This window comes from Podarcis liolepis, assembly GCF_965112155.1.
Source record: "Podarcis liolepis genome assembly, chromosome: 2".
Classification (NCBI taxonomy): domain Eukaryota; kingdom Metazoa; phylum Chordata; class Lepidosauria; order Squamata; family Lacertidae; genus Podarcis; species Podarcis liolepis.
In genome coordinates this window covers 13,260,809-13,321,756 of record NC_139555.1, presented here as the reverse complement: position 1 = coordinate 13,321,756, position 60,948 = coordinate 13,260,809, and the positions used below count along the sequence as shown (strand labels likewise).

Here is a 60,948-nt window from a genome sequence, read left to right as displayed (position 1 = left end):
CTTGCAAGGAAAGTACAAAGTGTAAGGTCAGTTGCCTTCTAAGGAAAAGTACCCAGGAGGACATCTAAGGTGCCATTTGGAATTTATTTGCAAAGATACAGGTTTCCACTGTTGCTAAATGTTTAGGAATGACTCCTGCAGACAATATAAAATCCTTTGGCAGAGGGAACAGAGCCGATTCCTCTGTTGATTGCAGCGCATGTTGAACACAACTGCCAACCTGATTTTGGCTCTGCTTTGACTCCACTGAGTCAACCAGCTGAAGGAGCGACTTTGGGCAGAGTTCACTCTGATTTTTTTGTGGATTTAAAAATAAATAAAAATGTAAGGCCAAATACCAGTAGCTATGACTCATATTCAAAGGTATTTTCCAGATAATCAGTAGCTCAACATGTATTTCAGTAAATCTACTGAGATTTTATAATAATAATAATATAAGTTTTTATTTATACCTTGCCCTTCCCGGTTTAAAAACTGGGCTCAGGACAGCTAACAGCAAATTTAAAACATTGATTAAAATGCGACTTGAAAACAGCATAAAACAGCATAGAATACAACATAAAATGCAGCATCAATGTCAATAAAATTCAAAAACTCAGGGGTCATTTGGGGGGGGGGAACCCCCAGTCAGTAGACATCGAAAAATCACCAGGCTAACTTGCCAAGCTGGTCCTACTAGGGCCAGCAAGGAGGTGTGTGAATAAGAATTTAAATGTGGGGCCCCAGAAAGGGTTTCTTCATAGAAGAGGAAAGGGAAGAGGAAAGGGAAAAGGGAATAGAGGATCAGGCTAATTCAAATTGAATGCCAGGTGGAATTGCTCTGTTTTACATGCCCTGCAGAAGGAGTTCAAGTCCTGCAGGACCCTAGTCTCGTGGGACAGAGCATTCCACCAGGTCAGAGCCATCACTGAAAAAGCCCTGGCCCTGGCTTCCTAAGGGCCCAGGACCTTTAAGCTATTATTATTCATGGATCTTAGGGTCCTCTGCGGGACATATCAGGAAAGGCGGTCCCGTAAGTACGAGGGTCCTAGGCTGCATAGATGTGGCAATATTGGAATGGGTTCAGGGCACAAACTTATATCTCACTGACCTTCAGTTTATTGGGATGCCTTGTGTTTAACATTGTCTCTTGGGCCCAGTGGCGTAGCGTGAGTTGCCAGTGCCCGGGGCCATGCGGACAAGGGGGTTGGGAGGAAAACAGATGGAGTCCGCATGTGCATTCAACTGCCTAACGGTGTCTGCGTCACCCAGGAGATTGCAGCTGCAGAGATAAGAAGAGTCGTTCTGTTGTCTGGAGAGGTCACTTCCTGGTTCTCATGGCGAATCCATTTTCAATGGAGCCCAGTGATGTGTGCAGCTGTATAGAGGTAGCACCAGGTGTTGAAATTTTGCGTCCCTAAAAGCTTTGCGCCTGGGGCAATCACCCATGTGGCCCCCCACGCTATGCCACTAGTTGGGCCTACATAGTAAGTACCGTATTTTTCGCTCTATAAGACACACCGAGTTTTTAGAGGAGGAAAACAAGAAAGCAACGCAAAGCCTCTTGAGGGAAGAGGCAGGAGCGCTCCCGCTATGCTCAAGAGGCTTTGTGTGGCTATCCCTGAAGCCAGAAGAGCAAGAAGGATCGCTGCGCACCGATCCCTCTTGCTCTTCTGGCTTCTGGGATAGCTGCGCAGCCTGCACTCGCTCCATAAGACGAACACACATTTCCCCTTACTTTTTAGGAGGGTGGAAGTGCGTCTTATAGAGCAAAAAATACGGTAGCTTTCAGTCTGGGAGCCTCTCCGAGCTTGTGATGCTGATGCAACAAACTGAGAGAAGAAGGGTTGGAGAAGGAGGGTCGAGGAACCCACCGGTCCTCAAGAAAGAGTTGGAGCCTAGGAAGCCACAGAAAGACTTGATTCCTGCCCTGCGCTATTTTTCCTGAACTAACAGTGAAGCATCTCTTATAAGAAAAAAATGCTCCTTTCCCTTCATGGGGTATCTAAGAGTCCTTAAGTGGGTTCCCTATCGGTCAGAGAAAATAACAAGAGGCAAACCAGAGTATATTGAGAAGCAAAGCGGCTAGTAAGCCTGATCTTTATTAACTGTTGCAACAGGGTCCCCACTCACCACAAGCAGGAGGGAGGAGAGAACCCAGACCAATGGTGTGCAAGTCCTTATATAGACTTCTGAAACTGCCCACCCTGTAGCAGCCCAAGACCAGCCTGCTAAACATCATACATACATCACAGAAGGAGGTGGTCTACAGCAGAAATACATCACAGGAGGCGGTCTACAGCAGAAATTCTGTCTGCCAGGATACCTCACAATGGTCACTGATTGCTTGGGCAACTTGGCCTTTCTTTTGTGATGGTAAATACTTTAATTCCTGACTCCAGGTCACAGGCTCACCCTATTCATACACAAATACGCTCTTAAGACAGGTAAGCAAAAGACAGTGAAGAGGCTTTCCCATTGTCTTCCTCCTTGCAGAGAAATATTTGAGGTCAATTTGGGAGAGTCAAAATGGCTTCAGGATTGCTCTCCTGTACTATTTAAGACATGTGGTTTATATACTTACGTATGTGTTTGCCTTGTACATTTATGAACGTTTATTTTATATTTGGGACCTTAGAATTCTTATAACACATCACTGTAAGAATTTAGCAGAACCAGGGCTAAGTTCTGCAGAAATGCGGAGACGCTCAAGGGCAGAGAATAACTGTAGATGCTGGAGATGGTTTTTGAGGTTCATTTTCTGGCTAGAATAAGCACAAGCCGTGGTCTGTGTCTGACACTGTACAGGGATGTTTTTAGTCAGGAACAGGGGAGGGGAGTGGTTATATTGCATTCATTGTTTTTTACCCACACTTTTTACCTCATGGTCCACAAACACTCAAAAAATAATAGCAAATGGTGTCAGGAGTCGTCCCATCTGCTCTGTGAGCTAAGAGTGGTCGGTACAGAAAGTCTGCCTGCTGGCCCTTTTGGGCTGGATTCAGATAAATATTTGCCTGGGGGAGCCAGTGCGAGCCCTACTAACGCACGTTTCCGAGCACAATTCAAAGTGTTGGTGCTGACCTTTAAAGCCCTAAAGGGCCTCAGTCCAGTATATCTGAAGGAGCGTCCCCACCCCCATCGTTCTGCCCGGACACTGAGGTCCAGCTCCGAGGGCCTTCTGGTGGTTCCCTCACTGTGAGAAGCCAAGTTACAGGGAACCAGGCAGAGGGCCTTCTCGGTGGTGGCACCCGCCCCGTGGAACGCCCTTCCACCAGATGTCAAAGAGAACAACAACTACCAGACTTTTAGAAGACATCTGAAGGCAGCCCTGCTTAGGGAATCTTTTAATGTTTGATGCATTATTGTATTTTAATATTTTGTTTGAAGCCACCCAGATGGGCGGGGAATAAATAATAAATTCCTACTACTACTACTACTACTACTACTACTACTACTACTACTAATGCTTTCCCCTTCTTGCCCTCTACATCCACTGCACACTCCCCACAACAATTGGCTATGAGGGGTTAGAGAACCCCCCAGAATAGCACATGGAGGGAGGAGAGGGGAGATCATTCTACCAGGCAAGCAGAAATACTTGTTCCGACAGAGCAATCTCTCTTGTGCTACTTTGAATTCCACCCATTGACTGCTATGTAAAACAGGCCAGTTTAAGCCAACAGCTTAACAGGTAATTTTGGTGAAAACCAGACCAGAGATTCCAGTATAGGTAGCAGAAGTTTGATGAGGCAGCAGGAATAGACAGACAACTTTCAGAACAAGATATCTTTCAGGCCATTGGATTGTGCTGTTCGATACTATATGATAGATAAGAGCTATTGACTTCTATGGTGAGTATGGCCACGGAAATGGAATGTAAGCATGGAGCAAAGCATGCTTTGTGCTATTTGGAATTTCTTCTTTAAGTGTGGGATGTCTGATGGAGATTTTATACAGCTGGAAAATCTGCCTTTAAACCCCCCCCCCCCCGCATCCATTTTTAAAAAATATAAAAAACAAGAGTTAGTTCCATCTCCAGCCTTAATTTAGAACACGCAGGTCCCTTAGGAGGCAGAGAGCAGAATTAAAGATAAGCACAGCAGCCTTTATATTGGCATAGCTGGATATTAACTTTTAAGTGGTACATGAGGGAGAGGACAGGCTTTCTCCAAAGAAATTGCAGCCCATATTATTATCATCCCCATTTTACAGACATTGGGTTATAGGGGTGGATTTTTGCTTAGAGAAAGCAGCCTGCTGAAGACCATTCAGGGAATGCGTGCTTGATCTGAGGTTTGAATCAGGCACCTCCCCAGAGTCTTAGCTCACCCTTAATGCATCAGATCAAATGTAACCAGCCATTAATGTCCTCCTGCAGCTATTAACCCAATCTGCAATCCAGCGAACAGTTTTGTGTAGGAGGTACATTGTCCTGAAATCAATGGAGCTTATCGGTTTTACTCAAGTATAAAGCAGCACATGAGTGGCTGCCTGTGGTCTGTTATTGCCAAAAGGTAGCAGGGGAAACCGAGTCAATTGTATACATGTGTGCGTGTGTGCATATGTAAAGGTAAAGGTACCCCTGCCCGTATGGGCCAGCCGTGACCGACTCTAGGGTTGTGCGCCCATCTCACTCAAGAGGCAGGGAGCCGTCCGAAGACACTTCCGGGTCACGTGGCCAGCGTGACGAAGCTGCTCTGGCGAGCCAGCACCAGCGCAGCGCACGGAAATGCCGTTTACCTTCCCGCTATAAAGCGGTACCTAATTATCTACTTGCACTTAGGGGTGCTTTCGAACTGCTAGGTGGGCAGGAGCTGGGACCGAACGACGAGAGCTCACCCCGCCACGGGGATTCGAACCACCAACCTTACGATCAGCAAGTCCTAGGCACTGAGGTTTTACCCACAGCGCCACCCGTGTCCCGTGTGCATATGTAAGCCAGGTTAAAGGAGGCCAGCTCCTTTGTTCAGTCTTCTGGTCTTTTTCCTTCCCCTCCCTCCGACCTGGATTTGCCAGGCTGCGCAGCGCAAGCTGTATAGAAGGATCCTCTAGTACTTTTACAACCTCGGTCATAAAAAAGGCCATCAACTCAAACTAAGTAAATATACATATACTGTACATATGCATTAAAAAAGTGGATAGGAATTATACAGCTGCCACGGGTTTATGCTTTGAGGGGAGTGAACCTCTCTGGGTAGGTAATTGGTTGGAGCAGAAGTAATGGCGGAGAATTCATCTCCATAAACTTTCCCCAGCTAATTTATCGGGAGAGGCCAAGCACATTTCTCGAACTACAGTGCATCAAGCTTGTCAGGCACCCAAACCAAAGGGTGGCCATTCTATTTATTTATTTAGGAAACACTATAAACCACTTGATCCAAAAGGGAGCTGGAAAGCAGGCAGAAATGTCAGCCTGTGCATCAGTCCATCTGGAGGGTTGGCTTGGGGAGTGTCCCTTAGCAACATTGCCCAGAAGTATTCTGGCGTATGGTTTCGGCTTCTTGTTTTTAGGGTTGCAGGCAGGGAACTAGGAGTGCAGAGTTCAGTTCTTTGCTCTGTGCCCATCTGCCCTGGGCAGTCTGGAGCTGGTGAAAATGGGGTTGGTAGGCACAAGAATGTCAAGAGTAAAGGATGTCTCTTCTTGAAAGTTCCCTCTTTGGTTCTCTTTAGCATAGGGCGGAAGCACGAGGTCATATTTTAAAGTGAAGCCTGTTAAGTATAATTGTTTAATTTGCATTGCAGTGGGAAATCTATAATGTGTCTGTACTGTAATGCTATGAAGCATGGTTGGTAATTTCCACGAAGTTAGAGAAGAGCCTACCTGGTTCATCATTAATGGGGCTGTCTCATGGGACTGTATTTGTGTGGATCAGTCACAAGGTGATTAGCTCACAGTCACATGAAACAGATAGTATTTCAGGTCTGTGTATGGTAAGCTGGTAGTCATCCATGTTGGGTGCGGTGCCTCTTTGTTCTAAGCCAGGCACCCCCAACCTTTGGCCCTCCAGATGTTTTGGACTACAATTTCCACCATCCCTGACCACTGGTCCTGTTAGCTAGGGATCATGGGAGTTGTAGGCCAAAACATCTGGAGGGCCGCAGGTTGGGGGTGCCTGGCTTAGAACAAAGAGAAACTCAGACCCAGGTGGCAAATGGGGTTCACCAGGCTTCTCAATCTGGCCATCATCATGACTCTCCCTAGGAAACACCCCCCCCTCCTCACAAGTCCTGCACCTCACTTTCCTTCGTAGTGTTTTTACCTGCCTAGAATGTGCCTTTGAACTCTGACCATGCCTTTTGCTGCCCTGGGTGTAGAACAGACACAGGTGTGGAAGTATGGATGCAAACTAGGCTACTGTAGAAAGGCATCAGCCACCTTTGTTTAGGGGTGCCTGTCCTGTACAATATAGGTTTATCCTGTATTTCAATGAAAAATGCCACTTCCTGTATTGATACAGTTTTGTCCTGTATTTCAGGTTTCTCTCTCTCTCTCTCTCTCTCTCTCTCTCTCTCTCTCTCTCTCTCTCTTTCTCTCTCTCTCTCTCTCTCTCTCTCTGTGTGTGTGTGTGTGTGTGTGTGTGTGTGTGCCCTCTTCAAATGCATGTTTGAAAGGGTATGTGAATGGTTCTGTATTTAAGCTCTGGGTAGCCAAGCACAGAGGGACGTGGGTGGAGCTGTGGGTTAAACCAAAGAGCCAAGGACTTGCCAATCAATATGTTGGTGGTTCGAATCCCCGCGACGGGGTGAGCTCCCGTTGCTCGGTCCCAGCTCCTGCCAACCTAGCAGTTTGAAAGCACATCAAAGTGCAAGTAGATAAATAGGTACCGCTTCAGCAGGAAGGTAAACGGCGTTTCCCTGCACTGCTCTGGTTCTCCAGAAGCAGCTTAGTCATGCTGGCCACATGACCCGGAAGCTGTACACCGGCTCCCTCGGCCAATAAAGCGAGATGAGCGCCGCAACCCCAGAGTCGGCCACGACTGGACCTAATGGTCAGGGTTCCCTTTACCTTTTTAGCCAAGCACAGACAGATTTACAAATCCGCATGTTTGTTTGTGTGTGTGCACATGTGTGGGTGACAAATTCCAAAGGGGCCATCCTGCTAGGCTGGAGTAGATTGCCTTGAAGTCCCTGAAATTGAATTGAATTTGTTAAATTGTATGAAAACCAACAAAAAAATATGGGGGGGGGCGAAGAAGTCACTTCAGCACCAAATGAAAATAAATTGTCCCCAAACCACCCCACCCCACCCTGTATTTTGCCAGAACAAAGGTGGTAACCCTACCCTGTTTTTCCATCCACTTTTGCCTCTGATCGCAGCCACCCCTGGCAAATGGCCTCCCTGAGGTCAGCCCAGAAAGGAATGCAGCCTTGCATCCTCTTGTTGGCATTAACACTCTCTGCACACTCATCCTTGAGTTGGCTTCTTGGAGGTCATGATGAGCCTGCCAGTTTGGGGCTGCGCTCTCTCATACCCATAAATCAGTCTTGCTTTTTTTTTGTACTCTCATTTCACTGCCATCTCAAGCCACTGCTCCTTCATCACCGACTCTGGGAACTAAACTCTGCAGATGTGGATTAAGCTGCTTCTCTGCAGGTGAGGTCCCCTTGGAGCTCTGATCCAGAGAGGCCCACTGTGGGAGTTCGCAGCCTCAAGAAACGTGAGGCTCAAAACACCAGCTGGAGGCAGCTCAGATGCCCCATAGCTGGGCAGAGCCCGGCAGTGAGAAGCCTTAAAGGACAGAAGGTGAAAAGTAACCAGAGAAATGAAGCACAACAGATGGGCCAGGCCCCTACTGGGCAGAAACCAGCTGGGAAGATTTCTGTGGCTCAGGAATATTAGTTCTAACATCTGCAGCCCATATTCTTGGAATGGAGACCTGGGCTAGAGGAATAAGTCCTAAGTGGGTTAAGACTTCCCTGCTGGGGCTGTTAAATTTAGTCACAGTGATTTACTTAGTTACCCACAGAGGAATTATTTCACTGGGTTTGGGGGATCACTTCTTGAACTTGTGTAATTCTACAGTTGCTGCCCTTTCTTTCTTAAAGTGAATTGCCCATGCCAGGGTGACGGAGCCCTTTAATCCACTTTAACTGTCCAAAGCTAAGGTTACAGTATGCGCTTTAATCCCATCTGCAAAACCTTGGCAGTCTGGATGCACCTTTAAAATATTCCCATGTCCAGAAGCACTGGTGGGCATATAAGTGAACTTTCAAAGGGAAAGAAAAATAAATCGGCAGGCTGGTGACACTGACAGGGCTTCTCCACTTTCCAAGCTGTTTCTTGCTCTCTTCTTTACCACCACCCTGAGATGAGAGCTGGGTTGCAGTGCAGCCCAATGGCAAATGTCCTGGCAACAGCAGCGGCATTAAAATGGTGAGAGAGGGGTTCGACTATACTCTCCTGTTTCACACACCAAAAGGAGTGGGTCCTTTTGCTCTTCGACTCAGCATCCTCCTCCTCCTCCTCCCTTCTGCACCCTGTAGTCATGCCACTATACTAGTTAGTCTCTCTGTTTCATTAACTCCCCGCATTAAGAATTGCCTTTATCCTGGTGGTTTACTGCTCCTTTACGATGCTTTACAAGATGTTCTATTGAAGCTGCCCTCAACGTGTTTGCTGAAACATGCGAGCCTGTGTGTGGATATTGATATATGAGCATTCATGCAAGTATGCCATAATTGCTGTGCTTTTGTTTGCCGGCAGTGGAAGGCGTCAGAGGGGGGTGACAATAGAAGCCAAGATGGGAAGACGAGGACTCCAGTATCTCCTGCAGCTTTGTCCAATTGCTTCTGTCGTCGGTCCCTGTTGGAGCACCAAGGAGTTCTCTGTGGCTGTCTTGCAGCTTAGGGAAATCATATAATGCTAACCCTCAAAAGATGCTGTAAGCATCTCTTTTCTTTTAATGTACAAGGCATGGCTGTTCCAAAACATAGGCTAGTTTTGCGCATTAGTCCTGCTTCAGGGGGTAGAATGATGATGCTCCAAGGCTGCTTTCAGACAGGTGGCTCCTAGCACTATCCAATCATTGGTCTTCCATTGTAGGCAGAATTGCGATTGACTTGCAACACCATCGGGAGTATTGTGACTTTCCTGTGTGTATATCCTGCTATGTTCTGTCCAAAATGGTAGGCATGGCATAGCTGCTGTGGGTAGAGAATTTGAAACTCAGCACACATTCAGTAACCTTCGTGGTTTTATATTCCCGGTTTATTTTTTTAAAAATTATCTTTTAATTATCACCACGACATATTCAACGAAGGAGCGGTATAGTGCTGTAACACTATTCTGATGTAATGCAGATTTTAATTACGGTGCTATAATGCTTTAACACCATACTACAATAATGCTATAACGCTATACCAGCTTATCATAAAAACCAAAATCAGAACCCAGAACTATTTGACAATGAATAAATGAACTATCAAATACAAAAACAGGACTGCACAATATTGCCCAGCACATACAAATGTTGTAACACATAAGCGTTGCATTGCAATCGGATTACTTTCGTGATATGGCATTGCTCACATCAAAATCCTGCCATTTTGACTGGTCCTTTCTTATATGTGCAATTTTTCTCTTCTATTACAGTCTTTCTTCATGTGTCACTTTCCTGCAAACCTACGTTGTCATGAGTTCTGCAGCCCGAAGAATGCATACAGCCCTTCTTTCCATGGAAGAACGAGAGGGAGAAAGAATGCCCATAGAAATCCTGCAAACAGGGAAGCAGTCACTGATGACGAATGGGATCTACTCACACAATTCTGCAGCTTGCAGTAAGAACAAAAGAAGAGCCTTGCTGGATCCCAGCAAGGGGTGATCTACTCCAGCACCCTCTTCTCACCGTTGGCCAAACAGATGACAGTGGGAAACCTCTAAGCATGCAAAACACAACCACAACAGGACAATTTACAGTCTATATTTGGTAGAACAGTTTACCTTCTACATTTGGACCAGGCAGAGGGGACCAGGCAATACAGAGAGGAAAAGAAAGGGGAATACGAGCAACTGTTCTGTGTGCTTTGGGTTTCTTTCAACTGAGGATTAGCACTGAAAGGCTAAGGCAAAAGTTTCACAGAACAGGTGACGGTTGGAATCTGCTGGGGAAATGAAGATGTAAGTCTGGCTTTGGCATTTGGGCAAACCCGGCTAAAGACAAAAATGAAAAGGACACTCCCAGGAATATGTTAAATAAAGAGATAGCCTTTAAGCATGCACGGAGTGTCTCTGCCTCACAACTGGATAAATACAGCCAGCTCCCATGGTTTCAAGGAAGAGTTCAAAGGTTAAAAGAAGATACAAATTGTTATGCATCAGGCTTGACCCCCCCAGCACCTCTCTGCCTGGAAACTGACCACTAACAGCAATTCTCTGGGTGCCGACTCAGAAGTAAGTCCCACTGAAAGCAAAAGGGCTTATTCTCAAGTATGAAAGCTAACAGCATGAAGTCACACTGTGCTTGCCTACTCTTAGATAGGGGATGGGGGAGGAAATCGATTTCTTAATTGAGAAAGTGCCTATGTACATTTCTTGGACCAATACGTGAACCAAAATTCAATTAGCCTTAGAAATGTACACTTTTCTGAATTTTGCGATGCAGTTCTCCAACTAAACATCTGAGAATGGGGAGGGAAGCGTGTAGCATCTTCCCCATCTTTCACCAGAGCCAGGTGCTGTGAGAGACCCCAGCAGTGGCCACCTAGTGAGGAAGTCCTGGCTTGTGTGGGAGTAGCATCTAGCTGCTTCAGCAGACACTTCTAGGCTAGGAGACTCCGCTGCAGAAAGGCGTTTGTTAGAACACCAGAGAACAAGGTGGAGAAACATATATACGCTTTTGCCTCACTTTGATGACTATTGACTCATTGTCTGTTCTATTGTGTTTTAAATATACTGCAAGCCACCTCGAGAACTTCCCTTAGTGATCAGGGCATGCTCCTAAACAAACCATGTATACAAAAATGCACAGTTTATGTGAAACTGTTTATAAAATGCACACATTCGGGCAAATAAGATGCAGAAATGCATTCTCTCAGGGGAAATCTCTTTGTTTGCAAAAATGTGTCTATTAGCCACAACGGCGTACAAAATGCCTGTGTCAGGAGGAAGAATTCACATTGAAGTGCTGACCAATTTTCACGAGGATTTAAAACAAAGAAACAAATCGCGAATTGCTGTGAAAATGGGGAAACCGGAATGGGAGCAACGAGAACCCGAGAGAAGCAGAAATTGGCAGATTCTTCCATCCTTACTCCTAGGTAAGTGACTGCAGGAATGCAGCCTATGGGTTAGTTATGTCCATTAATTTCAGTGGCTCTACTCTGAGTATAACTAACGTCACACCCAACCCCTAGTTGCCAAGCTCCTCCTGTATGTCATTCAAGCAAATAATTTGTGGACTTGTGTAGCCTGTTGGCTGGTTGTCAGCCAGCACCTCATGGCTGAATTTACCAGCTGGTCTTGCTTTGGTTTATCACCCACATGGTAGCAGAGCCACAAACTGAACTAGATCGCCCTTTCCGTTTTGATCCTGTCATTGGAAAATGGGAGTGTGACTAACGAACCCCACCAGCAGCAGGAAGTCTCTCTCCTCCACCCCACGCAGGACAATCTCAGGACATATCCATGGAAAATGGTGGATTCTGTGGCAGTGAAAAGAACAGGCTTATTTTTCAGCTGCTCCTGAATGCATTGTCTATGCTCCATTTAACTGACAGCAGCTCTCTTTTTGTTGGGCAACATAAATAAGGAGCTGCTGTACCACTGCTTGCCATGAACTCTCCACACAAAACCCTCCAGTGCCTCCAGATTCCTCTCAGAGAGAAGGAGGATTTTGTTTGTCATTTATAGGGAATGCGAACCGGGGAGCCGGGTGGGGTGGGGAGTTTTTGCTCCTCGTGGCCAGCAGGGGTCTCTAGCACATCAAGAATTGTGGCAAAAAACAGCCGAGGGAGACAAGGTTGGAAAAATCCACTTATTTTTCTCTGCTTCTGCCACATACAACGGTCGGCAGCAAATTGGAGGTGGAAGCTTCAAATCTCCTCCCTTCATGTGTGAAGGAGAGGGGAGCCTTGAGGTTTTACACGACTTGTTCACAATCTATGGGCGGCTAAAAAGATCCCCACAACCACCCCCAAAAACCTGCTGGTGTCTGAGCAATCTGACCTTGACTGAGGGTGCTTCCCAACAGGGGTTTATTGTGGGATCCTGGCTTCTCATGCAGGCAAGTTCCCTCCGCCCCCAGTATCCACATGAAGCCCTTGCCAATTTACTGTATTTTTTGCTCTATAAGACGCACCAGACCACAAGACGCACCTAGTTTTTGGAGGAGAAAAACAAGAGAAAAAATATTCTGAATCTCAGAAGCCAGAACAGCAAGAGGGATCGCTGCGCAGTGAAAGCAGCAATCCCTCTTGCTGTTCTGGCTTCTGTGATAGCTGTGCAGCCTGCATTCGCTCCATAAGACGCACACATATTTCCCCTTACTTTTTAGGAAGGAAAAAGTCTTATAGAGCAAAAAATATGGTAATCTGGATTTTCCCTCTCCTTCCAGGGAAAATCTGATTAGTTAATGAAACAAACATCCAAACCTGTTGCCAATGGTCCATTTGCAACACCTTAACAACCTGTGTTCAACTATTAACCCCCTGGTCTGGAAGCTGCCTAAATTAGCTGACGATTGTGCTGCACAGACCCACAATCCTAAACCACCATCCCACGCTGTGGTCTAAACCACTGAACCTCTTGGGCTTGCCGATCAGAAGGTTGGCGGTTCGAATCCCCACGACAGGGTGAGCTCCCGTTGCTCGGTCCCTGCTCCTGCCAACTTAGCAGTTCGGAAGCACATCAAAGTGCAAGTAGATAAATAGGTACCGCTCCGGCGGGAAGGTAAATGGCGCTTCCATGTACTGCTCTAGTTTCGCCAGAAGTGGCTTAGTCATGCTGGCCACATGACCCAGAAAAACTGTCTGTGGACAAACGCTGGCACCCTTGGCCTGTAAAGCGAGATGAGCGCTGCAACCACAGAGTCGTCTGCGACTAGATTTAACTGTCAGGGGTCCTTTACCTTTACCTTTTTAGCAAGGTACCTAGCTGACACGAGGCATTCTGCAAAAACAAACAAACATGATGATGATTTTTAGAGCCAAAAGAGTTGTCAACAGACCTACAAACATAAAAAGGCAAATTTGAAAAGCAAAGAGAATGCAGAGAGAAAAGATGGACAATGGAAGATGAGCAAGGGTGGAAATTGATGTTGCAGAAGCCACAGAGAGCTCCTTTAGCTGGTCTGTGCCCCTTCCACACTGCTTCCTTATAGTGGCTCAGTCCAGACAATCCTGTAAATGATTGTTTGGAGCCATGGCAGGCCACACGTTTGCACGTCCTTTCCTTCACAATCGAGTCAGAAGCTCCCACTTCAAATCTGTGGCAAACCGTTGCCTGCTGCTTCATCCAAATGCTGTGGTTTGTGCAGGATCGTGGTTTGCAATTTGTTGCTTTCACAGTGCAATGTTTGCTGCCTTCGGTCAAGTTGGCCAAATGGAAATGTGAAGTGGAAGCTTCTAATCTCTTCCCCGCACAAGCATGGGGTGGGAGTGGAGAGGAGGCGTCCTGTGAGGTCCGTGATTTCTGTGGCCCATTCTCATGCCTAACACCAGCATACAGCATCCTTGGGCAGCTGATGAGGCTGTTACCTATACCTGCTTTGGCCTTCCTTTAAAAAACAAGTGAACAGCTGATTCTGGGAAGTTGGGGAGGTTGTAGCTCAGGGGTAACACACATGTTTTTCAGTCAGAATGCCCAGGTTTCAATCCCTGGTATCTCCAGGTCAGGCTGGGAGAGAACTTGATCTGCAATTCTGGAGAACAGTCTGTGTTGACAATACTGTCAAGAGCTTGTCCTACACCCGAGTAGGACCCTGGCAGAGACACATGCCTGACTGGCATGTTCTCTTCCTCCTGGTCAATCGTTCTGGAGCTTCAAAAGCTTTCTTCTGCCCGAACATCACAGCGACGGATGACAACAAACATTGGCACACTTAGGGATCTGCAGAGTCTTTGCAGCTTGCGTAACAGACCTCATCAACTCAGCATTTTGGCTAATCTACTTTATTTACATATAAACACACATGCAGCACTGCAATATGGCCCCCTCTCTCTCTAGCATCAGACAGCAAAGAGAAAAAGAACAAAGGACAATGACCGCTCCCTGCTTAAAACAGGGGGCACCCTTTGCGTGGACGCACGCAGCCCCTAGGTCTGGAGCGGCTCCATCAGCATAGGCTAGGTGTGCTGGTCCCGGGGGGGAGGTTACTAGCCTGGAGATAGTCCACAAAGTGCGAGGTGAGGTCCGAAACAGGGAGCCGGGTGGGGACAGGAACACTCGAAGATCAGAAGCAGGAAGCCGGGCGGGGAACAGGAACACTGGAGGAACAGGACTGGATGCTGGCCGAAACAGCTCTTCAATGACGACGTTGCTCCCGCAACCTGGGACCGGGCTGACTGCCCTTTATCTTCTCTAAGGCCAGGGGCGGTCCCGGCCCCCAGGAGCCCCGCCTCTCCTGGCCTTAAGGCGAGCACTCCTCCTGGGAGAAACCAGTTCCCTTCTCCTCTCTGCCCTAAGCCTCTGCAGTTCAGTAGAGGCCGAAGGGTTACTGGGCCCCGGGGAAGGCTCACCTGTAGACACTGAGTCCTCAAGCACCTCTGGGGCCAGAATGGTTTCACCTGGTGCCTGCTCCTGAGGATCTGGCACAGGTGCAGGCTCCTCAGAATCTAGGCCTTGCCCCAGTTCAGCCAGCCCTGGAGGCGGGGACTCCTGTGCCGGCTGGGATTCCTCCGGTTCACTCTCAGAATCGGAATCCCAGGCCATCACACTAGGCTTTGCCTTCCCTCAGGTGGGATACCTGGAGGTCTCCGCCTACCTCAGTCAATCATCCAATCCCACCTGGGGGAAGCGTTGCCAAGGAGACCAGGCCAGGTAGGGGAGGGGTTACCTGCCCACACAATAGAGGGAGAATCTTACCTGGGAATCCTCACTTGGCTCCAGAGCTTCTCCCACGCTACCTACCCTCAGTTAATGTCTTCTTTTGCAGGTTAACTTTTCTTCACAGGTTTTGCAGGTTAACTTTTCTTCACAGGTATGCGGGCACTGCTACGTTAAGGTCACTGTTAAAGGGCCGGAAAGGAATTCCCCTGCATTGGCAGGTTTCGCCTTTCCCGTAGCAAAATGTCACAACTTTGGCGGTATCAGGCCTTGGGCGGAATCCTTTAGTCCATCTTCCTCTTTGCGGCGGCGATACCAGGGTTCCCCGTTAAAGGGGTTTCTGAAGGGAGGCTTTGACCGTACACCGAAAGGTCGTCATTGCTCTCCTCTGCAGCGGCGTAACGGGGGCGGCTATCTGCTTGAACATATGTTCTCCAGAGCCGGCCATCCCCCCCCCCCCACTGGATAACCCTGATACTCCCTAGGTCCCCGGCTGGGGACTGGGGAGGGAGAACGCCCAATGCCTGAGCCAAGGTCTACCCACATTTGAAATTTAATAAAGTTGCGGCCAATTTAATCCCATAGCACGTTGTCTTGAGTCGTTATTCCACATGACGGGGGGGACGGGACCGCTCGGGATCTGGGGACTCCGCCTGTCCACGCAATAGTCCCACTTCACGGAACACATCCTGTCTCCGTCACTTCCCACTTTGTGGAGTCAAAACATATACCTTCATGTGATAGACAACAATCCCATGACTGCAATCACGGAGGAGGAATTCTAACAAATACTGACTACTGATATAATTTGTTATAAAGCAGTTTCCTATGCTCCTAAATGTTTGGCAATGCTCCAGAATTATGAGATATCATGGGAAATTAACATGGTGGTTCTCCTCTGCCCGGTCCTGATTCAGAGCACTCCTACTCTGCTCAGGCCACACAAATGTAGGAGACGATCCACTAGTGGTCCCTTTGCTGGGGCCACCTCAAAACCAAAGCTGGCCCTCCGCATTTCACATAACAGTAAACCATGGTTGGTCACAGTTAGGGATGGGAGGATCAATCAATTTTGGTTTTCTCAGTTTTGTCATTTTTTCTGACTCTTGAATTCAGTTCTCCATATTTCTGCAGCAATTTGGGATTTTCATTTTTAAAAGAACACCCTCATGGAAATCCTTCTGCATTTAAGTGCAGATTTCTCCTGAACAACACATTTTTGTATGCAGTTTCATCTAACGTACACATTTTTGTAAGCAATGTATCCTGCTATTAATGTCCCCCCGCCATGTCCTTTTCACTATGTTCATTTTAATTACCTCTAAATATATGCATTTTTGCAAGCATAGGTCAGTTAGAGAAGTACATCACAAATTTCAGATACGTGTGAATTTTTAAAGATGGTTGAGTTTCGGTTTTCACATTGCTTCAGAAGGTGCAAATTTGATAAATTTGGCTTTAAATGCAAACCGAATGGAACCTCTCCCCTACCTGTAGTCACGGGGGGGGGGCTGATCCATTAGGTCAAAATGGGGCATTGCCCCAGCAACCTCTGTCTACCCTCAACCAGCCGCTACCAACCTGCCTTCTTAAACCAAATCAGAGGGGTGGCTCTGGCTGTCACCTTCCTCCTCCTCCTTAGTCTCAGTGTTGCCTTTGTACAACTCAGGAAGGAGGAAGCTGGGAACACAACTAGAATTAATTAGTCCACCTGTCGCTGGCTCTGGCTCCACCTACTGGTGGCCTCCTACCTTCCGCCCTGCCAGTTTCAACAGGCACCAGCCAACACTGTTTGTCATTATGTCCAAATGCAGCCAACACCTAGTGTATAACAGTGTGTGATGTCGTTTGTCACTGCACTGTGCATTTTTGAAACGGTGTCTTGCTGTTGATGTTAACTGCTGCTGCAGGGTCCTTGATGGACAGGAAGTTGTGCCGCAGATATTTTAAACACCGTATTTTTCGCTCCATAAGACGCACCAGACCACAAGACGCACCTAGTTTTTGGAGGAGGAAAACAAGAAAAAAATATTCTGAATCTCAGAAGCCAGAACAGGAAGAGGGATCGCTGCGCAGTGGAAGCAGCAATCCCTCTTGCTGTTCTGGCTTCTGGGATAGCTGCGCAGCCTGCATTCGCTCCATAAGACGCACACACATTTCCCCTTACCATTTAGGAGGGGAAAAGTGAGTCTTATAGAGCAAAAAATATGGTAAGTACACCCCATGCTAGATGTATGATAAAGAGACAAAGAACAGGATCATGCCACATTGACTGCCCCTGGTCTATAGAGCTATGGAAACAAGCTCAGATCTGTAACTGTGATGCAGTACATATTACAGGAAAAAACCATGAATCTTTGTACTTACATAACAGATACAGTACAGCCACAGTGCTCTGGAAGAGGACTAGGAGGATCTGTCTTCTCTACGATATGTGAAATGGCCCTCTGGGGTAAATTGGATATGACAGCAGCCGACCCTGCTCCTGTGTGTGTGTGTGTGTGTGTGTGTGTGTGTGTGGTGTGTGTGAAGTTCACTGCCAATTAATCCCAGCAAAGTGGAAGACGGGGATGGAGTGAGATTGGAAATTTCAAGCACAACATGAAACATAGAAAACTGCCTTGTACGGAGCCAGCTCATTGTTCTGTCTACCTCAGCATTGTCTACACTGACTGGAAGTGGCTCTCCAGGATTCCATTTTTTTTTAAAAAAAGAATAATTTTTATTGAAATTTACAATTTTATATTCCACACAATCACCGTTATCACAAAAAACATGGATAAGTCCCAGTCCCCTGACTGACTTCCTTCAACTTCCCCTTCTGGTTCGTTAAATATTTACTTCTCCTGCCTGCTTTATTCTACTTTGATTTTATAATCTTTTACCTGAATATTACTACAGTCTTATCATTTTTGTACCATACTTCCAAAATCACATCTTACATTTTATTGTTTCCCCAAATGTTGCATCTTGGCTTTTGTCTTGTTTTCTTGATTGTGTTTACTCAAATCCTGCTAGTGAGTCCACTTCTTTACAATATTTCTGTAAATACAACATGTACAATTCCCAGTACAGTGGTACCTCGGGTTACATACATTTCAGGTTACAGACTCCGCTAATCCAGAAATAGTGCTTCAGGTTAAGAACTTTGCTTCAGGATGAGAACAGAAATCGTGCTCCAGCGGCGCAGCAGCAGCAGCGGGAGGCCCCATTAGCTAAAGTGGTGCTTCAGGTTAAGAACAGTTTCAGGTTAAGAACGGACCTCCGGAACGAATTAAGTTCTTAACCCGAGGTACCACTGTACTTTTAAAAGTCTCTGTTGTCCTAATCGCCATTTCGGCATATTCCGTCAGCTCTTCTTGCCATTCTTCTTTTGTTGGTGTCTTGCTGTCTTTCCATCTTTGGGCCAGGGCTCTTCAGGATTTCAGAGTGAGTTTTCTCCCAGCCCGGCCTGGAGTTGCCAGGGATTGAACCTGAGATTGAACCTGCATGCAAACCAATGAACTACAGCCCTTCTCGGATGGACTGGCTTTTTTTGGTTTTTGGTTTCTCCCCTAGTAGGGTTCATAGAATTGTAGAGTTGGAAGGGACCCTGAGGATCATCTAGTCCAGGGGTCAGCAACGTTTTTCAGGTGTGGGCTGGTCCACCGTCCCTCAGACCATGTGGTGGGCTGGAAGCTTAACATGAGTCAATGGTTCCAGTTACAGATAGGTAGCCGTGTTGGTCTGCCATAGTCAAAATAAAAAAATTCCTTCCAGTAGCACCTTAAAGACCAACTAAGTTAGTTCTTGGTATGAGCTTTCGTGTGCATGCACACTTCTTCAGATATCTGAAGAAGTATCTGAAGAAGTGTGCATGCACACGAAAGCTCATACCAAGAACTAACTTAGTTGGTCTTTAAGGTGCTACTGGAAGGAATTTTTTTATTATGAGTCAATGGTGTGATGCACCAGCAAAATTCTAGGCTATTCTAGGCTGCATCAGTAGTGTCCAGATCAAGGGAAGTAATAGTGCCACTCTATTCTGCCTTGGTCAGGCCTTACCTGGAGTACTGTGTCCAGTTCTTGGAAGGATATTAACAAGCTGGAACATGTTTCAGAGGAGAGCGACCAAGATGATCAGGGTCTGGAAACCAAGCCTTATGAGGAACAGTTGAAGGAATTTTTTCAGCAGGGGGCCGGTCCACTGTCCCTCAGACCTTGTGGGGGATTGCACTATATATTTTTTTGGGTGGGGAATGAATGAATTCCTATGCTCCACAAATAACCCAGAGGTGCATTTTAAACAAAAGCACAAATTCTACTCATGTAAAAACACACTGATTTCCTGGACCGTCTGTGGGCCAGATTGAGAAGGCAATTGGGCCACATCCGGCCCCCGGGCCTTAGGTTGCCTACCCCTGATCTAGTCCACCCCTGCAATGCAGGAATATGCAGCTGTCCTATACAGGGATCGAACCTGCCAACTTGGTGTTATCGGCACCATGCTCTAACCAACTGAGCTATCCAGGCTCCTTCTACCTTTCTGTGATCAATCAATCAATGGCTTTAAAATGGTTCTAGGGGAGGGCAGAAAGCATGGGCATGAGGAAGGGTCCAGCTGCCCCCTCCTACCCACTCATACTGTGCATTGAATCTCCCCTTCAGCTCCCAGCTTTGTAGAGATTTGTTATGGCCCAGGTTGGATCAGGCTGTGTGGTGCCTAGTCGCTGCCTTGCAGTGAAGTCATATGCCTGTTTATTCAGATGTTACTCCCACTGTCTTCATTATTGCTTTATCCTTAACTGAGTGTTTTCTGAGTGGCTGTAGCTCTCTGCCCATTAACTTCAACATACGTCAGTAGATTCACTTCTCTGAGTAGGCATGCATCTTTATACTAGGCATTTAAAAACTAGGACAATTTAAATGGTGATAGGTGTGAAAATTATTAGGTTCCCCACTTTGACTTCGAACAGTTACCTGCTTCCCAGCTCACCTTATTTCCTGTATCTGCTTTTCTGAGTGGTCTGGGAGGAGACTTAGAAGACTGTAGGGTGCTAGCCAGCTGCTAAATATACGTACTCACTTTTGTATATTTAATTTATATTTATTTATATATTGCCTTTTCTCCATGAAGGTGGAAATTCAACAATTGCATAGGAAGATCTATAAGGGCAGGGAAATTTGTTATTACTGAACTACTTATTGTGGAATGCCTGATAAGTTTCTGAGAAGTCTCAAGGTTCATAAGAGCACAGTTTCTGAAACCGCCACCCTGAGAGCTATCCAGATGAAGGCATTTTCCAGGAAGCAGATTGTGATTCAATATGCCTGTTTTCCCTTCCTCAGAACTACCACACAGGCATCTTCATTAGCTCACCCTGTTCTTGTTGAGAATCTTATCCAAATTCTCGAGTTACAGCAGGCGCAGTCTTCCTGCCTTCTCCAGCATGGGTCTTCCTTCCCATGTAAATAAAAAAGTAACCTGAGAAGGAGCTTGTAGATAGAGGCTGCCTCTCTATGATAAACAAGCATGACCTCATGCTCTTACCGGTAAGTCAGTGCCAGGCTATTAGTTTGCCCTGAACTCACCTCTAGGTTGTGAAAGGCCACTGGGTAAGATCTAGTCTTTCCTACCTTTACCTGCTAAAATCAGGGTTAAATTATATATGACATTAAATGTATTATTTACATTTCATATAGCTTTTAAAAAACCAACCAAAAAAACACCCCCAAACACTGACATCTGCTGGGGCAGGGGACAATAAGGACTACAGGGAGGGTCAGCCCTTTCTAGCTATGCCACAGACCTGACGAAAGTCGCATACAGTGGTACCTCGGGTTACAGACGCTTCAGGTTACAGACGCTCCAGGTTACAGACTCCTGGAGGCTAACCCAGAAATAGTACCTCAGGTTAAGAACTTTGCTTCAGGATGAGAACAGAAATCGCGCAGTGGCAGCGGGAGGCCCCATTAGCTAAAGTGGTGCTTCAGGTTAAGAACAGTTTCAGGTTAAGAACGGACCTCCGGAACGAATTAAGTACTTAACCCGAGGTACTTTGCTCTGCCCCGAGAGGGAAGCTCCAATGGCCATGAATGGAATCTTCCCACACCCAATAGTACTGTTATGAGTTTGGGGTGTTAACCTGGGTAGCAGACACCTCTAATCCCTGGATCCATTGAGTGTTAGAATTTAATCAGGGCATCTAATTCTTGCAATAGCCAGGCTAGCCTCCTGGTGATGTGATAGCCTGGGTGATGAGCCATTGAAGGGCATTAAGGGGCTTGGTACAAGACAACAAATAGGTGGGGTCCCCCTCCCTAAACAGATAAAGCCAGAGCTTAGAGTTGTGAGTTTGCAGTGATGTGACCTAGGAAGGAAAGCAGCAAGCTGGAAAAAGAGGGGGAGAGCAACATTTGAGAGCAAAGTCTGATTTCTGTTGGAGGCTGCAGCTATGGGAGAAACCCCTTTGGGGGTTGATGGGAATCTCACCACTGTGGGCTCAGGTTGTATATAGAAACCATGCATCATAAAGACACCACAGTCTCTGCTGTGCCTCATTCCCGAAAGGAAACATCAACCCTGTGTATGTGCCTGGAACCCCAGGAAACTTGAACCACCTGCAGATTGGGGTGGCACGCTACAGGATGACTGGACCAAGGTTGCTGGAAAACTCAGCTCGTAATGGACCTGGAAGTAGAAATTGCTGCAGTGTGCATTCTTATTAGAAATGAAAATCACAAGGTTGTGCTTTTAAAAAAATGAACTCTCACAAACTATGTATATAATAACATTGTTTTTAGAATAGTTTTGACGTTTACATTGCATTCACTGCTTTCTGTGTTGTCGAGCAGAGGAACTCACACATGCAACCCACTATGTGGAATCAGCTGATGGGTGGGGAGTCTAGTGCTGATTTCTGCATCGTTGAGTTGCATCAGTGCCAAGAAACACAACAGAAATATGGCAGAAATGACAAAAAAATGCTGCTACAGTAGACAGCGAGACATAAAAGGTGGTATTTGGTGGAAACGGAACTGCATCAGAATGGAAACAGCGCTGATTACACGAGTTGGAGTGGAAATTGCTGTCTACTTGCATCCCTAGATAAGAGCGAGGGTTCATTTTTCGTGGACTCTTCAGTGCCAGAGGAAAGAGTTAACTCTACCATATTGTACACTGTGCTCCCAGTCCTACTTGGAGGTCCTGGCTGCATGTGATATCAGATTGTGTCACACATAATCTGGGCCTTCATCCTGGAGGCAAATGCTGGCTCTTGTAATCATGTTATGCTGGGTCTACTGTGGGCTGAGTTCATGGCACATGGTGTTGCTGTTCCCCAGCAGGAACCCACTTGCTGAGAAGGAATCTACCCTGGAGGGGAGGCCTACCCAGTGGCAGCATGGGAAAATTAATTAGTGCAAAGCAAGATGGCAGGAAACGAGAAGGACCCGGAGCCGCAACCTCTGGGCTCAGGGAGGAACTGAAGTGGAGGTTTCAGAAGGAACCCCAGATTCAAGGCAAACTCTGGAAGAAGACGGAGTAGCAGTTAGTGGCTGGCTTGACAGGGTATGTTTCCTGACCCAGCAGAAGCTGGCTGTTTGGAAGAGATATCCTTCTAGCGGCAGCACTGTATCAGGATCATATTATAATGCATGTGGGGAAATCACTTTGCAAAAATGTTTATATTAGGCAAAACTGCATACAAAAATGTGCGTATCAGCAGAAATTCACACTGTGTGCTGATGAATTTTCATGAGGACTCTCAAAACAAAATCCACAAATTGATATGGAGAACTGAATTTAGGACAAAAAAAAAATAAGACACTGAAGTCAACATGTTTGCGTATCCCTGGTGAGTGCTGAAGCACATCATTAGTAGCATATATATCTTTGGAACCTGTTAATTTATTTTAGAAATACTTTATTGATTTTATTTTAGGCATTTAACTATTGCCCTCCAAAATATCCCAAGGGCAGTTTACACTGTCAAAGGAATGAGCTAATCAAACAATGAAAAATACAAAACAGATAAACAGCATACAGAGAAAAACACTCTGTGCTGTAGATGGCCTCTAACACGCCAGAGTGAGTCCATGCTTTCTCTCTCTCTCTGTATATATATAATTGATTGAAAAAAACTATGTTGACTAGAATGTGCTTTTCGATTTAAAAATGACTCTCTTCCACTTTTCTATATTGCGACAACAACATTCACAAGTGACACACGGAAGAATAAAAGGCGCTCTCAGACAAGCAAACGAGGCTAATCGAGATACTTCATCATCTTCAAGGGTGCCAGCAGCTTCCATCCCATTTTCGATCCCAGAAGCGGGGGCTCGCCAAGTTCACAAGCTATACCAAGTTGCAACAGCCGCACTCCCAGCAGATCCAACCTCATCTTTCAAAGGGCACATGATTTGCAGCTTTAAACTCGCAGGATGTGGATAGCTACAGGCTCAATCCCTGCTCACCACTTCCATTTGGACAGCGAGAGTGGAGTTCCCCAATGGGCACAGCACTTCTTTGTTTCCTCCTGTTTTTAAAAAGCCCTTCTATGGGCAGCCGAGGTAGAGAAGGTGGAATGGCGCTGGCACTTCCCACCCCACCAATATCCTCCAAAAACCAAAATGTGGGGCAACTATCCTACCACTCCTCTCCTCTCCATCTTTGTCCCACACCAGCCACCCAGGCAAATCCTTCCCTCCAAAAAGGAGCAGAGGAATTAACATCATAGCTAAATGGAGTTGCAAGTGGGTGAGCCCTTCCACCTCCAACAATGGCTATGTGCTGCAGCACCAAAAAAACCACAGTACAGTGGTGCCCCGCAAGACGAATGCCTCGCAAGACGGAAAACTCGCTAGACGAAAGAGTTTTCCGTTTTGGAGGTGCTTCGCAAAACAAATTTCCTATGGGCTTGCTTCGCAAGACGACAATGTCTTGCGAGTTCCTGCTGGTTTTTTCCCCTCCCCCCCTTTTTCTAAGCCGCTAAGCCGCTTATCAGCTGATCCGATAAGCCGATAAGCCGCTAAAAGCTGCTAAAAGCCGCTAATAGCGCTAATCCGCTAATCCTTCAATGGGCTTGCTTCGCAAGACAAAAAACCGCTAGACGAAGAGAATCACAGAACGGATTCTTTTCGTCTTGTGAGGCACCACTGTATACCCATCCCTCTGCCATAGCTGTCAACCTTCCCTTTTGGGGGGGATATTCCCTTATTCCAGCACCGTTTCCCGCTGCTATCAGAGATTGTTAGATATCCCGTAGACTGTCCCCGGGACAGGTGAGGCGGCTGATCCCTTATTTTCGAGGCTGCTTATCCCTTATTTTCAAATCTGAAAGTTGACAGATATGCCTTCTGCTTGCTTCGGGTTGGCAACCCCTGGCTTAGAAGATTGCCTGCATATTATGCAATCTTTCTAGAAGATGTAGAGCAGTGTTTCCCAAAATGGGTGATACTGCATGCTGTGTGTGTGTGTGTGGGGGGGGGCTGACTGGAATAATCCAGGGTGGTGGCACTAGCTTTGAGTACAATTGGGGGGCACTGAATAAAAATAAGGGGGTGGTGGAAGCATAAAGAAAGAGAAGAAAAGAAGAATTTTTTTTTGAAAAACCGTCCGTACATGTTTCATCTGTTGTGTAATGACCCTTACTGCCAGGTCGGAAGCAGTTGCAGGATGGCGACAACACCTTCCAGGGATCCAGTGGTCATGCTAGAGGTGAGGAGTTTCCCCAGGCTTGGTGCGAACCCTTTTCAGCTTCAACCAGGCCTGGGAAGTGGATTGCAACTAGCCTCCCTATTTGGCCAGTGGCATGCAGGCTGCAGCACTGGCACTACCCGTGGGGTGGATCGGACTGAGCCGGCCAGCTTAAAGAAGATAGATTTCCAGGGGAGCACTGAATAATTTTTCCCTGAAAAGGAGGCAGTAGGCCAAATAAGTTTGGGAACCTTTTGGAACCTAGAGATGTCCTTTTTGGAAATGAAAGTTCAGAGTTTGGGGTCCCTGCTGGAGTGGGTCCTGGTGTAATCACTACATCATGAATCTGGCCCTGCTAGGACCGCAGGGATTCCTATTGCCTAGTGTCCAAACACCCCCCTTTCAATCAAAGTTCTGACTTCACTCATTGGCTAAAACCACAGACAGGCGGGAGCAGCCAGGCAGAAATTATGTGACAGAAATTATTTAGAAGGGTATCTTCACACTGTGCTTCATAACTTGCTTTCTAGAAGGGCTAGAGACTAACTCTTTATTTAAAAACATGAAATCCGGTGCCTCTGTTCAGGGGCATCAATGAAGGCTTTCACAGGCGCTGGATTGACAGTACCTCCACTGACTTTAACTGGGGAATAGGAGAAATGAAGGGTGGAAACAGTGCAACAAACTAAAATACTAGAATTCAACTGTGGCAATTCATTGTTTGTAGCCATGTTTCAAAAGTATCTTCTGTGCTAACAATGTATATTAAAACCTCGGCTTCAGGGGCCCCTAATTCTGGGCATACTGTGGGTGGTTTTGCCACCAGGACCATTGCAGGCATGGGAGACCTCAGGTGCCAGGGCAGTGGCGTAGCATGGGCGGGATCACAGGGGCGGTTGTCCCAGGCGCGAAATTCTTAGGGGTGCAAAAATTCAAAAGAAAAGAAGAAGAAAGCATTAATAATAAATTTAAAAAATAGTGTGCCTTCCCCACCACATAGAACATCTTCTGATGTTCACATGGGCAGACTAAGGAGCTGATTTGGGCACTAGTTGGTTGCGAGGGCACCCTCTACATGGGCTTTAGAAAGATACCCACTCCTGATCAATCCACCATCCCGCTCTCTGCCATGCACAATGCTCATGGGGCTCCACTGCTGCCACTTGGGTAGGTCACTGAGCTATTGCTGCTTCGTTCCAGCCTATTGGCGGACAGTGCTGAGGATACTAGCTTTGCCCTGGGTGCGGAAACCCTCGCTACACCACTGCACCAGAGACTGGATATGTCCTGCCAAGCCTCTGGATCTTGCCCTTGGGACTGTCCCCAGGCCACACCCCAGCCCAGCCCAACTTCATACCCACCTTGAGTGCTTCTGCTATGCCAGGATGTATCCTTGAACTCTGAGAATGCCTCTTGGTGGGCAGCCAGTGGTGTGTGCGTCCCTGTCATTGTGAGTTCATTTGCAGCCTGGATGGCATGTGGGTGTCATCTCTGGCATGGTCTCTGATTGGTGGGTCCTGAAAGAGTTTTCATTGTGACACTGAGAAGGTGTCTGTCATTTTCATCCTGTTCCCACCCCCTGTTTGTATGGTCTACTCCTCCAGCATGAGCAAGCACTGGATCCACCACCACATCCTGATGCAATGTGGGTTTTTAACATGATTGTTTTGTCTTATATTATGACACTTTTCTCCTTCTGTTTTTGGATGCTACTCTGCAGAAGAGCAAGCTTCTCCCCCTCTTCATCATCACTTCCTTTGGTAGTAGCTTGCTGGTGGAGAACAGCTTAAATCCCCTGTGAAATCTAGAGGCTCAGGACCACTTGCGGGTTTAATTCATGATGACAGACAGAGTAAAATTCTATGCACATTTCTTCAGAAGTAAGTCCCAGTAAGTTCAATGGAGAGTACTCCCCGGAAAGGGTGTAGTATAAGAGATGTCATGAGCAAATCAATGAGACAGAGTGCAAATCCACTGCGGTCTCTCTATGTGACCATGGCAAAGACAGTGGCATCTTCAAGCCAGTTATTTACAACACTCATTTCTAAGGTGCTTAGCAATTATATATTATAAAAGAGTGGTTTGTAGAAGCGTTAACACACACACTTCAAATAGAAAACCAGGTTTTGATGGGAACTACCCAGAGGAGGTCTTAGCAAATGACAGATCCTTTTTGTGTTAACAGAGCAACCTTTTAATTCATGTCTATGATCTTTTCAATCAGGTGAGATTTCTTACACACACACACACACACACACACACACACACACACACACACACACACACACAAACTCTGGCCTCCCTGCCTGGCTATCCCAGATGCCATTAGACATAACTCAACAGACGATTTCATAAACCTACTTAAGAATGTAAAAGTTTGATAATAATTCCCGTATTATTAACCCTCCCACCCTTGTAAATTTTATGGGCTGGGAGCTACAGGGGGGGATGGAGGCACGGCCATCGGACGGGGCTCCGCGGCTGTGATTCATTCTGCTGTCAGTCTGGGTCATATTTATTAATAGTCCTAATGCGGGAAGCAATAAAGGAAGAGAGAAATTCTATTAATTAAATCATTGTTATAATTAACTTTCATTAAAGGAAAATCAATAAAGAGGAGCCGCGATTGAAATAGTGCCCATCCATTATGGCCGATTTTACTGGAATGCATTCAGGGCCTGCTATATATTATAGCTCTGGCGGGGGCGGGGTGGTGGCGGGGAGAGGTAGCAGGCCTGCAAAGGGAGGGCTGTGTCACAGCCGACTGATTTAAAGAGCCCTGCTCCATTTCTCCCTCTCTCTCCCCGCCCCCCCTCTGTGCGTGTTCATGTATAGATTCGAGGCAGGTATACGGAAGATCTATGTCCTTCTGTAATAGAGACTAGTGTGTAAATATAAGTGTGGGTATTTTGGGGAGGGATGGGTATGCCAGTGTGCACTGAAGCAGATTACTGGAGTGGACGTGTTTATTGGAGCTGGTTATGTGAAGAAGAAGGAGGAGGAGGAGGAGGAGGAGGAGGAGGAGGAGGAGGAGGAGGAGAAGATGCCTACCTGCACCACTGATATCAGGAGGGGATTAGGAAGCACATGTTTTATGTGCATTGCCTGAGAGAGTACACATTTGTGGAGTCCTGTCCCAGAGATGTCAACCTGTGACGTATAAATGCATGCTGCCCTGTTTTAGCCAAGCCCACAAGGTGCTGATCTAGAGATGAGGAACATGTGGCCCTTCAGATGCTACTGGACTACAATTCCCATCCTACCTGGTCTTACAGCTGTGCTGGCTGGGACTGATGAGAGTTGGAGTCCAACAACATCTGGAGGGCCACAGGTTCTCCACAGAGATGGAAAGCCTAGAAGGGATGCAGAGTCCGTGGGAATCATTTAACAATGAAAGGTAGCAGGTTCTAGATAGCAAGGCTCAGATCAGAGTTTCAGGACCTGGGAGAGCTCCTAGGGAAGGCAGGTGTTGACCTGAAAAAAAAGTCCAAAGTACAGCAGGAGTCTTACATTATCATGGAACTAGTAGAATCATACTCCTCAGGCAAGTTGCTGGGAATGTAAAAGGGCAGCACTTTGGCCTGCAGCCACCCCCTGTGATGACGCTAGATGGCCAATGAGCCCCACAGGGGGAGCAAAAGTCTTGGGGTACTGCAGCAATTCCATTATTTGACCCTGTTCACCAGAAGCTCTTTGGGGATCTCATCCCCATGCTGCCCTTCAGATGTTCTGTTGGACTCCCACTTCCATCAGCCCTAGCCAGCATGGGCACTGGCCAATGATGGACACTGTAGTCCAACAATATCTAGAGGATACAAAGTTGCCTACTTTTGCTCCAAACACAGAAGCTTCTGGGGCTTTGAAGCTTCCTGGGCAGGAAATCCTGGGTTATCACATATGAAGCCACTGTCAAAAAGGTCTAGGGGCTGGGACAGGTATTCAAAGTGTTGCAGCCACCACCATATTGGACCGAGGCTCAAATTAGTTAACCAGGGCAGGTTTAGGTTAGATTTTGATTAAAGGTAAAGGACCCCTGACAGTTAAGTCCAGTTGCAGACGACTCTGGGGTTGCAGCGCTCATCTCGCTTTACTGGCCGAGGGAGCCAGCGTTTATCCGCAGACAGTTTTTCTGGGTCATGTGGCCAGCATGACTAAGCCACTTCTGGCACAATGGAACACTTAAACCAGAGCAGCGCACGGAAATGCCATTTACCTTCCTGTCAGAGTGGTACCTATTTATCTACTTGAACTTTTTTGGGCATGCTTTCAAACTGCTAGGTTGGCAGGAGCTGGGACCGAGCAATGGGAGCTCACCCCGTCGTGGGGATTTGAACTGCCGATCTTCTGATCGGCAAGCCCTAGGCTCAGTGGTTTAGACCACAGCGCCACCCGCGTCCTTTAGATTTTGATAAATGCATACTATTGCATGTCCAGAATATGTTAAACTATACCCCAGCAGTATAAGCCAGTAATGGACCAAGTTCCCAACATTGATATTTCATTGCTGTTTTCCCTCTGTGTGTGTTTTAATGTTGTTTATTGCAAAGAGAAGAGAAGACTGAGGTGGGACATGAATGGTAACACCTTTCAAATACCTGGAAGGCTGCCACAGAAAATAGGGCAAAGACTTGTTCTCTCCTGCCCCAAATATAATGGGCTTCAGTCAGCAGATTTTGGTTGAAGCATAAATGCTTTGATTGTTGGACAATTGAACCCATTGCTTAGGGCAGGGGTGGTTAACTTAGTGCCTTCTATGTATTGTTTGACTTCGACTCCAATCAGTCCCAGCCAGCAAGGCCAGTCAACAGGGATGATGGGAGTTGTAGTCCAGCAAACATCTGGAGCGTACCCCCTTGGCTACCCTTGACCTGGGAGGTGATGAGTTCTTCACTGGATGTCTTCCAGCAGAGGGTGGACACCTGAGCCTCTGTTGCCAATGCTCTGGATTCCCTACACCCCACCAAGCTCTGTGATTCCACATACATTGTAAGGCGAGATTATGACAACAATTTTTGGAGTACTTGTATTGCTTGGATGTTGTGCATAGGCCTGGTCCCCACCACTGGGCTGACAATCTAAGACACTAGACAGGCAAGGGAAAATTAATGGAGAGAAAAGGCCGAGAAGGGAGAAGATCTGTTCAAGAGTGACAGAATGAAATGTCAAAATAAAAAAAATCCTTCCAGTAGCACCTTGAAGACCAATTAAGTTAGTTCTTGGTATGAGCTTTCGTGTGCATGCACACTTCTTCAGATACACTGAAACAGAAGTTGCCAGATCCTTCTATATAGTGAGAAGGTGGGGAGGGGTATTACTCAGAAGGGTGGTGGGAATGGGAGATTGGCAGATAGCTGAGATGAGCCTGTTGACGACTCTTAACGACTGCAATAGGTCTTACAGGAAAAGGCAAGGGGTGAGAAGGTGAAAAATGGCTTAGTCATGTATAATGAGATAAGAATCCAATGTCTTTGTTCAGACCAGGTCTCTCCATGGTTTTAAGTTTGGTAATGAGTTGCAATTCAGCAGCTTCTCTTTCCAGTCTATTTCTGAAATTCCTTTGTAGCTCATCCCAAGGTGCTACTGGAAGGAATTTTTTTATTTTGACTATGGCAGACCAACACGGCTACCTATCTGTAGAATGAAATGTGTTTGTAACCGGTGTTAAAAGCCATGATAGGCCACCCTTGCCAGGCAAGAAGGGTGCAACCTCTCAGCCCCTTGACCAGTGATATGGGCCAGATTCTATATATAAAGCCCCTGTGTGTACTCCTGATTGTTCTGCAAGGTGCTGTACTGCAAAGGGTTGTTAGGACAGAAATGGGGAATCTGTGTCCCTCCAGATGTTGTGGATTACAGCTCCCATCACCCCTGACCACTGGCCATGCTGGTCGGGGCTGAAAGGAACTGGAATTTTGTTTTGGTTTTTTTAAAATGTAGGGGCACAGGCTCCTACAGAAGTCGGGTGGTCTAACAAGAGATTAAGGTCCTGATGTCATGAGCAACAGGGGAAGCAGTGCAGTCCAACTAATTCTGGAGGGACACAGGTTTCCCTACCCCTGTCTTTTTTTTAAAAAAAGGGAGGTGGCAGTGAACACACACACAATCACACATGTGTGTGGATTTGAGAAGTCTTTGTCCTGAAGAGAAGATTGTTCAATGTCCTAAAATCATAGCCTGGTCTTGGCTGTGTGGAGTCACCCCAGTTGCAGTTCAGCCCCGGACAGGGCAATGCCTTCTTTGCAAAATGCGCTGCGCTGCTTCTGGATGCAATTTTTCGTTTCTTTTTTTCCTTGTTGCTACAATGATCCATTATTAATGTTGCTTGGTGGTTTCTCCCCATACCCAGCATGCTCAGAAACCTTGGCACGTGGCTGAGATTGAATAGGCCCGGCGGGGCAGTTGGGAAGGGATTGGCACAGCCGTTAGAAATGGTCTCAGGTGCCAAATGTGTCTTGTACCCCTTGGCAAAATGGTGGCCGGGGGAATTGCTCGTGGTACCAGGACTGGAGGAAGGTGATTGTAAAGCTGCTGTAATTCATCCCAATGGCCCCCTGCTGCATGCAGATAAATTTGGAGGAATACAGTAGATCACCTGAGCCCTGTCAAACTCTGACAGGCTCCTTCTTCTCTCTCTCTCTCTCCCCCCCCCCCATTTCTTCCTTTCAATGCTGACTTCCAAGGTACTCTGCCCTGGTCAAAGTATTCAGCTAGCCCATTTGCTATTGTGCCTCTCTATTGATCCAGAAAGTCCTTCACCTGCATAAGCCATGCTTGTCATTACTGGGGCTGGGACCATTATTTAGCCTCCATTTTGCCTCCAGCAATGTCTCATATGGAAAATGGCAGGCGTCTGAGCTGAAATCTGCCGGTAAGACTGAAGATGGACCACCACATGGAAAACTGAAAGTGGCATGTGTGAGGCATCATTGCTTATGGTATTTACATTTGTCCCACCCCCTTGCTCCAATCCCACCACTGTTCTTGGTCAAACAGGTTGGGGAGGTTTTTGTAGAGCCTCGTAAACCTGCAAAACCTGTTTGACTAGAGATGATAGGATAAAAGAAAGAAATTATGAGCAGTGATGGCACTATCATACCGTTAATACTCTTAAAAATAGTTGTCTTTTACTTCCTTACAGGCAGTATTCAGCAGAGCCAAATGGATGTTCAGGAATAGAAGTGGCGACCCCAGCAGAGGTCTCAGCTGTCTGGAGGCTGGTTCTGATCACTTAGCAAATGAAGAAGAAGAAGAAGAAGAAGAGTTTGGATTTGATATCCCTCCTTTCACTCCCTTTAAGGAGTCTCAAAGCGGCTAACATTCTCCTTTCCCTTCCTCCCCCACAACAAACACTCTGTGAGGTGAGTGGGGCTGAGAGACTTCAGAGAAGTGTGACTGGCCCAAGGTCACCCAGCAGCTGCATGTGGAGGAGCGGAGAAGCGAACCCGGTTCCCCAGATTACGAGACTACCGCTCTTAACCACTACACCACACTGGCTCTCAATGAAGGGCATTTCAAACATGCTCAACTTTTTTTTTATTGTTTACACCTGGGTATCCCAAACCAGCTGTTGTTAGACTACAATTCCCATCACCCCTTGTTAGCAGGGCCAGTGGTCAGGGATGATGGGAATTGTAGTCCAAAACAGAGACCCAAGTTTGGGAAAGCCTGGTTTGCACAATACATCCCAGGGTTGGATTCTGGCTTGAAAAGAGGTCTGCTCTGTTGTACTCCTGCTGCCTTACTGGTCCAGTGACAGCCAGGGTGATATAGCAGTTAGGGTGTCAGACTAGGATCTGGGAGATGAGGGTTCAAATCCCCACTCAGTCATGAAGCTCACTGGGTCACTTCAGACCAGTAGCTTCCTCTCAGTCTGACCTACCTCACGGGGTTGTGGTGGGGATTAAATGAGGAGGGGGGTAGAACAATGTATGCCACCTTGCGCAGAAAAAAGCTGGGACACAAATGCGATAAAGGAATAAATTAGGCTGGTCCATTAGGGGCAAATAGGGCACTGCCCCACCAAGCTTAGTTTGCCTTCAGCCAGCCAGCCAGTCTCCACCTGCCTGTCTTCTTCCTCATGTCCAGTCCAGGGCAGGGCCCCTCTGCTTATCAGCTTGCTTCTCCTTACTTCACTGTAGACCTCAGAAGGGAAGAGCATGACAACAACACTAGAATACAGTGGTACCTCGGGTTAAGTACTTAATTTGTTCCGGAGGTCCGTTTTTAACCTGAAACTGTTCTTAACCTGAAGCACCACTTTAGCTAATGGGGCCTCCCGCTGCTGCCGTTGCACCGCCGCGGCCGCACGATTTCTGTTCTCATCCTGAAGCAAAGTTCTTAACCCGAGGTACTATTTCTGGGTTAGCGGACTCTGTAACCTGAAGCGTATGTAAGCCAAGGTACCACTGTAAATTGGCTGCCCCTGTCACTACCTGTTCTTCCTCCTTCTTCAACTCTGGCTCTGCCCACTTCTCTTCCTCTTTTGCCCAACGACTTCACTAACCACCATTGGAAGAGAGAAGGGGTATCAGAAAGAGAAAGAGAGAAAGAGAGAGAGAGAGAGAGAGAGAGAGAGAGAGGTGCCTCCACAGGCTTCAATTCTTCCCTTCTTCAGCATGCAGTCCCAGATTGATGACTCCTAAGGGAAGGCAGCCCTTGACAGAGAAAAGATTCCCCACCCCTGATTTAAACCCCGCAGAAATCTCTTTACATTCCATGTGTGGCTTGCCAGCGTGAGGCTTGGAGGTGTCCTTGACTCTATGAAATGGCCACTTCATTAACTTGAATTGTGCCTATAAATCACAGAGTCCCACCCTGAAGAGCAGAATCCCAGCAAGCAGACTGTGGCCCTGTGGAAAACGGCCCTGGCCACAATCGTATTTTATGCAACAAGAAAACCCTGGACGTTTGTCAATCATCATTAAACCTAGGTTATACCTTGCCAAGGCATTGTAAGAGAAAGCCAGTCCATTAAAACCAGGTGGAATTAAGCAGAAATCACCAGAGGTCCAAAAGAAAGGTGATTGTGGTGAGAGAATAATATCAAAGCCATGCGCAGAGCAGGAGCAAACAAGGGCTGTCTTAGAACAGGACTCTGTGCATTTCACCGCTGTATATAAGAGACAGCAGGGGATTTGGTAAGGAGTATGGAACTCAGCAAGTTGAGTACCTACTTCAGCTTAGCAGGTGTCTAGTCCTTATGACTGCAAAGTAGATTTGAAGGTGCCAGAGCATCCTTTGTTGTTGTTTGGTCATTTAGTTGTGTCCGACTCTTCGTGTCCCCCTGGACCAGAGCACGCCAGGCACTCCTGTCTTCCACTGCCTCCGGCAGTTTGGTCAAACTCATGCTGGTAGCTTTGAGAACACTGTCCAACCATCTCGTCCTCTGTCGTCCCCTTCTCCTTGTGCCCTCCATCTTTCCCAACATCAGGGTCTTTTCCAGGGAGTCTTCTCTTCTCATGAGGTGGCCAAAGTATTGGAGCCTCAGCTTCAGGATCTGTCCTTCCAGTGAGCACTCAGGGCTGATTTCCTTAAGAATGGAGAGGTTTGATCTTCTTGCAGTCCATGGGACTCTCAAGAGTCTCCTCCAGCACCATCATTCAAAAGCATCAATTCTTCAGCAACCAGCCTTCTTTATGGTCCAGCTCTCACTTCCATACATCACTACTGGGAAAAACATAGCTTTAACTATACAGGCCTTTGTGTAACCTTCCAACAGTTTGACTTCACCCCCAAAGGAGCACTGCTCCATTGTCTTCTGATACAAACTGATGGCAACAACAGGTTGTTGACTGAGCTTTTATACAGTATAGCCCTTTAGCCTTAGGCACCACCCCCTTCCTGGAGAATGGAGATTCTTAAAGGAGCTGGCCTGAAGCCTCCATCGCCTCTCTGCTAACGAACATCAGGCAGGTTGCTTGCGGTCGTGTATTGACTCTGTAGTAGACAAGGTGCTTGGTGGCAAGGGCGCTGGTCTTTTGGTGTCTGGCTCAGGGACTGTTGTCATTGGGCAGAGTCCCTGATTTGGGGGTCTTGGGTTTGGAAGGTCCCTGGCTACAGGATTCAGCCTCAGTGGCATCAGTGCCTCTGTGGGTCATGCGTCTGGCCCCTCTGATGCTACTGCTCCCTCTCCCTCCCACTGAGCATTCAGGTCACTGCTGGACTGGTGACAGTTCCATACATGAGAGATGTATGCAGTGACGACTGTACCATAGACTGTACCACAGTCTACACGCGTGGTTCAGATATATTCAAGGTTAACAGGAAGTCTGGTTAGAAGTAGGATTTGCTGTTAAACTGCAGTTTCCCCAGAAAGAGGACATCTTCTGGGGTGAAGCCTGGGCAGCTTTAGTTACAAACCGTCCCCACAAACAAGAACATTTGGAATGCCTTTTCACTGTTGCTGCACCTCTTCCAAAGTAGTAATGGAAATATACATGCCATAGTGAACCCCAGGTGTGTGATACAACCCCCCACACCAGTTTTCGTATGGTTTGCCCTAGTAAACAGCAGCAGCTGCTTCTGCATCTCACACCTAATATATCTTTACTTAATTTGTGCTCCACTTCTGGTTTCTTTAAAGCATAAAATTAAAAAGGTAAAGGTACCCCTGATAGGTAAGTCCAGTCGCGAACGACTTAGGGGTAGCACGCTGATCTCGCTCTATAGGCCGAGGGAGCCGGCGTTTGTCCACAGACAGCTTCTGGGTCATGTGGCCAGCAGGACTAAGCCGCTTCTGGCGAACCAGATTAGCGCACGGAAATGCTGTTTACCTTCCCGCCAGAGTGGTACCTATTTATCTACTTGCACTTTGACATGCTTTCGAACTGCTAGGTGGGCAGGAGCAGGGACCAAACAATGGAAGCTCACCCCGCTGCAGGGATTTGAACCGCCGACCTTCTGATCGGCAAGTCCTAGGCTCTGTGGTTTAGACCACAGCACCACCTGAAACAGCTATTAACCTTACCACGATGCCTTAGCAACTGATCTCTGGATAAAAGTCTTGCAATATCTTTAATCTAGCATGCACTCTTATTTAATACTGTGTTGTTGTTGTTGTTGTTGTTGTTGTTGTTGTTGTTGTTGTTCCTAATCCAGTTTATTTTCCCAGCACTGTTTTTTCCTTAAAGCTCCCAGTAGCCCCACATCCAAGGACAGATCTAGTTTTAGCAGTGGTACCGTATTAAGTGCTCCCAGAGCATTCATTGGGAGGTGAACAAGACTGCGCAAATCTGACAATTTTGCCGGCTCTTAGTTTCTCATTTTTCCAATCTTAAATTCAGTTCTCCGCATTTTCACATCAGTTTGCATTTTTTAAAAAAATGTCCTCATGGAAATTCACCAGCATTTTAGCATATAAATGTCTCACAATATAATATTTTTGCAAAGCAATTTACCAAAGCTAGTCCCCATCTGTATTATCGTACCACTTTAAACAGTCACCGCATTCCTCAAAGAATCAGGGAATATGTCGTTTGTTACGGGTGCTGATACAAACGACAGTTCTCAGATTCTTTGGGGAATGCGGTGACTGTTTAAAGTGGCCTGATCCTGCTTTAAAGGGGGATGCAGATGGAGCCCCTAGAGTGAGTCTACCCAATAGACATCCTCACAACCATGTAACTCAGCCTTCACTTCATGGGGAAAGTGAATTGCCCAAGAGTTAAACTCTCACAAACTTTATGACGTTTGAAATTCACGTCAATCCTTCTCTTGTAATGACTGTGTTGTTCTGTGCCTTTGGCCACCACAGGGTCAATTTTTTAGGCGCTGGTGGTCACTGCTGTGGCAGCGAACTGCCCTAGATTTGTACCAGATGTGCAGCCCCTACAGTGCCAGCTGAGGTTTATACAATCCAAAGGGAAGGGGGATGTCTAACAGGCTCATTGCAATGCAAAAGAGGCGGCCTGCTGCTTATTGATTATGTTATTAGGTTTTTATGGGGACTACAGTATTTTGTTTTAAAATGGATTTGGATTGTGCTTGTAATGCTATACATCACCCCGGGTGCCTCCAGGCAGAGGGACAAACCCTAAATGCAATCAAGGAAGGAAGGCAGGGAAAGAGAACTGGAAGGAGCTCTCCAGACTGGAACATTAATGGGGGCGTTAACTGCTAGGGCTGGGGAAGAAATTTGATCCAGTTTGCATTTAAAGGCGAACCTACCTATGCTACACCTCCTGAAACAATATGTGAACTGAAGCACAGCCATCTTCTGCAGTGCAGTTTTCCAGCCAGGTCATGTGTACAGAAAATGCACTTACAGGGGTAAAGTCTACATAGAAAATGCATATATTTGTGAAAAGAGCATACAAAAATGCATTGCCTTCTGGGAACTGGTGCTGGAGAGGCCACATGAGTAATTAAGCCTCTCCAACAGCTTTCCTCATGACCTGCTCCTGGCGATCGCCTCAAGGTGGGTGCAGTGTTTGCTCACCATCCCAGAAATAATCCAGTCTGAGTTTTGCTTCCTGGTTTTCTAACGCAAAAGGGGTTGTTATAAGAATTTTAAGGTCATATATATATAAATTAAATGTTCATAACTGTATATATAAGCCACATGTCTGAAACCCCACAGATTAGGTCCTGAACAAATTGACCTCAAATATTTCTCTGCAAGGTCAAAAGTGGGAAACCTCCCCATTGTCTCTTTCCTCACAAATCCTGTCTTAAGGGCACATTCAAGATATGAACAGGGTGTGAGCCTGTGACCTGTGACCTAGATTCAGGAATTAAGTAGTTATAATAACAAAAGGGACGCGGGTGGCGCTGTGGGTAAAACCTCAGCGCCTAGGACTTGCCGATCGTCAGGTCGGCGGTTCGCATCCCCGTGGCGGGGTGCGCTCCCGTTGCTCGGTCCCAGCACCTGCCAACCTAGCAGTTCGAAAGCAGCCCCGGGTGCAAGTAGATAAATAGGGACCGCTTACTAGCGGGAAGGTAAACGGTGTTTCCGTGTGCTGCGCTGGCTCGCCAGATGCAGCTTGTCACGCTGGCCACGTGACCCGGAAGTGTCTGCGGACAGCACTGGCTCCCGGCCTGTAGAGTGAGATAAGCGCACAACCCTAGAGTCTGTCAAGACTGGCCCGTACGGTCAGGGGTACCTTTACCTTTAATAACAAAAGAGTGGCCAAAACCCAGATAATGCAATCAGGTAACTTGCCAGACAGGAGATGAACAACGCACTCAGTTTTCTGTTGTAGACCGCCTTTTCTGTGATGTAGGTATGATGTATCTGGGGGGTGTCTTGGGCTACACCCCTTCTGTGATGTATGTATGATGTGTCTGGGGGGTAGTCTTGAGCTACACCCCTTCTGTGATGTATGTATGATGTTTCTGGGGCTGGTCTTGGACTCCAGAGCGGGCAATTTAAAATGTCTATATAAGGGCAGGCACACCTTTGTTCTGGCTCCTCCTCCTCTCACCTGCACATGGGGGAGCACCCTGTTGCGACAGTTAATAAAGATCAAGCTTACGAGCTGCTTTGCTTCTCAATATTCTCTGGTTGGTCTCTGTTATTTCCTCCTACTGATACAGAACCTACAAAAGGACTCTATATGGGCTCTTGGGTACCCCACAAGGGAAAAGGAGCAGTTTTTTTCTTATACTGTATCAGGGTCATTCCTGTTTTGTGTGCTTGGTGCATTCAGTTAAACTTCCATCAGGACCCTTCCTTGTCACTGCAGCACACCTACCAGTTTACACTCCCATTATAATGAATACTAGGGGGGAAATGCTTCAGAAACTATTGTGGATGGGCCTGGAAAGGAACAAGGAAGATGAGGGGGTGAGAAAGTGAAATTAGGAGGTAATGACAGTACTGACAATATGCACATCTTTAAGTGTTTTGTCATTTGAGGCAAAGCATCAACATTCTCTCCATCACCTCTTGTTGGCATCTGTCTGTCTCAAGACAGAATGGAGGAGTGTGCCTTTGGGGTCTATTGGGTAGACTCACTCTAGGGCCCCATCTGCATCCCCACTTAAAGCAGGATCGTGCCACTTTAAACAGCCACCGCATTCCCCAAAGAATCTGAGAATTATCATTTGTATCAGCACTTGTAACAAACTACAGATCCCCATATTCTTTGAGGAATGCTGTGGCTGTTTAAAGTGCTATGATCGTGCAGATGGCAAAAGGAGAAGGGGACGACAGAGGATGAGATGGCTGGACAGTGTTCTCGAAGCTACCAGCATGAGTTTGACCAAACTGCGGGAGGCAGTGTAAGACAGGAGTGCCTGGCGTGCTCTGGTCCATGGGGTCATGAAGAGTTGGACATGACTAAACGACTAAACAACAACAAACTAATACAGGAGAGATATCAGACCCTCCAAGTGTCCCTATTTTCCAGGGATAGTCCCAGATTTACAGAAGCCATCCAAGTTTCTGATTTGATTCCGGAATGTCCTGCTTTTCCTTTGTTGTTGTTGTTTAGTCATTTAGTCGTGTCCGACTAAATTGAAGCATCACTCCTGGTGGGTGTAAGTTGCCCATGACTCACTTCCATAAAGCAGCATGCTGAACACAAAAACCTGGTCGACCTTCATCTTGGTAGTATTGGTCACTACCTAATGAGCTTTCATTTCAGCCTGCTTCACACATTACTGCATGGGTAGGCAAACTAAGGCCCAGGGACTGGATCCGGCCCAATCGCCTTTTCAATCCGGCCCCCCGGACAGTCCGGAAATCAGCGCGTTTTTACATGAGTAGAATGTGTGCTTTTATTTAAAATGCATCTCTGGGTTATTTGAGGGACATAGGAATTCGTTCATCCCCCCCCCCCAAATATAGTTCATCCCACCCCATGGTATGAGGGATAGTGGACTGGCCCACGGCTGAAAAAGGTTGCTAACCCCTGCTGTAACCCATGGGTAGACAAACTAAGGCCCAGGGGCCGGATCCGGCCCAATTGCCTTCTAAATCCGGCCTGCGGATGGTCCAGGAATCAGCATGTTTTTACATGAGTAGAATGGGTCCTTTTATTTAAAATGCATCTCTGGGTTATTTGTGGGGGATAGGAGTTCGTTCATTCCCCCCCCCAAATAGTCCAGTCCCCCCCCAAGGTCTGAGGGACAGTGGACCGGCCCCCTGCTGAAAAAGTTTTCTGACCCCTGCATTACTGCAACGACATGGGAGCTGCGTCCCTGTGTCTTGATCCAAGCAAAGCCTCCCTGGGTTTTGCTGGCATAGGAAGACAATCATCTCATCATCCTAGTCCACATAGTTATTCCATCCAGATAGCCAGGGTCAGCCCAATACATTTTGGCATCCGAGGCGGAAAATTCAGATGGTGCCCCCTGTTCACAGTAAAAAAGACAGCGATCAATTAAGTAGCGGATAACTCGCTGCCCTCTAATGTCACTTGAAAACTGCTGCTGAGGCACGTACTTCATTTTGCCTAAGTTTGCAGCGTGCAGCCTCTCTGGGGCAATCTATTAATCGGACCTTCCTTGCCTTTGAGTCCATAATATGCCATCACCGTACAAACCAAATCCTGGCAGACTTCAGCAAATCTAACAATCACAGCCACCAGCATTCTGCGATGCCTCTGCACCTTCTCTGATTCTTTGAGTTTGAGCCACTGATGACCACATGATGGTCAAGCTCTGCGGCCGTGGATGTTTCCTCCCATGTCCATCTCTGCTGTGTCACTGCTATCTGTTGGAGACTGGAAGCTCTCTGGGCAGAAATGATGGATATACTCTGCCTTATACAGAACCTAGCATAGAATCAGCAATCAATAAATGCTAGGTGGTGGCATTTCACTTGTGGCATTTTCGCTCAGCTGCTGAGTTTCAGTGGCTTCTGCAGAACATATACTTTAGCAATGCAATGCACAGTTGCCACAAAGACCTTTACTCTGGGCTTATCCCCACTTCCTCTTGTCCTGCCACTTCCTCCCAGGGAATACTGTCCTTTAGCACTCATTCAGAGCAAACAGCAAAAGGGTTTTTCACAGATTGCCATTTGTTCCGATTTAGAGCTAAAGAACAGGTTTTCCCTGGGAAAGAAACAGGGCAAGGGGGAAACCGCTTGCACCCATGACTCCTAGAAACTTGCTCCCTGCCTTGCAGGCCCTGACTGACTCCAGCTGCAAAAAGCTGGAGCTGCTGAGCAAGCCAGAGACCACCTTGGCTGTCTCTTAGTGCAGACTCAGGTCATTGAGCCTGAGCTTCCATAGCTGCCGCCCACCACAAACCTGAGGCATCTCTGGGGGTGTCCCATTGCTGTAACTGCCACGGCAGCTTCTACTGGTATAGTGGGGCTTCTGTTGAATCCGATAACCCAGTCTTCCCCAACCTCTCCAGGTGTTTTTGGACTGCACTGACCGTTGGGTATGTTGGCTGTGGGAGTTGTAGCCCAGCCTCATCTAGAGAGGTCACCAGCCAGTAGGTCTTCCGTATGGGTTTGCCCCCCAAAATGTGTGTAACTGCATGTATCTGTTATAAACATTTATACCTTTCCAGAGTGCATGGACAAGGTGGCCAACAACCAATAATACAATAAACAGACACACACTAAGATTGTAAGAAGAGTCCTGATGGATCAGGTCAACCAGATTCCTCTATGAGAAACCTTAAAGCGGAACCTGAGCAACAGTAAAGCAGAGTCACAGCAAGTACAAAGCATAGCTGTCAACTTACAGATTTGAAAATAAGGGACCAGCAGCCTCGAAAATAAGGGACCAGCAGCCAAAATAAGGGATTTTGCTATTGTAAAGAGTTACATACATCGCTTTTTCTTTATGGAAGCGATGAAATACGGTAGACGTCTAAATAAGACTCTTGGATGAATGAAAAAACCCACACAGGACTACAAATTTGTTTCAACCCGCTTGTGGGGACTATCAGAGGTCACAAAGACAAAGAGAAAGGAAAAATATATGAAAATAAGAAGAAGAGATGGAAAACAACAAGAAAGGATTGGATAGAATTGTGAACATTATTTGGACAGATTTGTGGACATTAAAGCAGCAGCAACAAGAGGATTGGATCCCCTTCAGAACTTGAAATATGGGTACCCCCAACAAAAATTTAAAATTCGGCTTTGTGATTTGGAATTTATGTGATTTGATTTGATTTGATTGGTCTGTTAATAAAAATTATATATATATAAAAGAGTTACATACATTGGTAGGATTGACAGATGCTGTCAATCCGGCATGAGGTGGTTGCGGTGCTGCAGCAGCCGCTGAAGCGCCGCCCTTCTGCGTCCCTCCCCATCCCCTCCTCTTCTTCCTCCCTCAGGCCGCCTCCTCAGCTGCAGGCGGCGTGGGCGAGAGTCTCTCTCCCTCCCACCCTCGGGCGGGGAAGGGCCGATGGAACTCCTCGCGCCAGGACGACGGCGCCAGCGCGTGCTCTCTCTCGTGGCGCAGGACCCCGAGCTGCTGCTTCCCTCCCGAGCTGGGCGAGCATGGAACCCGGGAAATTTAAGGGACATCATCAATAAGAGACAGCAGCAGGACACAGCGCTGGGATAAGGGAGTTTCCCACCAAATAAGGGACGGTTGACAGCTATGGTACAAAGGAGTGGATAGAAAACAGCACCCAGTTATAATCTATAAGCCAACCCAGGTACAATATTCACTTCCTGTTGGAGCAGGAAGGTCTTTTGCTCACATCCGTCCTTTGCTTCTGTTTCTTGTATCGTGTGTCTTGACCCCTCCTTTCCCTTTTGTTGCCTGTCTCACTGTTGGAAGTTGAGGTTGTATGCTCCTTGGGGCAGAGACTTGTCTTTTTTGGTGTGCTGGTGTTACTCTGTAAAGTGCCTTGCGCACGGATAATCCTGTTGTGTCGTATGAGCTGGGAAGTCCCAGATTCAAATCCTACCCCTGTCATGAGCTCCCTGTCTGCCAACCCTCTCTCTGCAATACAGTGGTACCTTGGGTTACATACGCTTCAGGTTACATACGCTTCAGGTTACAGACTCCGCTAACCCAGAAATAGTACCTCGGGTTAAGAACTTTGCTTCAGGATGAGAACAGAAATTGTGCTCTGGTGGCGCGGCGGCAGCGGGAGGCCCCATTATCTAAAGTGGTGTCTCAGGTTAAGAACAGTTTCAGCTTAAGAACAGACCTCCGGAACGAATTAAGTTCTTAACCTGAGGTACCACTGTACGGGGATAAAACACTGGTTTGTTGTATGGATTATTTAGATCATGGAGGGAACTAGTGTGATTTAGCAGGTGGTCATGTTTATTTCCGAGCCATGGAAAGCTGCTCTGGCTGATTTCTATAAAGTGAGATGCAAGTTAAAGCACAAGAGCAATCTTGGCTGCGTTACTCCCCCTGATCAGTTGGCAGCCGCCTCCAAAGCTCTATGCAAGTGCATTCTTATGGATGATACGTGTCAAGACAGTGATTTGTGTCAGATGCAACCCTGGGCAGCTTTCATCCTGCGGCTTCTGCCAGTGGTGTCCTGACTCAGCAAAATGGGGGCAGTGGTGCAAATGGGAGGGCCTGGGCTTGGCTGGCAATTGCAGCAGCAAGACTGCAGCAGCTCCCTGCTGCTGCTTCTTCCTTTTCTCCTCACACGCCGCCCCCCCCCGCCCCGGCCGCCGCTTTTCCTTGGCAGGCAGTAGCTGCAGTGCATTGCCACGCGGCCCATAACTCTTGGCAATATTGTGTGTCTTTTGTGGAGGGGGGCTGACAAATTGTGAAGAAATATTTAATTGATTTGTTTATAAATTTATTTTGTATCTTGTGAGAAATCCCAGGCTGTGAATAAAGGGTCAGGGAAGGAATAAACAAAATTTATAAGGTAATAGAAAAGCACCATCAAACAGTGAATCATGTAATTCAATCTAACAAGGAGGACTCCGCCAGGCCTGTAATAAAAAGGACTCACCACCAGCCTATAAGGCAGAAGACAAATGGGATCTGGAGAGACCAAAGAGAAGGAGAAGGGAGGGAGGGAATGGAGGGCATCTGCTTGGGCTCTTAAAATGAGAATGGCTGGCTGGTGTGTGTGTGTGTGTGTGTGTGTGTGTGTGTGTGGAGGGGCACCCAAGGTTCACGCTTTGCAAAAAAAATACAGGGTTGGATGCTGCAGAAGATGCAATTTTGCAAAGCTGGGGAGGGCGGAGGTGGTGTACGTGTGTTTTAAACCAGTCGCATGCTTGATGAGTGGGTAGTGGGCAGTTCTGCTGGCTGGGAAATAAAACCTTTGCTTAGGAAGAGCGGGGGGGGGGGGGAAGCCTCGGGTTACTGCTGGCTCAAAAAATAATAATTTCTTTTATTAAAAAAAAAAGGAGGGTGGGAGTGCCATTGCCTTATTACTGCTGCTGAGTTTCTCATAAAAGTCACAGCCGTAACTACCGGATGCTCCGTCTCGGGAACAAATAAAGTCTCCCTCATTAAAAGGGGCTCGTTTGTGCCGCACCTCCCCTGGTCTCCATATATTCCTGGTGTGATGAATGCGCTGAGGGGGGTGGCCTGGCCTGGAATTCCCCTCTTCCCATATGTGTGTCTAGCCGTATCTGTATCTCCCACTCGGCCCCCACAATAATAATTTATTGTGTGTGTGTGTGTGTGTGTGTATGTGTATACACATCCACACCCACACACCCAACATACGTGTGCATATCTAGATATTTATCTGGAGATAGACAGAGATGTAGATATGGATATAGGGAGAGACAGTAGATAATGACATGCATGTAAATAAGACAGTAGATATTGTAGAAATCTGAGGGCTCCCTTGGACAAAAAACAACAACAACAAGGAATACCAGAGCAAAACAGCAGCCAGTAGGCTTGGTCTTTATTGAAGACTGTCGCGACAGGACTCCCAGCTGCCACAAGGTGGAACAAGATGGAAGCCCTGAACCAAAAAAGACACCAACTTTTATTAGCTACTAATCCCCCATGCTACACCCCTAAGACTACATCATAATTACATCATGACTACATCATTGACACATCACAAAGAGGAGGGGTTCAGGGAGGAGTTGTGGTGGTAACCTGAGTGTCTTGTCACCTGTCCGGTTCCTGAGGACAAAGAGGAGTTCACTGTTTCCTGCCCCCAGAGGAAAGGGCTGGTCACTGTCCTTTGTTTCAATCCGTACTGAATCCCCTTCCATAAGCAGGTACTTTGTGAGTGTAATGATCTTCTGTCTAGGACCATCAAGGTTGGCATGCCAACTGGGTAGGGCTCGCTGTGGACGTGTTGGCTGCCTTGTGTCATGTCTCCCCCTTTTGATAGTCCTCCCTTCATGGTGTAAAATAAAAGTGGAACGGTACAGATCCGATGTATGGCTGATTTGTGTGAGTGTGTGTGTGTGCCGTGTTTGTACAAACTGAAGGATTGGGGGTGGGTGGGTTCCTGCAACAATATCTATATAGGCATATATCTGTATATGCAATACAAGCCCCTTTGCACTGAGATGCCTTTTTAGCTGTTGAGGGAGGAGAGATGCTTCATTGTGTATAACCCTGAAAAACTCACTGTGAGGTTCAGAGCCCTGCCCTTCAAGACAGTGTTTGAGCAAAGGGAGAAATCAGGGGAGCCTTGTGTAAGCCACCACCTCCCTGATACCTTCCAATCTTGAACCAAATTATATCCGTCTCTTTTGTGGCCTTCTAAAAACAATAGCAAAAGAGATGGGTTTCCTCTCAGATCCTACAAATGTCCCTATTTTCCAGGGACATTCCTGGAGTTACAGAAGCCGTCCCAGTTTCTGATTTGATCCCAGAAGTGCCGGATTTACGTATAAGCTAAACAAACTATAGCTTAGGGCCCCATTCTCTTGGGGCCCCCTAGAAAATTTAAAGGAAAAAACCCTGGATGTACATTTCCAAAATATAAGATAAAAAACAAATAAAATGGCTTTAGAAACCTATTAGGTCCATAAATTACCATATAGCATATATTCAACACAAAAAACAGCAATAATTTGTTGTTGACAAAGGACAGCTGGACATATATTGGGCCCAACTACCTTCAGTAGCTTAGGGCCTCATCAAACCTAATTCCGGCCCTGGATCCCAGAATGTCCTGTGTTTCCTTAGGACGTCCCTATTTTCATTGGAGAAATATTGAAGGGTATGGAGTTATATTGAAGGGTATGGAGTTATGTGACCGCCCCCCCCAAGCCAAGGGGATAAGTAACTATGCAGCCTTTAGAAGACACCTGAAGGTAGCCCTGTATAGGTAAGATTTTTTAAAATGATTAATAATAATAATAATAATAATAATAATAATAATAATAATTTATTTCTACTCCGCCCATCTGGCTGGGCTTCCCCAGCCACTCTGGGCGGCTTCCAACAAAATATTAAAATACAGTAATGCATCAAACATTAAAAGCTTCCCTAAACAGGGCTGCCTTCAGATGTCTTCTAAAAGTCTGGTAGTTGTTTTTCTCTTTGACATCTGGTGGGAGGGCGTTCCACAGGGAAGGCGCCACTACCGAGAAGGCCCTCTGCCTGGTTCCCTGTAACTTGGTTTCTCGCAGTGAGGGAACCGCCAGAAGACCCTTGGCGCTGGACCTCAGTGTTCGGGTAGAATGATGGGGGTTTTATTATGTTTTATATATGTTGGAAGCTGCCCAGAGTGGCTGGGGTAACCCAGTGAGATAGGCAGGGTATAAACAGTAAAAATGTTGTTGTATAAACAGTAAAAATGTTGTTGTTGTTATTGTTGTTGTTGTTGTTGTTGTTAGTAGTAGTAGTATTAGTATCGAATAGGACGTCCCTATTTTCATTGGAGAAATGTTGGCAGACATTCCTCTGAGCCAGCTGCCCCCCCTTGCAATAATTTGTGCATTATTCCACAGTTAAGGCTCTCTTTCTTCACATACGCACTTGAGTGAAATAAGTGCAAGCAGAACACCGTGAGGCTTTCTTCTGAGCAAAATGCACATAGGCTCTGAATAGATGTAGCAAAAAAGGTAGTTTTCTGCCCAAATAACCTTTTCCCCTTTTTAGACTTCACAATACCAGAGATAATAGGTGCTCCTGGTGAAAGCACCTCTGTCCTTTTCAATGGTGCCCCTGCCCATCTATCTGTCGCTCTGTCTCCCTTTTTCTCTCGGCACACACCTACACACATGAATGATTGGTTGTTACATTAAATTTTCGATCGATGCATCAAGCTACTGGGCACTGGACTCCCCGGAGAATCTATTCTCATAAAACACTGTATATCTTTTTCCCTTTACACCGTTAACCTGTTACAAATAAATAAAAAAGTGAATGGTTTTGATTTGTGGTATCTGTGTATGAGATATGTGTATACCTGCACACACGCTCTTCTACAACATTTGTTTTCTCTGAGAAAGTGCTAGGTGCTGTCCAGAACAGAAGACAGTAAGTGGAAGTAGTAGCAGAGAGAATATTGTTCCTGGTTCCAAGATCTTAAGAGCAACACCCCGGGTGCCTAAAGTGGAAATCCATGGAAGAAAGTTGTACAGTGGTGCCTCGCAAGACGAAATTAATCCGTTCCGCGAGTCTCTTCGTCTAGCGGTTTTTTCGTCTTGCGAAGCAACCCTATTAGCGGCTTAGCGGATTAGCACTATTAGCGGTTTAGTGGCTATTAAAGGCTTAGCGGCTATTAAAGGCTTAGCGGATTAGCGGCTAAATGGCTATTAGCGGCTTAGCGGCTTAGAAAAAGGGGGGGGGAGCGAAAAAAAATCGGAACACTCGCAAGACGTTTTCGTCTTGCAAAGCAAGCCCATAGGGGAAATCGTCTTGCGAAGCAGCTCAAAAACAGAAAACCCTTTCGTCTAGCGGGTTTTCCGTCTTGCGAGGCATTCGTCTTGCGGGGCACCACTGTATTTTACCCTAAACTCTTCAAACACCCACTCTGCCTGATTGGGAAAAGTTTCAATGGTAAAACAACTGCTCTGTATGAGGAAGACCCTCTAAAAAAGTCTGGTTGGATACAAGGGTGTTAAGAAGGAGTTTAAAGGGGGAACAAAATCAAGAAGGGGTGTATTCCAAAGTGTGAGTTCTGCTACACTCAAAGCTCTGCCCATGAGTACTCATTAAACAATATTTTGTGGGTATGTGGCACCAACAAAAGGATCTCAGTCGAGGATCTAAGCATTTTTGCAGGATCATATGGGAGAACGTGGCCTCTCAGGTAAGAAGGTCCTAGACTGTTTAGGACTTTATACACTAACAGCAAAAACTAGTAGCCGATTGGCAGTCATCACAGCCGTGTTACACACTGGCAGAAGATCACTCTTAACAACAGTCTGCGCCAGTTGCAACTTCTGGACCAACCTCAAGATGAGCCCCACAAAGAGCAGGTTACAGTAATCCAACCCACGAGGCTGCTGGACCACCACAACCAGGAGTGGTCACAGATGCTATACCGGCTGAAGCTAGCAGAAGATGCTCCAAGTCACTTGGGCCTCTAGTGACAAAGATGGTTCTAGGAGCACCTGCAAACCATTAGTCATGGGAGGTAAATGGAACTTCCACATGCAGTGGCAGTGTACCTTTGAATACTAGATGCTGGGGAGAAACAGTGGGAACCCACCACTATGTCCTGTCCGGCTTCCAAGCAACCAGAAATATCTGCTTGACCACGTTATGCTACAGAAGATGGGTTTTGGCCTGATGAAGCAAGACCTCTTCTGTACTGCCCTGCAATGAAATCGAGTTGTAATCACATCCGGCTCAATGTGTGTTGCATACATTTTTGTTGTTGTTGTTTAGTCGTTTAGTCGTGTTCGACTCTCCGTGACCCCATGGACCAGAGCACGCCAGGCACTCCTGATTTCCACTGCCTCCCACAGTTTGGTCAAACTCATGTTGGTAGCTTTGAGAACACTGTCCAACCATCTCGTCCTCTGTCGTCCCCTTCTCCTTGTGCCCTCCATCTTTCCCAGATCACGGTCTTTTCCAGGGAGTCTTCTCTTCTCATGAGGTGGCCAAAGTATTGGAGCCTCAGCTTCACGATCTGTCCTTCCAGTGAGCACCCAGGGCTGATTTCCTTAAGAATGGATAGGTTTGATCTTCTTGCAGTCCATGGGACTCCCAAGAGTCTCCTCCAGAAGCATAATTTAATACACACCACCAATTTCTACATCACGTGGCTGTACAACTCACCATCATTTCCTTCATCATTCCCCATCTCTGGCCTCTGGTCAAAAGCTCATCAGTCTCACAACTGCCCACCCTTGACCTAAGATCTGAGCTCTGTGAGTGCAGCTTTCTCCTGAGTAAAGCACAAAGTGTTTGAGGACTGGGACATTTGCAGGGAAACCAAACTACCTGTTTACAAAGCTATTGTACTACCAACTTTATTGTACGCTTGTGAAACATGGACGACTTATAAACATCATCTCCAGCTCCTTGAAAGATTGCATCAACGGTGCCTCTGAAAAATTGTATATATCACTGGGGAAGACAAGCAAACTAATGTCAGTGTATTGGAAGAAGCAAAGATCACCAGTATCAAAGTAATGATTCTTCAACATCAACTGTGTTGATCTTGTGGTTCGGATACCTGATTAGCGTCTTCCAAAGCAACTACTGTATTCCCAACTTAAGAATGGAAATCAAAATACCAGTGGACAACAAAACAGGTTTAAAGACACTCTCAAGACAAATCTAAGAAAATTCAGTATAAGCATGGATAATTGGGAAACACTGGTCAGCAAGCGCTCCAATTGGAGAATAGCCTTTACCAAAGGTGTCATGGACTTTGAAGAAGCACAAACACAGCACGAAAGGCAGAAATGAGCTAGGAGGAAGGCATGTTTGTCAAATTCTCACCGTGTTTTGTCAAATTCTCACCGTGATCTCACCTGGAAATCTATGTCTTCACTGTGGAAGGATGCGTGGATCCAGAATTGGCCTCCACAGTCACTTATGGACACACTGTTAAGACCATGTTCATGAAGTCAATCTTACTCGGCCATGAGTGATCGCCAAAGAAGAAGAAGAAACATGACAGGGCTCTCAGCTCTGGTCAGTATCACCAGCGCTGGTTTCCTTAACCAATCGCCCCAGTTAATCCTGGTGAAATCCTTTTCTTCTCCCAAGGATATCCCGCAAGGCAGTGGAGGTTTAGTATCAGAGTTTTCCCAGGTTGACTTCCCTCACTTCCCTCTACAGCAGGTGCAGAAACCCCCTTCTTGACCTTTCTTTCTCAAACTGCATAGCGTTTTGGAAAATGTGGCGCTAAACATTGCAGAAGAGAAAGATGATGTGGGTATTGCAGATCTGTTCCTGAAAATCATTGCAAGTTGTGTGCCGGAATGCCCAGTTCTGGGTATAGACATTTCCCAGGTTCTACTCCTGAGGTCTGGAAAACAATATATAAATACCTTAAAAAATAAAGCAAGGCAATAATAATAATAATAATAATAATAATAATAATAATAATAATAATAATATGGAGCCAAAAGGACTAGAAAGATACTTAAAAAACAACAACCAAAAACAAAGCTGGGATTATCAGAATGTTGAATTCTGATTCCAGCGCTAAATCTTGAATTTTTATGGTGCCATAAGACACACTGCCATAGTCTCACAGCCCTCTTCTGCTTTGGAGCTCAGTTTTGGTAGGAAAGCCAGATTCCACGAAAGCCATGTTTGGAGATGTCCTGGCTTTGCTGATCTTCTCAAGGCTGCATAGCCTAGAGACGCCTTTCTTGCTCCTGATTTACAGCGCTGTTTGTTTAAGGCCAGGCACAGGCGCTCTGCCTATTGGAGGCAGTCGCAGCTGCGGCCCCATCAATCTCTCAGCACACCTCTCTCCACCCAAGAATCTGAATGGGGTTCTCACCGCTGTTCAGGGGTGGCTTGCGGTGCCCGTTCTTTCCCAGCCACCAGAGCTTTCCCCTTCCCCCATTCTCCCTTCCCCCGCAGTGCAGCCCCCAACACCAGGAGCGAGTCAGGAACGGACACGCTGGCTCCTAACAACCCCTGATGGATGGCGCAGTGGGAGCGATATTGATCAACCCTCATTAGAAAAGCTTTTTCATCACCCAGGCAAAGTGTTTCTCTGCTCCCCTGACAAATAGGGGTGTCACAGGGCACTGACGACATCATATATCCTTTCCTTCTCACAGCCATTCCTTGCCACCTTAGACACCATGTTTGGCAAAGAAAATAACACACAGGGAAGGGGAAAAAAACATGCGCACACGGGGTCAGGTTCAATTGGGTCAGCAAGGGAAGGTGAAGGCTTAGAGTGGCGGGGAGCGGGGGGGGACTATGGCAATGAGGGAGGGATCACACAGCACAAATCTGCTTGGGGTTGCTGTTTGGTGCCAAGGAAGGCAAGGACGAGGAGGAGTTTGGATTTAATATCCCGCTTTATCACTACCCGAAGGAGTCTCAAAGCAGCTAACATTCTCCTTTCCCTTTCTCCCCCACAACAAACACTCTGTGAGGTGAGTGGGGCTGAGAGACTTCAGAGAAGTGTGACTAGCCCAAAGTCACACGGCAGCTGCATGTGGAGGAGCGGGGAATCGAACCCGGTTCACCAGATTACGAGTACTGGATTCACTTGAGAGAGTGTGCAGAAATGATTGGGTATTGGAGAAGGCAGCTGATCAGAGCGGCACCTGCTTATTAATAATAATAATAACAATTTATTATTTATACCCCGCCCATCTGGCTGAGTTTCCCCAACCACTCTGGGTGGCTTCCAATCAAGTGTTAAAAACAATACAGCATTAAATATTAAAAACTTCCCTAAACAGGGCTGCCTTCAGATGTCTTTTAAAGATAGGATAGCTGCTTATTTCCTTCACATCTGAAGGGAGGGCGTTCCACAGGGCGGGCACCACTACCGAGAAGGCCGTCTGTCTGGTTCCCTGTAACCTCGCAATGAGGGAACTGCCAGAAGGCCCTCGGCACTGGATTTCAGTGTCCGGGCTGAACGGTGGGGGTGGAGACGCTCCTTCAGGTATACAGGACCGAGGCCGTGGGCAAATCCGCTCCACTTCCCAGTGGGGAGGAGTTGCGGTGGACAGCACAGCCACCCACTCCCCACCAGGGACTTTGTCCCCTGTTGCCCGGGGATCTCGGCCACATCAGAGCCCGGCCAGCCAATCCGCTGGCTGGTGTGTGTGTGTGTGTGTGTGTGGCCGTGACAGTTTAAACCGAGGAGCGAGCCGGAGGACTTCCTCTTGGTTCGGTTCCTCAATCACACGCCCTCCCTCCCTAATTGCAGGTTAGGCAATGACCTTGCTATGGATTTCGGTTGGTCGCCTTGGTTGTCCGAGGGGCCTGGTAGGAATTTTTCCACTTGGCAAATTGGCTCTGGCCACTTGGTTTTCGCCTACCTCGTAGCAATCGCCACAACTTTGTTAGGGTTGCAGTTAGGCATAGTTTGACCTTGTGGGGGGGAGGGGAGGTGTGGCCCTCACCTGCCCCTCCATGCTTAAGGGTATTCCGTTAAAGGAATCCAGGGCTGTTGATCTTGTCTGAAGCCCGGTCGGGGGCTAGGGCCATGACACGACCCCAACGGGAACACCAGGGGGAGCTTGAGTTGGTTCGCATCGACAGGGCTCCCCCTACCGGTGGTTTACCCTTACCGGACTTCCTGCGCAGCGGGCAGGAGTCAGATATAGTCGGGTCCAATCAATGCCTAAGCCAATACTGCTCACATTCTGTAATTCAATAAAGTTGTGGCCAAATTTGCCCAGTAACATAAACCTAATATCTGTGTTCTTGTGTGAGTTATTTTCCAACGAAGGTGTGGTTGCGGGTTCTCGACACGCAATAGACTCAAGATGTGAAACAGACATAATGGAATTTAACCTTCCCCAAACTCTTTTTCTTAAGGGGAAGAAAATATGCGCTAGGAATCAGAAGTGGGGAAAGGACTACTGTGCTCACGTTCTGCTTCTGGGATTCTCGCATCCTGCGTGTGTGAGACGGAACCATGTTGTTATGTACTGAGTTGAATAGGATCCAAAATGCAGCAGTCTGATTGGTCCTAGAACAATAGGACTCAGAATGCAGCAGTCTGATTGGTCCTAGAACAATAAGATCCAGAATGCAGCAGTCTGATTGGTTCTAGAACAATAAGATCCAGAATGCAGCAGTCTGATTGGTCCTAGAACAATAGGATCCAAAAGGCAGCAGTCTGATTGGTCCTACAACAATAGGATTCAGAATGCAGCAGTCTGATTGGTCCTAAAACAATGCAGCAGTATGATTGGTCCGCAGGAGCCACCCAATCCAGCTCCAGGTGGAAGTGAATCCGCAACCTGATTGGCCTACAGGAGAACCCCAGAATTAGCCAATCACGTGCGGCCCATTGTGTAAATAATGTATATAAAGCAGATATTTTGGGGGAACTTTCATTCCTCCTCACCACTATGAGCTGAATAAAGAGCATGAAATCCACTCTCGACTCCGAGTATATTTCACATGTAAATAAGTGCAAGCAAAGAAGAAGTGATAACAGGAGTAGGAAGCAAGAGCTGCATGCTCAGTTATCCCGAGAACTTTGAACAGGACCTGGAAATATTTAGGGAGCAGAGGTCAGCAGGAGCCAATGGGCAGAGAGGTGTGGGCCTCAGGGGAGGGGAAACCTCACATTTGGTGTTCCTTGTGATGTAGCTGATTCAGTAGAGACTGTATCCCTTTGTTATATAAAATCAAAACGTATCTGTCTGTCTGAGATTAAGCCTATAAACTCTTGGCTTCCTGACCTTGTTTTTCACACGGGGGAATATGGGATTGCCCCCACAACTTCAAAATTACCACACCACATAGCAAGTGCTAGTCTTAATGATCCCTGCATTCTGTTATTATATGATGACTTTACAACATCAGTATAATTTTGTGAATTGACCTGCAGCACCACGGTTTAAAGCAGCAGAAGCAACAATAACTACTACCTTCTTTGGTTTCGTTCCTGAATTTTTGTCTTGAAAGGAGTGAGGGTCTTTGCTTGCTGTCGAAGAGACTGCATTTTGAATTTCTAGCCTATCTTGGCTACCTGGCTAGTGGCTACTTTTCCCTGCTCTCTCCCTTCCCTCGTGTCCTCATACAGCTGTGTATGGCAACTGGCTCTCTTTCCACACAGGCTGAACAATGCAAGGCTATGTGTGCCTACTCAAAAATAAGTCCCATTGAGTTATATGCAGTTTACCCCCACATAAGTGGAGGGGCGCGGGTGGCGCTGTGGGTAAAACCTCAGTGCCTAGGACTTGCTGATTGTATGGTTGGTGGTTCGAATCCCCGCGGCGGGGTGAGCTCCCGTCGTTCGGTGCCAGCTCCTGCCCACCTAGCAGTTCGAAAGCACTCTTAAGTGCAAGTAGATAAATGGGTACCACTTTATAGCGGGAAGGTAAACGGCGTTTCCGTGCGCTGCGCTGGTGCTGGCTTGCCAGCTGCAGCTTCGTCATGCTGGCCACGTGACCCGGAGGTGTCTTCGGATGGCGCTGGCCCCCGGCCTCTTAAGCGAGATGAGCACGCAACCCTAGAGTCGGACACGACTGGCCCGTACGGGCAGGGGTACCTTTACCTTTTTAAGTGGAGGAGCAGGAGGCCTGTTGCCCACTCCCTGAGCAAAAGTGCAGAAGAACCAGCCAGATGGTGTAGGTTAGGGGGCAAACTCTAGTTGCATGCCACCCGAATCTCCAGGTGGTGCGAGATTCCAGGGGTTCCATGGGCTTTCCCTGGGTTTGGTGTCCTTGGAATGAGGGGCAACCTCCTGTGTCATAGCAGCCACCCAGCTGCCCCAAAGGAGAAGCCCCATAGCAAGCAGGAGCTGAGCAGCAAGGCTCACCCCACTGGTTTTGCTGCTTGTGACCCTGGAGGTGGCTGGCTGTCTCTCTGGTGTCCAGAAACATGTTGACCTTTAAAGCCCTAAGCGGCCTTGGCCCAGTATACCTGAAGGAGCGCCTCCATCCCTATCGTTCTGCCCGGACACTGAGGTCCAGCGCCAAGGGCCTTCTAGTGGTTCCCTCCCTGCAATAAGTGAAGCTCCAGGGAACCAGGCAGAGGGCCTTCTCAGTGGTGGCGCCCACCCTGTGGAATGCCCTCCCACCAGATGTCAACTACTTGACATTTAGAAGACATCTGAAGGCAACCCTGTTTAGGGAAGTTTTTAATATGTGTCATTTTAATGTATTTTTAATCTTTGTTGGAAGCCGCCCAGAGTGGCTGGGGAAACCCAGCCAGAGCCATTCTTCCACCCATGCAACCGCTCTGCTGCTGCCCTTTACTCAGTGTGGTGAACCGGGTTCACTTCTCCACTCCTCCACATGCAGCTGCTGGGTGACCTTGAGCTAGTCACACTTCTTTGAAGTCTCTCGGCCTCAGTCACCTCCCAGAGTGTTTGTTGTGGGGGAGGAAGGGAAAGGAGAATGTTAGCCACTTTGAGACTCCTTCAGGTACTGATAAAGCGGGATATCAAATCCAAACTCTCTTCTTCTTCTTCTCCTGTACCAATCTGAATCCACCCTTCTTGAATACAGCTGATAGAGATTAAACAAGGTGCTCCAGATCTGTCCTCCGCAATGCTATGTTCCACTGAAAACAGACCCTTATGAGGAACGGCTAAGGGAGCTGGGCATGTTTAGCCTGGAGAAGAGGAGGTTAAGGGGTGATATGATAGCCATGTTCAAATATATAAAAGGATGTCATATAGAGAAGGGAGAAAGGTTGTTTTCTGCTGCTCCAGAGAAGCGGACACGGAGCAATGGATCCAAACTACGAGAAAGAAGATTCCACCTAAACATTAGGAAGAACTTCCTGACAGTAAGAGCTGTTTGACAGTGGAATTTGCTGCCAAGGAGTGTGGTGGAGTCTCCTACTTTGGAGGTCTTTAAGCAGAGGCTTGACAACCATATGTCAGGAGTGCTCTGATGGTGTTTCCTGCTTGGCAGGGGGTTGGACTCGATGGCCCTTGTGGTCTATTCCAACTCTATGATTCTATGATTCTATGACCCTCCAAGTGTCCTATTTTCCAGGGACAGTCCCAGATTTACAGAAGCTGTTCCAGTTTCTGATTTGAACCCAAAAATCCTGGTTTTCCTTAGGACGTCCCTATTTTCATCAGAGAAATGTTGGAGGGCATGGAATAGGACATTCCTATTTTCACTGGAGAAATTTTGGAGGAGATGCCTCTATTGGAGGGTATGGAATAGGATGTCCCTATTTTCACTGGAGAAATGTTGGCGGGTATGTGAAAATGCCTGATAATTTAATGACAGAATCCATCTTCACTGTGGCTGAAATCATATGATTAATTCATGGCCATTTCATCCTACACTAGTCTCCCAAGACCTTTTTCTTCCATGCTTTTCAGCTGAGTCTCTGACACTATTACAAGTAGCATATCTATATATTCCTTTTCCTGACCATTCAAAATATGCCATGCACAGTGAAATATACTCAGAGTCGAGAGTGGATTTCCTGCTCTTTATTCAGCTCATAGTGGTGAGGAGGAATGGAAGTTCCCCCAGAATGTCTGCTTTATATACATCATTTACACAATGGGCCCCACGTGATTGGCTAATTCCGGGATTCTCCTGTAGGCAAATCAGGTTGCGGAATGACTTCCACCTGGAGCTGGATTGGGTGGCTCCTGTGGACCAATCAGACTGCTGCATTGTTCTAGGACCAATCAGAGTGCTGCATTCTGAATCCTATTGTTCTAGGACCAATCAGACTGCTGCCTTTTGGATCCTATTCAACTCAGTACATAACATACATTATCTCAGCAAACCTTAAAAATGCCTAACCAATATTATTTCCCCTACGTAGTAGATTGTGTCTGGGTGGGCAGCTGAGATAAACCGACCTGGACCCTGCGACCATCATCTGAGGCCTTTCTTCACGGGCCTCTTTCCATGAGAGGTCCAGAGAGCGGCAACACAAGAGAGCCTTTTTCTGTGGTGGCTCCCTGATTGTTGAACGGTCTTCCCAGGGAGACTTGCCTTGTGCCTTCATTACATATCTTTAGGTGCCAGGCAAAAACATCCCTCTTCTCCCAGTCCTTTGGCTAATTAAACAAATCTATGGTCTGTTAAAATGTGTAGAAGGGTTATTGCTTCTGTTTGTTACAAGACAGACAGACAGACAGACAGATAGATAGATAGATAGACAGAAAAAAAAGATGATCGATTGATAGATAGATAGCAGTTCACCTAAGACTCCACTTACTGGGAGTAAGCTCACTGAACACAATAGGACTTGCTTGTGAGTAGAGATGTAAGATTGCACTTTAATGCTGCGATCCTGTGCCCATTTCCTTGGGAATGGGCCCCATCTATCTCAATGGGACTTATCCCAGAGTAGACGTGTATAGGATTGCACTATAGGGCTGTCCAGAGAGTTGAGGCAAGATGCTTCTTTAACTCACAGCTCACATCCTCTGAGCTGCTACCCAGGCTCTCTGCCTGAGAGCAGACGATAAACAAACAGAGGACCTTACACTTTGCACTATTGAATTCCATTCCATTTCTATTACTCCAGTTCACAAGGTCTTTCAATTCATCTAGTTTGAGGCTGTGCAAAAGGTCGTCAGCCATAAGCTTGGTGTTTTAACTCACGGACGTGACGCTCTCCTTTTACTGAATGTGTATTTGAATGTGTGGCCACGATCTGACACCGAAGCGAAGCACACTCAAGCCCATTAGCCCACTGAAATCAATAGGCTTAAGTGCACACGATAGTTAAGTCCTCTTAAGCGCGATTATTTCAACTGGGCTAATGGGCGTAGACTTAAATGCACTGAACAGTTAGGTGCTCTAAAGCCCATTTATTCCCCCCATATAATCTTTGTTACGTAATTGAAATTATACACATATACAAAGAATTTTTAAAAAATTAGATGAGCGCCGCAACCCCAGAGTCGGCCATGACTGGACCTAATGGTCAGGGATCCATTTACCCTTTACCTTTATTCCCACCCGGCCCCAGTTGCTGACCTGCTTGCTGGGTCTGAGCCTGCAAATGCAGCCATGCAAATGTGAAAATAAAAGCCTGCAACAGGACCACCATTTCATGTTTTCATTAAAACATGGCTCAGTTTAACGGTGATAGCTCCGAGTTAGTTTTTATTCTTCTCATGCTTACTTGGGCAGCACCTTGTTTCTGCCACTTCCTGGGGTTCGGCCTAGTTTGTCCAAAGTACAAATGTGCGGTCCAAGAAAGGAATTGCAAGAGCTTTCTTAGAAAGAGGGAGAGAGGCCTTTGCACAAACCCATCTCTCTCCAGAAGGGAACCTGCTGCAGCCTTGTAGTGGAGAAGCATCGCTTACCATCAACACCTGAGCCGGAATGCTGGCTTTTGTTTTCAACATACTAGCCCCTATGTTTCTAATGCAGAACATAATAAAATAAGGTACATTTTATCATATGTGGTGGACCTGTCCCAAGGTGAAAGACTTCTGGGAAAAGATTTATAATGAATTGGAAAAAAATGTTGAAATATACATTTATTAAGAAACCAGAAGCCTTTCTACATGGAATAACAGGTTTGGAATTGCCCAAGAAAGGTGTCAGATTGTTTTTGTATGCCACAACTGCAGCTAGAATTTTGTTAGCAAAAAACTGGAAATTACAAGAAGTACCAACAGTGGAGGAATGGCAGATGAAGAGGAGGAATACCAGGAGGAATGGAAGAAATTTAAAGACTATTTAGCCAAATATGTCAAGATAACTTAAACAGAATTACTTGCAAGTATCAAATTGGCCTAGGATTTAAATATGTGATGTTATAGAATAATATGTTTAAAGTTAAAATGAAAAGAAAGAAAGAGGTTAATTGACTAAGTAAATTTTAGGTGAAATTAGCTTTGGGAAACTGCTATATGGAAATTCAGCCAGGGGGATTCGAGGAAGTCACCCAACAATGTTAACAAAAGTGGAATTATTATAGTTAGGATTTGTGTTTGCTTGTTGTTGTTGATGTTTTCTTTTTCTATTTGTTGATATGTTTGTTATAAATTTGGAAACTTAATTTAAAAAAAAAATGGAAAAAAGAGAACATAATAAAATGGACAGATGGAAAACGAGATGCGACGAGGCTTCCCCCATGGACTTGTTTGCAGATACAGCTGAGACATTTATAGGGATTTTTTAAATAATAATAAAAAAATCTGACACCCACTTCTTTTTTCTTTCTGCATGCAGTTGTTCCTTACCTCCCCACCCCCTTCGCATCACTGAGCCATTTCCATCACCCTCTGAGAAGCCTCCGCAGCTCAGCCCCTGGCCTCTTTTAAACTGGCTGCCCCTCCCGCTCTGCCGCGCTTCCATCTTATTCACCCCGGATAATTGCAGCAGCCGTGAGTCAGGTTGTATTAATGATCTATAGATCCCAGGTCACCCATTGCGCTTAAGACTTGGATTGCAACACTCCATTACTATTGGCTATACAAGGGCAAAGCCTCCATCCGTGCAGCCGTAAATCCGGCCTCGTTGAGCCATCACTCAGCACCACTCCGCCTGTCCATCTTCACCTGCCCGCAGGTCTTTTGTATTTTACATTTCTAATTAAATAAAATTACACACACAGACAACCCGAGATGTACACAGACTGGGAGAGAAAGAAGGTGGCGGTGGCAGTGGGGAGAGAATAATGAATTCCTCAATGATTTGCTGTTATATTTTAAAGGGTCCATAAAAGCCAAGGGTGATAAAAATTGATTTTGTCGTTATCTGCTCTAGTGCTGGAACAAGGAGAGCGCAGCTCCCCTCCTTTCAGGGGATGTTGGTTTCCCTGGCTTGGGTTTGGGCTGGGTGGGGAAGTCTGCGGTAAATAAGGGACCTGGTAGTCCGAACGAACAGGCATGGCAGAGGTTGCCTCTGAAAAGGACACTGTCAGCAAACTAATCGAGATGGCTTTCCTGCTCAACCTCCTATTTAAGACTGCGGAACTCACTGCCACTGCATTGTTCTGGAGCTGAAGGATTCAAATTACAAGAAAGGTGCTGATGTCGTGGGACGGACTCCCTTGAAGGTGGTGGACACTTCTTCATCAAAGGTTTTTAAGCAGAGGCTGGTAGGCCATGTGTCAAGCTGTAAGGAGTTGGACTAGATGGCCTTTGAGGTTCCTTCCAAGTCAACAATTCTGATTCTGCGACGAGATGCCAATTTTCTGTTTCGACCCACATATTCCCATTTTCTCTGTATGCCAATACAGTGGTCCCTCGGATTACAGACACTTCAGGTTAGACTCTGCTAACCCAGAAATAGTACCTCGGGTTAAGAACTTTGCTTCAGGATGAGAACAGAAATCGTGCGGTGGCCACGCGGCAGCAATGGGAGGCCCCATTAGCTAAAGTGGTGCTTCAGATTAAGAACAGTTTCAGGTTAAGAACGGACCTCCGGAACGAATTAAGTACGTAACCAGAGGTACCACTGTAAATGTTGATTGATTGAGAGATGGCAAAGGGAATCCATTTACCACCTTTGCTAGTGAGCATCTTAAACCTGCCCTTAGCATCAACAACAACCAACGACAACAGTGATTTTTACACCTTTTCAGTGAGAGATGTTTAAGCAGACTCGCCCACCATTACTTGTCTTCTCGTGAATAAACTGATGGTTAGCTCTGAATGATCCGAAGGATTTGTAAACCCCCTTGCAACTGGAGACTGGAAACAGGAATAAATTCAGAAAGGGAAACTAGGCGCTGGGCCAACATGAATCTCATCCAAAGGGCCACGCTGGCGTGGGTTGCTGGCAGCAGATGCCTGCTTACTGATGGGACGAGAGAGAGAGATGATGGAAGTTCATTACCTCCATATTCCAGCACAACCTGGCTCTCTACTGCAAGAGCCAATGTGGCGTAGGGCAGGGATGGGATAGGGAACCACCAGCTCAGGGGTTGGATCTGATCCATGTTAACCTCCCCTCCTTGGCCCTGCCCTTCCCCGCAATGTCACAATTACATTTATTTATTTTTTTTGTAAATTTTTTTATTAAGTTTTAACAATGCACAGTATAAAAGAAAAAATACAGAGACAAGAACAAAAGAGATATAAAAATACAAAATACATACTACAAAATACAACAATACAAACATTAAGCACAAAAATATAAAAGTGTATACATTAAAAAACTAATAATAGAAAAGAAAAAACACATATAGGAAAAACACAAAAATTCCCTCTTTCTTAGTTTTATATCTTAAATTCACATATTTTCCTGACTTCCTCACATCCCCCGTTCTTGTATCCCTTTTAAAAGTTGGTTCAGCAAATTCATAGCCCTTAATTTATCTGTTGTTGGTTTACAGTGGTGCCCCGCAAGACGAAATTAATTTGTTCCGCAATTTTTGTTGTCTAGCGAATTTTTCGTCTTGCGAAGCACGAAATCCCATAGGAATGCATTGAAAATCAATTAATGCGTTCCTATGGTCAAAAAAAGTCCAAACAAAGC

General features: G+C 46.6%; 1 long non-coding RNA gene across 1 annotated transcript; it reads right to left on the bottom strand.

Moving 5' to 3' along the window:
• Positions 1 to 8,042: 8,042 nt before the first annotated feature.
• LOC310697555 lies at positions 8,043 to 26,060 on the bottom strand. Its single transcript, XR_014521045.1, has 2 exons — positions 26,000 to 26,060; positions 8,043 to 9,126 (listed from the first exon to the last, which is right to left on the bottom strand). It is a non-coding gene; the product is annotated as an uncharacterized lncRNA (long non-coding RNA).
• Between the last annotated feature and the right edge of the window lie 34,888 nt (positions 26,061 to 60,948).